The sequence below is a fragment of the Liolophura sinensis genome, chromosome 10 (genome assembly GCF_032854445.1).
Source record: "Liolophura sinensis isolate JHLJ2023 chromosome 10, CUHK_Ljap_v2, whole genome shotgun sequence".
NCBI lineage: Eukaryota > Metazoa > Mollusca > Polyplacophora > Chitonida > Chitonidae > Liolophura > Liolophura sinensis.
The window spans coordinates 22,716,407-22,788,495 of NC_088304.1; the positions used below are offsets into that span (position 1 = coordinate 22,716,407).

Consider the following 72,089-nt stretch of genomic DNA (forward strand, 5'->3'; position numbering starts at 1 on the left):
AGGTAAGTGCTCTTGCAAACCACGAATACTTGTCATCCATAGTGGACAGCGGTAGCATACCATCATCTCACAAAGGACGAGTTCTAGATAAAAACCGAGCCATACAACATCCCAAAGGTCGATGATTTGAAGTATTTTTGGGTCTCTGAAAGATGGCATGCCATGTGGACTATGACACTGTTAACCAAATGTTGCCTTTCAGCAGTTTGCTTACATTTGTGTCCTCTTAAATTATCTTCGTTAATTGATCGGATATACACGTATACGGGTGCGGATACAAGGCATGCTACAGATTCTACTCGAAAATTGGACGGATCTGGATGGGTCAATTATCGTTCAGTCGTTCCGGGATATGTGCCACGAATCATGGATATATAGCTTATATATGTAGGTCACATGATATATAGTTAAAGACGTACATCATATAGAGTAAAACCAGAGCAGCGACGACCGGGTGATAGCTGACAAACTTACACGTCAACACATGCGATAAACGCCCTAGACTTACATATACACGTACCCTAAATCTTACACGCTGTAAAATGTATTACATATTTTGAGAATATTCAAATACCTATCAATGTATAGAATGAATGAGTGAACGATTATGGCTTAGCGCTACATTGGCAATTTTGCGACCATGTCGTGACAAGAAAAAGTTTAAACAGGAGCCAGTGAATGGTTTTCGATACAATGGAGAACACTTAACATAAAACCAAAATAGACAAACATGTTTAAAACCACTTTATAAACGAACCAAACCTTAGTTAAAATTTGAAAACCACAATATACTTAATGTACCTAATACGACACCTCGTTAAAACTACTTGGACTCTGCAGAGCATACCATATGTACTACAATTATAGCCAATGACAGGGTGAATAGCGTGCAGTTTATCATGTGCCTGTAAATCCCATTCATCCTGCCAAAGGAGACGAACACATTTAACAATATTAGACCTATAATCAGTATATGGGATCTTAATATTAGATGTTGATTTATTAAAGGCAGCTTTAGCTTCCTTGTCTGCGACTGTGTTTTCAGTATGGCTTGGTATCAGACAGAATATAATATCTTTACCACTTTTAATTAGTTTTGTGTATATAAGGCTAAGATTTCAAGAAAAAAACGATTTTTAAATTTATTATGCTGTATTGCCAAAAGGCAGGTGAGTGAGTCACCACATATCACTGCCTTCCGGGCAAGCAAGAAATATATGATAAGGCCAGGAGCTTAGCTCTGGCCTCGGCTGAGAAGACTGAAGTAGAGGATGATGAAGACGAAGAGAAGAGACCCGCTCTTCCAAGACAGCCGCAGACGTTTCCATCATTTGACCCATCAGTCTAAGTAAATTTGTAATCCGGATAATTGGTCTTGATTTCAGCAAAACTTTGCAAAATTATAAGAGGATTTGTATCTGACTTTATATAGTTATATAAATATATATAGTTTACGTAGATCGAATAATAATTTGGGTTGTGGAAGTACCCATGGAGGAGACTCCCGAAAGACACAGTTATCTCCTCTGGCTTGGTGCAAACTTCCACAATTTGGTCCCCGATACGAAAACGAAACGACGGGATCTTATTGGGACTTTTATTAAATTTATCTCCATTTGATCCATTGAAAACACAGTCGTATGCAGGATTTGTTGGATGAGCTATAAGCTTTGTAGCATTCTGATGGCCGAGTGTGATACGTCTGTTATATTAAAAAGGCTCGTTAGGCTCTACTTGAAAACTCTCTACTGGCTAGGTTCTAAAAGCACCAAGGCTGAGCCTCAAACCTTGGTGATGGACAGGATCCAACATTTTTACAAACGACTTCCTAGTGGAACCATAAATGATGTAACCATAGTCTAATTTAGTTTAATAAAATAGATCGAACAGTACCCCCAATCGGTGCTAGACACGACCTTAATTATATCGAGAGCCTTTATACATTTAGCTTTAAGCATTTTATACGAGATATAAAGAACAATTTACTATCAAAGAGTTACTTATAAAAATTTAGTTTGTTGAACAATCTTTACAGGTTCACCACAATATTTAAGCTCAGGGTCTGAAGGAAGTTCCGTTTATTACAAAAATGCATACAGGCAGTTTTAGATGTTGAAAATTCAAAACCATTTCGGTTGCTCATTTCTCGATCCTTTTGAGACAAAGCAGCAGCTGACGGTCGATATTTTTCATAGTTTTAGCGCGGTAGCATATAAAGAAATCATCAACGTATAAAGAACCCTCTGTGCTTTGGCTCTGCTATTTATTTTAATGCTAAACAGAGTTGGTGATAGTATACTGTCCTGGGGTACACCCATTTCCTGCTCATGAGAATCAAAGAAAGCGGACGCCACCCGTACCTGAAACTGCCGATGAGATAAAAATTCAGATACAAATACTTGTAAACGACCTTTCAGACCCATATCTGAAAGAAATATCTTTCAAAATTCCATATTTCCATGTGGTGTCGTATGTTTTTTCAAGGTCAAAAAATATCGACACCACATGGTCATTATTAATAAAACCATCACGGATAAAAGTTTGGAATCGTACAAAGTGATCCAAAGTAGATCAACCTTAACGAAAACCACATTGTATATTCGAAAGTAACTTTTTAGTTTGATGAATCCAAATAAGCCTACGATTTATCATCCGTTCCATAGTCTTACAGACACAGCTGGTAAGAGCTATGGGACGGTAATTAGACGGATCAGTATGACCCTTACCCGGTTTGGAAACCGGGATAATACACGCATCCCTCCACGGTGGGAAATATACCAGTTATCCAAATGTTATTGAGTAAGTCCAGGAGAGTCTCAAGTAGCCCAGGCGGTAAATTGTTCAGAAATTTATGATAAACGTTACCAGGCCCACATACAGTGTCATGAGGCTTTTTTTAATGGAGTTGACAGTTCATCAATACTAAACGGTTTATTGTACTCTTCCATATTTTTGGAAGAGAAGGGCAATTTAATCCTCTCTTTCTGATTTTTAATCTGCTGAAAATTTGAAGAATAATTCTCAGAAGAAGATTTCTGAGATATGTTGTTTCAGCGAGCTTATTAGTTACAGTGTACACTGCCCAGAGAAGTAAGAACATTTTTTCTTCTAAATGTTGGACTTTTGCATTATTATTTTTGCTCTTAAGTTTCCGAACTATGTTCCAAACTTTACGCATGGTTGTTTTTGACGTAATACCTGAAACAAAGTTCCGCCAGCAGGATCGTCTCTTGAACTTGAGTAATCGATGACCCTTAGCTCTCTAAAATAAGAACCTGGTTTAAATCAATTTCAGTAAGACATATATTTAAACGTTTTACGGTGCTTAATGGCTTTGATTTATTTATTTGATTGGTGTTTACTCAAGAACATTTCACTTATACGACGGCGGCCAGCATTATGGTGGGAGGAAACCGAGCAGAGCCTGGGGGAAACCCACGACCAGGTTGATGGAAGACCTTATCACGTACTGCCGAAGAGGAAGCCAGCCTGCGCTGGACTTCAACTCACAACGACCGCATTGGTGAGAGACTCCTGGGTCATTACGCTGCGCTAGTGCGCTAACCAACTGAGCCAAGGAGGCATCCACCCTTGCTTAATGGCTTTGCGACAGTCCTTACCGTACCAGGGTTTGCTTTTAGATTTGTCGAGGTCTTAAGTATGATTCTATCCGCAGCTATCAGAACAAGTTCATTAAACTTTAGTATGGCATCGTCTGCTGCATTGTGACTCTCTGGAGTGATGTCGGCCTCATAGAACATCTCAAACGCGACCCTATCGGCTTGATCAAACTTCCACACAGCTACACGTTCTAACGAATTAAAAGTTGTAATTTCTTTTAAAGTATGTAAATGTGAATGAATGAATGTTTATGGTTTTACGCCACACCGGCAATTTTTCAGCCATATCTAGGCGAGAACATGTTCTAACTAGGAATCAGTATATGGTTTTCTAGACAATGAGAATATACAAAGAGAAATACTTATGTACCTGTTTGAAACCAGGTTAAACAACCAAACCTTAATTAAAACTCGAAAATTACATTATTTATGAAATGTATGTACATATATAGTAGTATAATCTAGAACAATTTACATACTGGCGTAAAAATTACATCCTGTGATACAAAGGAATATACTTCAGTAAATTAATAACCACATCACCAAGGACGCTGTCAAATAATTCAGATATTGAGTCAACTGTTTAGAATCTTGACCGAATATGAGCTAAGTCAACCGGGATATGTTTGATGGCATATTGAGCATCACATCCAACACACTCGGGAGCACTGCTCCCATCTAGGATGCAATTTTGTGTTAGACGAGAATGACCAACACGACACCTCGTTAAAACAACTTGGTCTCTACGAGACAGTCCACAAGTATAAGAATTGTAACCAGTGGCAGGATGAATAGCATTCAGTTTATTATGGACCTGCAAGTTCCATTCATCCTGTCAAAGGCGACGAATATATTAAAAAATATTAGACCTCATGTGCGTATATGGGATTTCTACCATACATATAGGTTTATACAGGGCAGCTTTCTCTTGCCTGTACGACTGTGTTTCAATGGATACCAATATGACTTGGTATCCAACAGAATATAATATCTTTACCTCTTTTAATCAGTTTTCTATGTATGGCTATTATTTCAGAGTTAATGGATTTTTAAATTTATCATTCTCAATTGCCAAAAGGCAGGAGAGAGTGTCACTGCATATCACTGCCCTCTGGGCACGCCCAGATGTAACACATGATAAGGCCAGGAGTATAGCCCTCGCCTCTGCAGAAAAGATAGAAGATGAAGGTGAAGATGAAGAGAAGTGACCCGCTGCTCTAAGACAGCCGCAGTCGCAACCCTGCCCCCATCCTTTGACCCGTCAGTATATATAAACTTATAATCCATATAATCAGCCTTGATTTCAGCAAAACTTTGCTGAATTATAAGAGGATTTGTATTTAATTTATTATGTTTACGTAGATCAAATATTAATTTAGGTTGTGGAAGAAGCCAGGGAGAAGACTCCGGAAAAGACACGGGAGCTATATTCTCTAGATTGATGTTCGCTTCCACAATATGGTCCTATAAAGGAAGGCATCTTGTTAGGACACTTACTAAATTATCTACATATCATGGATTGAAAACACAGTCGGTTTGTTGTGAGTGAGTGAGTGCTTGGGATTTAACGTCGTACTCAACAATTTTTCAGTCATATGACGATAAAGGAATTCTTAAAGTGCATGTAATGTGCCTCCTTTGTTGCAGGACGGATTTCCACCGCTCTTTTATTCAGTGCTGCTTCACTTCAGAGACGCCTCACCGAAGGCAAGTAATCCGCCCCCGCCGGAGCCAATATACTGATACCGGCCAAGCAGTCGCTGCACTATCCCTTCAATATACAATGCTGATCCTTACGGGGTTGTCAACGTCAAACGTGGTTGAGCAGATTACTTATGTCATATAACAAAGAAGAGTATGCCGAAAGCTTTGTTGAATTGGCATGTCCAGTTTCTTATGCAGTTGCTTGGCGATTTTGAAAATCTCTTTTGTAATACTTGCTGTTCTCCTTACAGATGAAAGCGATAACATATCATCTCACAAAAGATAAGTATTTCACGTGATATCTAAACATTCTATATGTTGTGATCCCAAGTGGACCTTACGTTACGTGATTCAAGCAAAAATCCGCCCTTTCGCCCCAAGAACAGCAAGCTCTTCATATATCTATACACACATTTGAATTGTCTTTTCTTGTACAGTTGTGTCAGTATCACGTTTTTATTTAGGAAAAAAAAAGAAATGGAGTTGTCAAGGTCCGCACTCATACTATTCTGTAATCTGCCGGAATGTAATAAAGTCGCAATCTATGCGTCAAAACAGACATTCGCATACCGACCGTCAATCAAAATGGACGTTCCAGATGAATGATTGAAAGGTCAATTCCCAAAATAATATTCAACACATTCCACCAACGATTTTCGAAAGGACATAAAGTACGAAAGTTAGTCGGATTTAAGCTAAGAGAAGCACACAGCAATTCTCAATAATTTTCGTCTTGATATTGGTAAGAAGCAAGAATTTTTTTTGGCAAATGAGTGAAATTAACACCCAGAGCATGAATCAAGATACTTTGCTAGAAAGCAAATATTAAACTTTCTTCCAAAAATAACAGTTTCAGACATAGTTTATTTAACTTTCAGCTTTTATATTAAAACTTGAACAACTTTTTAGATGGCATCATTTGCATGTTGGTTGATAAGAACTTAAAATCTCTCACTAAAGAACTGAAGGATTATGACAACGTTCCTATTTGTAATTTCCTTACTCTATGCAACTGTTGTTCGCACATATTTCAAAAAAGTTCATCCAGCTTTTAAAACTTGTACTCTACGAAAACAATGTTTTCGTGTGACGTTGGGCTACTTACCGCTTTTACACTGATAATAATCCTTACATGGATAACAATATGTTAAAGTAATATGGCATGTACATATGTCGCCTTCTAAAATTTATCACAACACGTGTTTCGTGTGACAATTTCAATCCATGTCATCAGTTGTTACTTCAAAACAAATAGTGCCTCCATGTGGTTTCCGAGTTGAACAGAATACTACAACAGATTTCTAGGAAACCTTGGCATAAAAGGCATAAAACTAAGGTGCTCTCCGATCAGACAGCTGATCTTAATATATTCAAGATATTCGAGAATCAACCGTACAAACTGGATTTTTCAGCAAGGTTTGAAACCTTATTGTCTCGGTAAATTTTCCTGGCACATGTTTATCTTTCGTGAAAACATTGATCACTCGGGCTGTATATGTGAAATATCCTTGTGTACGGGGTAAAACACTAATCAAATAAATAAATAAATGGAAACATCAAGGGACCTTGCCAAACGTGCTTCCAAACTTAAGACCTTTGTCTTGCGAAACGGTAACGTGTTTCCAAACTTAAGGCCTTTATCATGGGAAAGGAGTTAAAGAGCTATGCAGGTGAGGTGGGGTGAGCAAAATAAATTAAAATTTGGGGAAGTACTTATTAAATGTTGACGGAAATAGCAGGATATAAAACTGCTCTTGAAGGCTGAGTTGATGCTGAGTTTATACTTAAAGAATAACAAGCCTTTTATATATCACAGACGTATAAAACTCAGCATTTAATATGCTACAAAGCCTGAAACTCATCCACCAATCCCCCGCCTACGACTAGTTTGTCCAACAAGTTGGATTGGTTCACCACATAATTCAACCTCGGAGTGTAAGTGAAGTTTTTGCTTAAAACCCTCTAATCTGAAATCACCTATTTGTCAATCTTTTTCAGACAGTTGTAGACGTCATTTTGTGAATATAATATAACTAAGACGTACAGTACAGAGAGAAAACCCAGAGCAGCGACGACAGTGTGATAGCTGGCAAATGCTCACACGTAACTGGTGAAATACGGCCTCTTTTCAATTTAGCTCAGTTTGGGGTTTCTTCTAACTGTTCATGTAAATGCATAAACAATAGAAAAGTACACGCCCCTAGCACAAAGGCTTAAGCAGAATTAGGTAAACGAAAATGAAGAATTTTCAAAATGCGGCGTTGTCATCACATTTAACATATAATATCATTGTATTATTTATTTATTTGTTTGTTTATTTATTTATTTATTTCGTTGGTGTTTTAGGCCGTACTCAGTTATATTTCTCTTATACGACGGATTAAACCAAGCAGGGTCTGTGTGAAACCCACGCGGTGGAAATCCGTCCTGCAACAAGGAGGCACATTACACGCACTCTAAGGATTCCTTCGTCATGATATGACTGAAAAATTGTTAAGCAGGACGTTAAACCCCAAGCACTCACTCACTCTACATAAGGGAGGTTGGATTGCCCTGTCTACTAATTGGTTTGGTCAGGTCTTGCTTCTCGGCAGTCCTTAGCTTCTGAAATTGCGGGACTGGTTTGAGGCTCTGGCTTTTGGATCAGTCGGATATTGTGTGCCCGATGTGTGACCTATTGTTGACACTTCGTGGTGGTTGGGGAATTTCTTAGAGCTTGTAATTTTGTGATAATAATTGACACTTTGAAAGATCTGGGCTAAAGGCATTTGTATTGGGGAAGGCTAGTAAAGGAAGAGCAGATGTGAAACAGGTTGAAAAATTAAGTTCTGGCGAGCAAAAGGAAAACAGGACATAAACCTTGAAAAGATCACCGATATCACGGATTTAGGAGGAGTTGTCTCCACAACTCGTAACAGTGGTCACGGAGTTACTCTAGAATGAGATTATCGAGAAATTGCAATGTGCCTCCTCTGAGATTATCGAGAAATTGCAATTTGCCTCCTCTGAGATTATCGAGAAATTGCAATGTGCCTCATCTGTTTCACCTTTGCAGCCATCATGCCTGACAAAGGAATTTTCCTTTAATTGGGATCGGACTTCTCTCCAGGCAGAGCTCAGGGGAAACCCCACTTATCCGTTTTCAGACCTTCACACATATGGTTTCCCTCCATAATGTCTACCTTCGGCCTAATTATATGGAAGTCTTAATAGTTTAATTTTATTAGATAGTCCAACTGGCATTTTTCTCCAGGGAAGAAATCTACAAACAAAAGTCTGAGGAAGAAAGAGAGCTTGTAGTGGCCTGTTTATGTTCGCCCACCATAATATTATCTCCAGTCCTGTTTCTGTGGATTGACAGCTTCAGGCTGTGGCTGCCTTTGTTTCCTAATTTTATATAAAAACTTAATAAAATCTCTCTATCGAACGTTGTTACCTTCTCCTTCCACCCTTGTTTGCTAACCACTATTAGGGCTCTATCAAAACAACTGTTGGTTTGTCTGCAATTGTGTTTGGCTAAGAATGTTGGAAAAAAATGAAGGTGAGCAGGTCATTTACAACCTGTAAGTAGGCGATTAGAGCATCCAATTTACCGAAATATCTTCCGCGTATTGGTTTATCTTGGGTCTCAGTGGCTTAAGAACTTAACGTGCTAACGCGTCACGTTAACGTGGGTGCCTCACCCGGTTTCCTCCCACCATGATGATGGCTGCCGCCGTACATGTGAAATATTCTGAGTGCAAGAAATCAAATGAATAAATAATTTTTTTCACATACAAACGTTGTTGAAAGCTAGGCGTTGCCGAACGGCAAAGGTACTTTCCTTTCCATTTCTAAAGGACACCCTACGTGTTGGCTCAACACAGGACCTGTTTCCACAAAGAGCTTGTAGATACAATTGATTGTAGACCTACAACTGAATTTACAACTGATTGTAAAAATAAGTCACGTCGCATGCACAAAGGAATTTTAAGGCGATTGTGAATTTTTGAAGTTACAATCACAATTGAAAGCCAAATTTGACTTGTACATAAAGGTAGCCTGTGTAACTGGACAATGTTTCTATCAATAACTTTTTTGTCTTCACTTTCAAAAGAGTTCTACATCATAATGATTCAGAAGTTAAAACAACGATATGTGAAAACATGCCCGTAACACTGTTTGGGGACAATTACATTACACATCAAACCGAGTGGAAAAGTACTAATTAACAGTATATCCAAGTATTTGTACTTCATGTTAAATCTGGGGCCATTGTAAGCATTTACAACTCCAGTATGCGGTCAACCACCCCATTAACATAATATAAAAGGCTATACTATAAAGAGTAAAAACAGAGCAGCGACGACAGTGACAGCTGGCAAATTAATTGCCATCTGTAATCGATGAAATTCGGCCTCATGTCCGATTATCTCAAATTTCAAATTTCATTCCAAATGCTTACATAGTAGTAAGTTACACGTGGGTGTAGGATCATGCCTTAAGCAGAGGTAGATAAAGAAAAAGGCAGTAATGTTAATGATAATCTATCAATAATCGAGAATTACTCAAGAATTATTTTGCTGACATCGCATTTAAGAAACATTTACATTTCTGTGCGTCGAAACAAACATTGGTATACCAGCCGTCAACCAATGCGGACGTTCCAAGTCAATAATTGCAAGGCCAATTTCCCCAAACGACGTATAACACAAACCACCAAAGAATTAAGAAAGTATATAAAGTACGGCAATAGGACAAAATCATACAAAGAGAAGCAGTCAACAGTTTTTAGTGATGTCGGAAAGTCGCAAGGGATGCTCTAGACGACTAGGAAAAGCGTGCACGGATCCCTCAGGTCGGAGCTCACTCGCCTTCCACCAATGGCTGTGTTCAAACTCACATTAGTTGTGTAACCAGAGGGCAGTGATCTCATGTTACATTTTTGTCATTTGAAACCTCGTTCTCGTGCAGAATCGACACGAGTGCAGCGATTCGAATATTCCCAATGTGGTGAAAAAAATCAGTTCGCTTTGTACGTAGAAATATACGTGTCACATTGTTACAGACATCGATCTTGTAGCGGGGATCTCTTAAAACCCACGGCTAGTAAGTGTGTCCACAGTGCTGAATAGATCGCCATGTTTGATATTTGAACAGCTGCAACTAAAGCACAAACGAGATACATGTTTTGATTACTGGCGACTTATCAGCTAGCATGGTTCTCGATTTGGATACCAATTTGATTCCTTTTCTTTGTCTTGGACCTTGAGTCTTTATTCCATCTGTGGGCTGCTCCTTTTTACATGAATCCGTCCTAATTTCTTACTTTATATACTTTCTTAGTTCTTTGCTGGATTGCGTTTGACGTTATTTTGGAATTGATTATGTGATTATTGACCTGAAATGTCCGATCATTGGGCCGGTTGCCGCAAGCTCTACACTTGATCCCGTTTGTCATTTTTTCATGTACTGGGTTTATCTTCAGATTCTCTTGCTTGGGATCAGTGTAGAAGGCGATGGCTAATAGATCAATCGAGTAGATTGAATTTAACCATTGGTATAACTCAATCTGTTCGAGTATACCTTGCGTGAATTCCCTGTTTCTATTCTCTGCCAGTCATCCGTAGAGGTAGATTCGCCCTTATTGGCACTCCGTGGCGGGTGGGGGACACGTAAGGTGAAATTATAACCTCCTCACAAATTTCAACAGTCGTTGTTAAGAAAAGGAGAAATGAAATACCGTTAGATATTGAAAAAGGAAACAATTATTTTCCTGATCTAAGCTATGCTGGAACTTCAAAACAAGTCAAGAAAATGAAGTGTGGTAATACTGTGTTGGAATGTTCCAGAAAACAACAATAAATTTACTAAAACTTTGGAGCAGCCAGTTTCTGTTTCTCCTCATAATACCTTAAACTGCTGTCAAGGCATTAACCGTGACAGAGACTAAGACCTTGCCGAAATGACCGAACAAAAATTTAATAAAAAATAAAAAATTAAAACGAACACCTAACATGCTACCATTCCTTCTGTCATCTATCCTTCTCGGGCCGTAGAGTATAAGGGTGGAGTTGTTTATACCTAACTTCACCCGGTGTTTCTCCTGCCAGAGGTTTGGCCATGGCAGGAGTCAATGCGGCAATAACCTGGTCTGCTTTAGATGTGCGGAAGCAGGTCACGAGGGCTTCGACTGCACAAAACCAATAAAATGTTTAAATTGTGGCCTCTTTCAAGGACTGCCCTCTCTTCAGAAAAGAAAAAGAAATCGTAACCCTAAAATGTAAAAATAATATATGATATCAGGGAGCGAAGCGTCTGGTCTGTGCAACGAATGGCCTTACTAAATCTACATATGCCAATATTGATATAAAATGTACGTTCCCCTACCCTGTTCAACATCAAAATAAATAGCCTGGCTAGAATTCTTACATATAGTACGGAGGGTTCTTTGTATGTTGATGAATTCCTTATATATTACCGCGCTAAAAATATGAATAGCGTTGAGCCGCAACTGCAAATTTGTCTCAGTAAGATCGAGATATGGGCAATTGCCAACGGTTTTAGGTTTTCTACGTCGAAAACCGCCGGTATGCATTTTTTTAATAAACGGAAACTTCATTTTGATCCGGATGTTGTGGGGAACCAGTTAAAATCGTTGGGGAAAATGAATTTGTAGGGGTTATATTTAATCGCAAATTATTGCTTATTTTTCATATTAAAATCTTTAAAGCTAAATGTACAAATACTCTCGATATAATTAAGGTCGTGTCAAGCACCGATTGGGGTACTGACCGATCTGTTTTATTAAATCTATATCGCTCTCTGGTGAGGTCTAAATTGGACTATGGGTCCATCATTTACGCTTCCGCAAGGAAATCATATCTTAAGATGTTGGATCCGGTTCATCCTTGGTGCTTTTAGAACCTCACCAGTAGAAAGTTTATACGTTGAGGCGAATGAGCCTTCTTTATATAACCGACGTATAAAACTGAGCCTTCAATATGCTACAAAACTTAAAGCTCATCCAACAAACCCTGCTTACGTCTGCGTTTTCAATCCATCATATGTAGATAAATTTATGTAGTTAAAATGTCCTAGCAAGATCACTCCGTTTTGTCTTCGTATAAGACACCATATTGTTGAAGCCAATATCAAGCAAGAGAAGTTAGCACCTGTGTCTTTTCCGGAGTCTCATCCATGGCTACTTCCACAAAAGGATATTTTAATCTACGTAAACATAAAAATGAGATACAAGTCTTCTTATAATTCTGCAAAGTTTTGTTGAAATCAAGGCTAATTATCCGGTTACAAATTTCTATATACTGATGGGTCAAAGGATGGGGACATAGTTCCGGCTTCGGCTGTCTTGGGAGAGCGGGTCTCTTCTCTTCGTCTTGCATCCTTCACTTCAATCTTTTTGTCTGCAAGCACACAGTCACTCACTCACTCAATCTTCATGAAATTTTAGCCTTACATAGAAAACTAATAAAAAGACGATGTTATATTCTGTTGGATACCGAGCCATATTCGTATCCATGGAAACACAGTCGTAGACAGGGAAGCTAAAGCTGCCCTTAATAGATCAACATCAAATATTAAGATCCCTTATACTGATTATAGGTCTAATATTCTTAAATATGTTTGTCGCCTTTGGTAGGATGAATGGGATTCACAGGTGCATAATGGTACCCGCGTGGCCAGTTTCCAAAATAATGTTCAAAACAAACCTTCAGAGATCTAGGACAGCGTATAAAGTACGAAATTAAGACGAACTGGTATAGAGACTAGCAGTCAACAATTTGCAATGATGTTGGAAAGAAGCAAGGAATGCTAGAGGCGAATGAATTAAATCAATATCCAGATCGTGTAATGTTCTATGCTACTGGATAAGTAGTTGAAAATAAAGATATGTATTTCAGTTACGCTTTGATAGAAACCGAAACTGAACTCCAGTCTCGTGTAACGATTGAAACACATGCACTTCAAAACAATTTAGCCCCCTTCAGCACGAAAGAAGTAATATCGATTTCTCCTAATAAAGTAGGAATTTATTGGAGTACGTGGTACAGCCGTTGTTAGATAGCCACTTGGGGCTTTGTACAGTTTGCGTTGTATTTCACTTTATATTGTACTTGAAACATTGAATACGTGAATGATATGATGTGGGGATTGTTCTAAATGCCGCCATATGTCCAGGACTCCATATTTCCAAGTGGTAAATACATGAATACATATTATGGTAGAGTGGTTTTCCTAAACAAAGTAAAACTACAAAGACTGCAATGCCCAAGTTTTCAGAAACTTTATCTGCGGGACAAAGAATATGGAATGTAGGTCTATTGTACATATCTTGTAGGCAAACATATCCCGAGTCTATAGATTAGAAAGATAAATAAATATAATTTAAATAAAGATGTACAGCGTAAGGAGTAAAATCAGAGCAACTGGTCACACTTAACGGGTGAAATATCGCCTTTTGCCAATTTACATCGGTTAGGATTTTATTCTAACAGTTCAAATATATCCGTCGCCACGGTATGGCTGAAATATTGCCGATGTGGCGTTAAACCATAATCATTCATTCAAATATATCCTTAAATAGTAGCAAATTAGCAAAATGCAGTGATGTGAATTGCAGTTTATTAGACGTCACTGGAATCAGACGTCTAGAATTACTCAAAATGCTGTATTCTAGTCACATTTAATATACAATAACATTAAACTGACTAAAGGGATAGAATACTTGGTTTCCCAGCTCACACTTGACACTATGTGAGTGAAGTCTGCTGACGACATAGAAAGTTCATGATGAGCCTGAAATCGGAGTTATGGACGGAATTACATGTACCTACATAACGCGAGGCAAATTGAGTTCCCTTTTTTGTCGAACTTGTATGTATGTATGTATGTATGTATGTATGTATGTATGTATGTATGCATGCATGTATGCTTTGGGTTTTACGTCATACTGAACAACTTTTGAAATATAACGACGAGAAATCATTGGGTGTGTGCTTATATACTGTGTCTTCTTGTGAAAGGACGAGTTCATGCCGCCAAGGCCATTTAAGTATCATGCCGAAGACACCAGACATGGCACCCCACCCAGTCGCATTATATACTGACACCGGGCCAGCCAGTTATGTTTGCTTGCTCTAACCTCTCCGTGCTGAGCGCCGAGCAAGACAGCATCAAGTACCATTTTTAAAGCCTTTGCTATGACCTTTCCCTGCTTTGATCCCAAGTCCCCCGACTTCGCAATCACAGTGTATTTTACGCGACTGTTAGAGAGTGAAATTAGGGTAGTGACGACAATGTGATAGTTGGCAAATGGTTAAACGTATTGCCTTTGAAATCAGACCAAGGTGTTGTGCTAACTGTTCGTGTATATGGTAAAAAGTAGCAACGTACACACCTCCGAGCATCAGGGTAAAACAATAATTAGGTACACAAAAGCCCGGTGATGTTAGTGACCAGAATTGGGTGTGGGTCAATCACAAGGCCAATTCCTACAGTGAAATTCAAGAATATTCGAACTAACAAAATTACGCACGATGAGAAAATATTATTTCAGAAATATGAGTCTAGTCGACCAGATTTAGTGTTATAGGTATCGGTGTCAAGGTATTTTTTTTTCATTTCTACAGACCGTGTTATACACTGACATTAACGTAGTGAGGAACACCTCGCAACTGTGGATTCGTTAAAAATAATCTACCCACTGCGCCCTGCCGATTATTGTTCAAGAATGAACAGCTATTCCATGTTTCTGGACTACATAATACCCTGCAAGGTACTGACTTCATGCGTCACAGCGTATGTGCTATGGTCATGTGTACGGTACACTCAAAAATTAATTTTAACAGAAAGTCTCTGTTGTCTGAGTGATGCTAGAATGCATTCTGTTATTATAACACAACATTCTGTCATACTCATCGTAATATCGTGTTAGTCTAATAGAATCTTTATGCTGAATTAATTTTGTTTAACACAACAATCTGATGTAATAACAGAATACATTCTAGCATCATTCGGACAACAGATTTTCTGTTAAAACTTTAAAAAAAATTATTTTTCTTAAGGTAAATGTGTACCGTATCAGCATGATGGATCATCGCAGGTTAATCATCCAATATACATAAGCCTATAGATATACGGACGAGTCGAAAACGTGCTTTTCCCCATGGCGATTTTGCAATAAAACCTCTGAAAGGTAATACTTTTCACCTCATATATCGTACAGAACCGAACTAAAAAGAACGGTAAACAAGTCTTGAGTGTATATAATAAAACTATACTCAGTTAAGAATACAAACGCACGAAGCAATATATTATATTATAGCAATTATATCGCTTTTTCATAAATAATTAAATAATTTGTTAACTCAACAATTAGGGTATCAATTGTGGCTTCAATTTTCACCCGATTTTCACATTTTAGGGAAATAATCCACGAGCTGTGGCAGCGTGAAAACAGAGTGGTCGGTAATCACAGTTTTTCACGCTCTTCGTGTTGCAAACGGTGGACACCCTCGGTACTGAGTGCTGTGAACTGTGATTGCCAACCAAGCACTCCAATGTTTCCGGAAACAACAATCTCAAAAAAAATTTTTATCATTAAAAACAAATTCCGATATATGTGTTTTAACATCCTCACAAGACCCTGAACAGCTGTCAGGGAAAAATACGTGATAGGGATGGTGATATTATTGATATATCTGTAGAAGAAATATGTACAGAATTACAACCCCAGGGTATTGTCAGAGTGAAGGGCTTCACAACAAAGACAAGCTGGCAACATTCTCATATGAAATACATACCTTTTGACCTTCAATAGTACCGCTCTACCGTCGTATATTTACATTGGCCCGTATAGGATTTATATATTCCTAACCCGACTAAAATTTTCTGGTAAACAGGTTTCGATAATTGGTGAAAATAAATTTTGGGGTATAATAATTTACAATAAATTATCTTTTATACCCTATATAAAAATGCTTAAAGCTAAATGTACATAGGCCCTCGATATTATTAAGATCGTGTGTAGCACCGAAAGGGGTGCTGACCTATCTATTTTATTAAACCTATATCGTTCTCTGGTGAGGTCTAAATTTAACTATGGGTCCATCATTTACGGTTGCGATAGGAAATGGTACCTGAAAATGTTGGACCCTGTCCATCACCACGGCCTGAGGTTCAGCACAGGAGCTTTTAGAACCTCACAAGTAGAGAGCATACATAGAGGCAAATGGGCCTTCTTTATATTATCGACATGTAAAACTGAGCATTCAGCAGGCTACAAACTTTAAACCTCATCCAAACAACCTCTGCCTACGACTGTGTTTTCAACTATAAATTTACATATACTGATGGGTCAAAGGATAGGGGCAGGGTTGCGCCTGCGACTGTCTTAGATCAGCGAGTCCCCTCTCTTCGTCTTTCATCCTTTTGTTGGGCATTAATTTTATTATCGATGGGTGCTGTGCTCCCGAGTGTGTTGGATGCGGAGCTGAATACGACATCAAACATATCCTGGTTGACTGTGGAATTGTTCGGCAAAGATTCTACGCAGTCAACCGTATATACGATTTATTTGACAACATCGCTGGTGATGCTGTCACAAAATACCTAAGGGCCATTGGCCTATATCATAAAGTGTAAATTTTAATTCTTATTAATACATAAATTAGGAGATATATACATATACAGCTTTCTAGGTAAACTGTTTTAAAAACGGCTGGCTGTTTTCAACTTTTGACTGTTTTCGTTCTTCTTAACTGGTTCTAAACATGTCTGAACAGTTTTCTTCAAATTTTGATGTTCTCATCACCATATCCAAAAGTAATCCCCGCTTCCTGTTTTCAACTTGTTCTCGCCACGATATAGCTGAAATATTCATTCATTCAAGTTGTAGCTTGTAAATTCAAAATGCAATTAGTTTATCTATTCTCGTTTGAAGTTACAAGTTACGAGTTGCTTGCAACTTCTAACTAAAGGCCTCTAATAAGCTTAAGACCGTATTTCAGATTTTGACTGAATCTCGGAAATGTCTTTGTGGAATCGATCCCAGAACACAACAGATTATTTTGTGGTAGTGTGCTACTCTACTGTCAGCTCACGGTATGGGCGTAGATCTAGTGTTGGGAGAGTCACAAGGGAAGGGTGGATCCGCATAATGAGTTAAATTCAGAACCAGATTCTCTCTGATCCTTTTGAGATCAGTTCTGATCCTGTTGAGATCAGTTCTGATCCTGTACCGGCCCGGATAGCACAGTTGGTAGAGCGTCCGCTTCGGGACCGGTAGATCCAGGATCAATCCTTGATCGAGTCACACCTAAGACCTTAAAAGAGGAAGTTGTAACTTCCTCGCCTGGCGTTCAGCATGAAGGGGATGGTGCAATGACTGGTTGACCCGTATCAGTATAATGGCTCGGGCGGGTCGGCTTACTTGCCTTCGGTAAGGCGTCTCAGTGAAGCAGCACTAAATAAAAGAGCGGTGGAACAAGGAGGCACATTACATGCACTCTTAGGACTCCTTCGTCGTCATATGACTGAAAAATTCTTGAGTACGACGTTAAATACCAAGCACTCACTCACTCACTCTCTGATCCTGTTGAGATCAGTTAGGCGTGCTTCAGTCCCGCGGTCGTAAAGTTATAAGATTTTGATTTTGTATGCACCCGATGGGCCGGTCCAAAGTTCGTTACAGGTACAGGAGTGGGAGGTGCGTACACAAATTTCATCTAAGGTAGGTCACACCACCGGCGCTCGAAACCAGCCCGTAAACCCAATATATGCTTTATACCAGCCACCTAAATATATATACTTCCAGCGCCTGTGAATCGGGCAAACCAATCTAACGTCTGCCATGTCTGGAATTTTTTTTTGTCCTTCCCAACATTAATTGGGCTAGTCTTTCAGAACGCCTGAACACCTGACCTAGTTTACACGCTATCCTAGTTTACATGCGGTATGGGTTATGGCACATTTTAAGTGTTAGAGCACAACTGGCATATGTACATGTAGCGGTATGCATAAAGATGGACATCAAACTGGGTTATCAATGAATTGAGATTTCTAAACCGGAAGGCGTCGGAGGGAGATAGGTGGCAACGGAGGAGGGGGGCGGGGTGGACTGGAGCCCGCCCCCTCTGAAAGTAAAGTGTGGGAGCTAAACTCCCTGCCCCACCGCCCGAAAAAAATGTTTTTTCTTTTCTATAGAACAAATGACATCGGCTGAGCGGTTTGAACAAAAATGCTTAAAAAATAAATGACAGCGTGCAGTTTATCCCTCTTATTTATCACAATTTTTAGCACCATAAATGGCCTATATTGCGTCTCTAGCGATATAAATGGGGAGAGCTTCCGGAGCTTATACGGCCCTTGGACGCCTTTTCGGGCACAGAAGGGAAGAACAATGGTAGAACTCAAATGATTGATCACAGTTAGACTTCATCAACATTGATCAGAACACCTGGAGTCACCCAATATTTGGCAATTCTCATAATAAATATTCTTAGATCTTTACAATAAAACCAACTAGTAAGCATTTGTCAAACATTTTTATGAGTACTACGGCGTAATTTAACTCAATACTTTGTACTAGTGGTGTTAGGTCCTGTATAGAGGGGGCAAACATGTGATAATATAACCAAAATCCTGTCCAACTCAAAGTTTTGACGGAGAGAAGCAAGAGATTCTTTTCAGACCAACCAAAAATAAAAGCTAATATAAATAATATCTGTGCTGAGAAATCTGTTTCCATTTTTCTAAGTTTCCAAATACATTCAATGTACAACAGTATTGTCTAACAGTATGAAGCGTGTAAACACTCAAGTGAGCATCAGCTCAGATCACAGGGTTTTTACAATGTCTAAAGCATTTATACATGAGGAAGAGAAGAGCCTAAATCATGTCGTGTTACACGAAGAATAAAGGATGAAACATATCAGTTTTGTCTTTGTATGTGAACTTCGCTGCATACATTTACAGCATCCACTTCACAACAATTTATTTATTTATTTATATCACATATCAGCTTTGTCTTTGTATGTGAACTTCGCTGCATACATTTACAGCATCCACTTCACAACAATTTATTTATTTATTTATTTGATTGGTGTTTTACGCCGTACTCAACAATATTTCACTTATACGACGGCGGCCAGCATTATGGTGGGTGGAAGCCGGGCAGAGCCCGGGGGAAACCCACGACCATCCGCAGGTTGCTGGCAGACCTTCCCACTTACGGCCGGAGAGGAAGCCAGCATGAGCTGGACTTGAACTCACAGCGACCGCATTGGTGAGAGGCTCCTGGGTCATTACGCTGCGCTAGCGCGCTAACCGACTGAGCCACGAAGGCCCCACTTCACAACAATGTATCAGTAAACAAGTACATTTTCTATCCACCAAATTATCTGGCGGTGGTTATGTCAGTGACTGTTTAGGAAATTTCTAGATATATGCTCCTTAGCATAGAGTTTTGACAGGGAGACAAGGTAGCCCCACATCTGACTAAACTGTTTTAAAGTTTTGTGATCTCCCGAATGGTATTTTTCAATGACAACAGAAGGGGCTCATGCGGGGGCCTCTCACACATGTGAAAGTAGAATAACACAGTGGTGGATGCCAACATAAAAGGGGCTCTGTTGGGGATTGTTTGATAACGTAGGTTTAAAACAAAAATATTGCGTCTTGAACTTGGTACAGCAGATATTATGGTGTAAGGTCTCAATTTGTCACCGTGGTTGTACCAGTTCATGACTGAATTAATTTAATTCATAAAAAATAAACTAGGGGATCCGCGTGAGTAGGCTACACGTAGACCTTCAGCTTGACCGACCTGCCCTTGGAGATACTGTGTATAGGCCTGTGTCCACGTTTCTTCAGTGTTTGTAAACATTTGCGCAGTTTATAATCATAGCCACACAATTCTCAGCAATTCGATTTCCCGCGATTTGGAGTGTTTTTAAGGGAGCAGTGTGGCGAAAAGAATTCAACATTTTGCTGTCGTTACACGTTGACAGCTGCGATATGTACAAATTTCCTTGCACACTTTACAATGGTTACCTCACAATATGAGCAATTCCCAGTGACTCCCAGTGGAAAAAAAGGGACACAGGTCATCAGTTCAGTAAAGTATACGACCTCCAAAAAACATGGCAACACCATTATACGGGTATCCAAATGGATTGATCTATAATTTTCGGATACCGTATACCCATCGAAGCGCTATAAGGCCGACTTTGCTAAACAGCGGGAGAGGAAATTTTATGTCTAAAATTTATATATATATATATATATATATATATATATATATATATATATATATATATATATATATATATATGTATAATAATTAATATATCATATTTATACTTAGAAACAGAGCGATGTTTAAAATGATCGGCGAAAAACCCAAGTCATTAAATGAAATAAAATAAAAAGATTTGTAACCTGTGAAAACACGAAAAAAATATCGGTCGAGGCCTTTTTCAAGTGTCGGACTCGTAACATCCAGCGTATAATATTTTAATTCCACTCAACAAAATCTTTGTTTCACAGTACTGCTACAAGATGGCTGCCAAAGACGAGATAGATCGGTTGAAGAATCTGTTAGGGTTACAGCCACATCCCGCAGGTTTTGGGAGCTTCGTGGAAAACTGGCGGGCAGAGAGACAAGTGACGTTTGTGCATCCTACCAGGTGCGTATAAGGGGAACAGTTCTCACCAGTCCAAATTGGATGGCAGGCGAAAGTTGCACATCCCAGTCTCTCGATGGTAATTTCGCCCCTAGTGGTTATTTTGCTCTTATATTGGTTACAACTTTATGTACAGCTATATTTATGCCTCCAGCTCTATGTACAGCCATATTTATGATTCCAGCTATATGTACAGCTATATTTATGAGTCAGCTCTATGTACAGCCATATTTATGATTCCAGCTATATGAACAGCTATATTTATGACTCCAGCTAGGCCTATATCTACACCTTTATTTACTAATACAGCTCTGTAGAGTTTTATTTACTACTCCGGCTCTGTATAGCTTTATTTACTATTACGGCTCTGTACAGCTTTATTTACGACTACGGCTCTGTACAGCTTTATTTAATACTACGGCTCTGTACAGCTTTATTTAATACTACGGCTCTGTACAGCTTTATTTACGACTACAGTTCCAAGTAGAGAGTCATTCACGACTCTACCTCTGTGTACAACTGTACTTATGACCACGGCTCTATGTACAGCTTTATTTACGACTACAGTTCCATGTAGAGCGTCATTCACGACTCTACCTCTGTGTACAACTGTATTTTTGACCACGGCTCTATGTACAGCTTTATTTACGACTTCACATCTATGTACAGTTTTAGATAGTAAGATAGTGCTATTTGACAACATTTTCTAAGCATTTGTGAAGTGCTAAATTCTTTCGGGAAAAGTTTTAATCATAAAACATAATTATATACATGCATTCCCACCTCCACCACTGGCAAAATGTTGGATTTAACATTTTTAAAGCTATATGTGTCAGTTTAATGACAGGGCTTCTACCCGTTCAAGACTCGCGTATATATCCCACCAATCTAGTCAGACAGTTAAATCATTCTCCATCCTTTCTCCAGTCACGACGGCCCAAGATCTTCCTCTTCCAGCATATACTTCATGTTAGAAGGAACGAATTTCATCAGCTTTCACCTGTTATTGTCGGATGAGTTCTTCTACTGGCACGCTGGGGGCAAAGTAAAGGTAAGGTTGTTGCTTGGGAATCCGTGCTAAGAGTGGATAGTTGTGAGTTCAAAAATGGATCTTTGCGATTTGTCATAATTTATTTTATATATTTATTTGATTGGTGTTTTACGCCGTACTCAAGAATATTTCACTTATACGACGGCGGCCAGCATTATGGTGGGTGGAAACCGGGCAGAGCCCGGGGGAAACCCACGACCATCCGCAGGTTGCTGACAGACCTTCCCACGTATGGCCAGAGAGGAAGCCAGCATGAGCTGGACTTGAACTCACGGCCACCACATTGGTGAGAGACTCCTGGGTCATTACGCTGCGCTAGCGCGCTAACCAACTGAGCCATGGGGGCCCCTACGATTTGTCATAATGACTAACGTCACTATGTGTGGGTCAACATATTTATTGCGTCCGAGCCTTTAGTCATTGGCTGTAGCGTCAGTAAGCAAGTTGAATAATGGCCTAGAGATTACGCCCAAGGACCATGAAGCTGTCTTAAGCAAGTCAGACTTAGTCTTAATATCCCAGTTTTCTTGAGTAAATTTTTATTTTAATGCGTTCAGATTTCGTAAACTTCCATAACAAAACTGAAAATTAGCTTCAAAAGTGATAAAACAAGTTAAGGACCTGTCTCACTAAGCTATGTTAGGAAAACGGTACAAAGGTCCCGAGACGACGATCAAACTCCGGCGTCAACACAACTGACCTTACGCGTCAACACCAATGACCGCCCTCATCCTCACAACTGATCTTGGGGGCAAACACCACTGACCTTACGCGTCAACAACACTGACCTTTCGTGTCAACACCACTCACCTTTCGTGTCAACACAACGGACCTTCCGCGCCAACACCACTGACCTTTCCGCGTCAACACTACTGGCCTTTCTGCGTCAACACCACTGACCTTACCCGTGAACACCACTGAGCTTACCGGTCAACACCACTGACCTTACCCGTCAATACGACTGACCTTGCCTGTCAACATCACTGACCGTGCGCATCAACACATCTGACCTTCTGCGTCTACACCACAGTGTCTGCTCCTGATAGAAATAAGAGTAAAAAAAAAAATCTTGAGTAGGGCGTTAACCGTCAATCAATTGATCAGTCAATCAGTGTATAATCTCAATCATGTCTGTTTGATTCTTACCACTCAGATCCACCTGATCGATAAAGATGGCAACCATAGCTCGCATCTTTTGGGGGACACCCTGAAAAACCCTGAGTGTCGGTATTACGTGGCGGTCCCTCACGACACATGGTACGCAGCGGAGATAATCGAAAACGCCCCCTATGTGCTATACAGCGCTGTTGTTGCGCCAGGTGCGTCCAAGACATCTTCTGCTTTCACAACAAGACAATCGCTATACCAAATTTAAGTTATTTCTTAAAATCTTTGATCTAAATTTCTCTCATTTTGTCTGTGTTTTCACCAGGATGGGAGCTTCGTGACTGGACAGAAGGGAAAAAGGATGAACTTTCCAAACAATATCCGCAACACAAGGAGAAATTTGAGAAACTGTGTTATATTTAAACTTTATTCTGATCAATCTGCATTACGCCCGAAAGGCGGAATAATGAAAGTAAGCATTCCGTAACAGATGACACCTGGCCAAAATTGCAGTCAGAACCCACACTGTAAGGAGTATGGAAGTGTGTTCATACGTTTCAAATGTGGTTATTGAAAGCTGGGCATAACCTGTTTCTTCCAATTTTTGGACACCTGGCCTAATCTTTTGGGCGCTTTTGATTTAGCGCTTTTTACATGAAGTACCCTAAAACTGTTTTAATCCAACAGCTTAGCATTGTGGAGAAATAAACAGGCTTATTTACCATCTATGCCATGGTGAAATGATCTACTGGCTAAGCTGTTAGTGGGAATGGTGACAGTTCTGAACTCCCCGGTGTGCCTGGCCCTAATGATTGGCCGGTGTCATTGTACTATAATTGGCTTCTAAATGTGTCAAGTCTGGTGTCACTTTCGCCATGGTGTTGTTGTGCAGCAGCACTCCGTGAATTTGGCCGCACTATGTCCTACCTGCTAAATACCATGCATAAGGACACGTGTCTATCAGACGTGTCTGTCATTCAAACTGAAAAAGTGAAATTATGTTCAAAGCGGCGCTAGAAATCTCAAAGCAAACATTGGCCTCCCTGGCCGTCGGTGAGCGCGCCAGTGCGGCGCAGTGAACCTCTCACGAATGCTGTCAGCATAAGTTCATAAGTCAGCATAAGTTCATAAGTCAGCATAAGTTCATAAGTCCAGCTCATGCTGGCTTCCTCTCCAGCCGTACGTAGGAAGGTCTGTCAGTGACCTGCGGATGGTCGTGGTTTTCATGGTTTGTGTAAAACGTCCTTTTCTCCCACAATAATGCTGGTCGTCGCCGTATAAGTGAAGTATTCTTCTGTACAGGGTAAAACACCCATCAAATAAATAAATAAAATAAATAAATCAAAATAAACACCTGACATTATAGAGTTGCACATTGTTCGTCAAGTGTGATGATCTGGTAGCTCCCACAGTGGTTGGCCTGTGCCCAGTTTCACAAAAAACTCGTACATGTACGATGATTGCACATACAGGAGAATGGCGAGGTAATAATGACGTACAAAATATCGTCCAACAAATGTACGATAAATAAAATGTCGTACGCCGCTTTGTGAAACTAGGCCCTAGTACCTGGGGGAAGTCGGTGGTTTACTGGCACTCCAGATCAAACCCGGGCCGGGTCATACCAAAGACTTTAAAAATTTTCAATGTTGCTGCCTCGCTTGGAGCGTATGTATGTATATATGTATGTATGGATGGATGGATGGATGGATGCATGCATGCATGCATGCATGTATGCACACACACACACTCACATAACACACACACACACACACACACACAGGGAGTCCAGCTCATGCCGGCTTCCTCTCCGACTACGTGGGAAGGTCTTCCAGAAACTTGCGGCTGATCGTGAGTTTCCCCCGGGTTGTATATCCATCGTCCGTGTTGAATCACATCAAAGCACAACTCTGGTACATTTTGATTAACGACAATTTACAGATCTTTATACTATGATAAACCATTCGAATACTGATTTAATTCCTTCACCTAGAACATTTCTTGTGTGTTTCCATCGTCACTGAAAACTGTTGACTGCTTCTGTTTACATAAATCCATCCTAATTTCTTACTTTATATAAATTCAGTTGGTTAACGGGCTAGCGCAGCGTAATGACCCAAGAGCCTCTCACCAATGCGGTCGCTGTGAGTTCAAGCCCAGCTCATGCTGGCTTCCTCTATGTGGGAAGGTCTGCCAGCAACCTGCGGATGGTCGTGGCTCTCCCCCAGGCACTGCCCGGTTTCCACCCACCATAATGCTGGCCGCCGTCGTATAAGTGAAATATTCTTGAGTACGGGTTAAAACACCAATGAAATAAATAAATAAATACTTTACATACTTTCTTGGTAGCCTGTGTTTTACGTTGTTTTGGGAATTCATATTACGATTATTGACCTGAAACGTCCATTATGGTTGAGAAAAAAAACTAACGTTTTTCACGACACACAATCCCGAATTAAGGTGTTTCGATATGTGCAATTTTCTTTCTTCTGCTGGGATACTAACATTGCCGTGTCAGTTATTCTTGGTTTGGTTGAACATTCAAGGGAGATAACACCGATGCAATACTTGTCAAATAAAAAACATGCGAAGTTATCTCCCCCGATTCACTCGGAAGAAGCGCTAAAAAAGGAGTTGGGTTTATTTTTCCGTGAAAATCGCTTTCTGTCGAAGATTGAGTGACCAGCGTCATTGATACGTTGATGTAAAAGGCTTTTATCGATTAGGTGAGCCATAAAATTATATTTTTAAACTGTTTGACTTATTTTGCGTTCAACGACTTTAAATAAAGAAATGTCGATATTTGAACACTGTATAGCACGCCACTGACTGTAACAACAACAACTTCATACAAATTCATAAAGGTATGTTACATTAGACATTTGTCAGACTGCGTTGCTCGGTAAGAGTTAACCCACTCTGCAGCTAGAGTGAATTAAATCCTTAGTTCCTAGTTTTGTGAGACAACTGTCTTGTAAGACAATAGCAAGGACTAGAACATAGAGAGCGTTTGATTTTGTTTATTTATTTATTTGATGGGTGTTTTACGGTGTATATTTCACTTACACAACGGCAGCCAGCATTATGGTGGAAGAAAACCGGGCAGAGCCTGGGGGAAAACCCATATACAGCCGGAGAGGAAACCAGGATGAGCTGGACTTAAACTCACTGCGACCGCTCAAGTCCAGTTCATGTTGGCTTACCGGTACTTTAAGTTACAAATAAATATACAGGTTTGGAGATTGATAAAGAAAAAAGTGAAAAAATACATGCAGGCCTATGTAGATAATGTTGCATTAATTAAATTTAGAAGTCAGACATCTCATCAAAAAGCAAGTGTTGGCCTGTCGATTTTGACACTGACATAAGTTTCAAAAACTGCATGTAGTTTCAATCTTCATGAGTACTCTGGAGTTCAGTTGTGGTTGTGCAGATTAAAGACTTAAGGTTTGGTTTGAAAACCTCCTTTCACCCTGGAGAAGCTAGGGGGAGCCAGGAGAAGGAGCCAGGAGGAGCCACTTGCCTTGACACTATGGTCCATGAAGTGGAGAATTTCTACGGAGTCTACCTGCTGTACAACGTCAACCCAAAGTTCAAAGGTCGCACCTATATCGGGTTTACGGTTGACCCTAATCGACGTGTCAAGCAGCACAACACAGGCAAGCATGCAGGGGGCGCATGGAGAACGAGTGGGAAGGGACCGTGGTGAGTACATGTAGTGACATGACAGTGTCACATGGTATCAGGATACAATTAGTTAGATGGTTACTCAGTGATAGGATATGCAAATCTTTTCACTTAGTAACCATGTGAGGATTATTGACACCATATATTTGTGTATCCTATCACTTAGTAACAATGTGAGGATTATTGACACCATATATTTGCGGATCCTATAAATTGGTAACCATGTGAGGATTATTGACACCATATATTTGCGTATCCTATAAATTGGTAACCATGTGGGGATTATTGACACCATATATTTGCGGATCCTATAAATTGGTAACCATGTGAGGATTATTGACACCATATATTTGCGTATCGTATCACTTAGTAACCATGTGAGGATTATTGACACCATATATTTGCGTATCCTATAAATTGGTAACCATGTGGGGATTATTGACACCATATATTTGCGTATCCTATCACTTAGTAACCATGTGAGGATTATTGACACCATATATTTGCGTATCCTATAAATTGGTAACCATGTGGGGATTATTGACACCATATATTTGCGTATCCTATCACTTAGTAACCATGTGAGGATTATTGACACCATATATTTGCGTATCCTATAAATTGGTAACCATGTGGGGATTATTGACACCATATATTTGCGTATCCTATCACTTAGTAACCATGTGAGGATTATTGACACCATATATATTATTCACAACCCAGTGGAGATAAACTAGCGAGCAGACATATTTGATGTTGTCGGAAGGATTCGAGAATATATCTGTACCCCACGTAACTGTTGTTGTCCAATGAAAAGCAGAATGTTTTGTCTGATGCAGGATAGATGTACATGCTGTCCTGTGTTCACAGGGGACAGGGATTATCTTTTTTTAACACAATATCTATCCTTCCACAAGTCCATTTATTCATGACCCAGGAGCCTCCCACAAATGCATTCGCTGTGAGTTCAAGTCCAGCTCATTCTGACATCCTCTACAGCTGTATGGCCGTGGGTTTCCCCCTGGCTCTGCCTGGTTTCTCCCCACCATAATGCTGTCTACCTTCTTATAAGTGAAATATTCTTAAACACCAATCTAATAAATAAATAAATAAATATAGGGATGTAGCACTAATACCAATCAGTTTACGCTGATTCATTTTCTGCTTTCTGAACCAACCGAATGAAAGTAGGAAGTTATAATTCCTGAACTTTCACACATACTAAGCTGTTCACTATAAAGCCCAAGGGGATTAATTGTGTCAGTCACTTTTTTGGGCTCAAGACATGGCCCGCCTTCATCAGTTACTTTACCACGGTTTCATAGTTTACCATGGGCATAAAACTGACTACCATCGTATTTAAGTGAATACTTCCTGATTATTAGTTAAACAACAATCAATGTAAATAGATAAATGTTGTGTAGGACGAGTGTTAATGAGTGGCGTTGTCATCCAAGATATATATATCTTAGATGCCAAATTATGGGTTAATAAAAGTAGGAGTGAAGAGTGTAACATACTGTGTCAGCAGTGAGCAGGACAATCAGCCAATCCACAATAACCCAGGAGCCTCTCACCAATGCTTACTCACCAGTCATACATGGGAAGGTCTGCCAGCAACCTGGATATGGTCTGGGTCATGGGTTTCCCCAGGGCTCTACTTGGTTTCCTTCCCCCAACCATAATACTGGCTGCTGTCGTATTAGTGATGTATTGTTTGGTAGGATATAAGGTTCCATTCAGATCAATAAATAAATAAAAAAAGTCAACTAATCATCAGGTTTATGTGTGTTTCTCTGTTAAACAGGGAGATGGTGATCATCACTCACGGTTTTCCCAATGAGATCTCTGCCTTAAGAGTAAGTACTACCTGAGTAGACAAAGGTGTTGTTGAATGTTGTATACCAGTGTTGTTGCCTTTTAATGATTCATTTATATAACCCCATTGTGATGTCAGAGACGGGTTATAGCACTCTTCTCGTAAGTGGGAGAGCCAGGTTCAAGAACCAGACTCATCATGCTCGTTAAAAATTTCAAAATCAGAAATTTACTTGCTCCCCCGAATTGGCTGAGCGTATTAAGGGGATAGCTTCCCTCAGGCTGTGTTTGGTTTTTCCCCCACTATAATGCTGGTCACGTTTGTAAAAGTGAAATGTTCTTGAGTACAGCCTAAAACACCAATCAGATAATAAACAAACATAAAGGGATAAATGTAGGTCAATTTCTGGTTGACTCGGTGTCATTATAACATGTTACAGGTAACTCTACATACTGGGGCAACTGGGTCTGGTGGATAGCATGCCAGCACTGCACATTCACATAACGCAGTCGCTGTGAGTTCAAGTCCAGCTCATGCTGGCTTCCTCTCTGGCCCATACGTGGGAAGAACTGCAGCAATCTGCGGATGGTCATGGGTTCCCCCCAGGCTCTGCCTGGTTTCCTCCCACCATAATACAGCTGCCGTTGTATAAGTGACATATTGTTGAGCATGGCGTAAAACATCAATCATATAAATAATCTGGGTCTGGTGACTTCAACATGATCTTTCAGTAAGGCAGCACTATGAAGTTAACAGCTCTGGGAACAGCCTGCTACAAATTAACACAACTGGCGTATGACAAAAGTAGTGTCCAAAGCAGCATGAAACCTCAAGCAGACAAAAAATATGGTTTTGTTTGTGTTGTTCATATTACTGGCATTCTGAAAGCTGTACACATTTTCCGAATCCAGTCACTGTAGTTTGGTAGTTTTCTGTCAGATTCCCTTATTTTTCGCCATGTGATCACTTTTACAACCTCTGTTTAAAGGGAAAGAACACTCTAACAAGGAGTATATGTACGACGAAAGACCATTAAGTCCACAAAAATAGTTGGATTTATTGTTTTGGAATTTTTTTAAGGGAGTGAAATATATATAAAACTTTGGATTCTGTGGTAGCCTTTTCTGACCATATTGGGACCAATGATGTCACATGAAGTTTTTGACACTTGACATGCATAAACTGCCAGATAGAGCTACATACACATGACTGCATTCGCCAAATGTACATTAAAATGAACTATTTTAAGTAAAAAGTATGCATTTGACGTCCGGGGCCTCTGTGGCTTAGTTGGTTAGCGCGCTAGCGCAGAGTAATGACCCAGGAGTCTCTCACTAATGCTGTCGCTGTGAGTTCAAGTCCAGCTCATGCTGGCTTCCTCTCCGGCTGTATGTGGAAAGGTCTTCCAGCAACCTGCAGATGGTCGTGGGTTTCCCCCAAGCTGTGGCCTGTTCCCACCATAATGCTGGCCGCCGTCGAATAAGTGAAATATTCTTGAGTACGGCATAAAACACCAATCAAATAAATAAATAAATAAATGGATTTGACGTCACTGGTACCTTCTGGGTCACTATACAGATCACTCTAGAATCTGATTTTTTAAAACCATTTTTTTCAGTTGCGAAAATTCTAAAGAAATAAATTAAATTGTTTTCCTGGACAGTGTTTAATAGCCTTTCATTTGATATATATTTCATTTTAGTGTTTTCCTTCCCTGTAATCAGAGAAATCTTCATAGTATAAAACATTTACCATTTTTTTCGTCCTCAGTTCGAATGGGCCTGGCAGAACCCTGGCAAATCTCGCAGACTATCTCATCTGCCGGGCAAAACCCGTAAGGAAACCGCCTACCAGTACCGATTCCGGATATTTTCCGAAATGTTACGTACGGGTCCCTGGAACCGGCTGGCGCTGACGGTGCGCTGGCTCAAACAGGAGTACCAGTTGGATTTCTCACCAGAATGCCCTCCCCCTCTTCACATGGCCATTGCGTACGGCCCAGTCAAGGCCGTCAGGCTCAAAGACGCACCGTCAAAGCGAAAGAAAAAACAGCCAGATTCCGAAGAGAGCAACACTGAAATGAGCGCAGGTGAAGATGTGACTTCAGTTAGCGGAGAGATGTGCTGCATTTGCCAGGGAGGCTTCATGGTAAGTAGAACATCGCCTTGTCATAAAACAGTAAACTCATATACTTATTGCATGGATTAGAATAGTGCACATTTAGTGCTCAGTTAGTTAAACTGTTGTCATAATTTGATTAGAATGGCGATGATATCCGCTATTGAATTACTTGTGAACTTGTTTGCAGCAAATACCACTTTCATTAATGTAAATTTTGTCATGGCTTCTCTTCATCTCATAAATAATATTCAACTGGCAGTGTTTTTATCATTGAACCCTAAATGGCGTTCATTGAAAATACATGTATTTTTACTACATGAATTTGTGCAGTTGTCATGGATGGTTTTTGTTTCGGCAAGGCTCAGGACAGGTTTGTTGATTTGGGGGGCCACCCAGTTGACGTCGATTTACACTGGGGAATAATTTAATGCGCGTGTGAAGACGCCGTAAATGTGACTTACTGTCGATCCAACACATTGGAAGCAGTTATTCCCCCTAACTCTCCCAACACTTTGGTCGATACAGAGCTAAATTCCGCAATTAGAACAAAGTCATGAATGTCACAGGGATCGCAGTGTAGGAAGTGATATCAGAAACTCACAGGAAAATCACTTTCTCAACCTCTGTTTCAAGTATGAACAACTTGATTCAAGCCAAACTGTACATAATTTTATAACTGCAGACTGAAAGCAAATAATTCTGTGCGAGGACACCATTGGTACGGCTAAGCCTGAACATGCCTACGTGTTTGTCTAGTTGTGGCAGTGATGCGAGATGAGCATCAAGAAGAAGTATGACATCCCACAGGTACCAAAGAAGCGGCACCTGCACTGAATAAAGAGGTACCATGTTATAAATAAACTGGTCATGTTGTTTTTGTTGTTATGCAGTGCAAGGCAGAAATTATGCGCTGCTACAGGCCAGAGTGTCACATGACTGCCCACATGGTCTGCTTGTCTCGGCTGTTCCTCACGGGAGCAGGAGCCGCCACAGAGGACGGCTGTTGTCCACTACAGGTGATACCTGTGGGTGGGATGTGCCCATCCTGTGCCCAGGAGCTGTTATGGGGAGATCTCATCAGATACAAACAGGGCTGTTTCCAAGCCATTCAAGAGGTAGGAATAATGCCGCTGTCAGGTGTATGGTTATCTCTCTGTGTAGCTGTATTGTCATCAGTGAATGTTAAACATTGACATAAAATGTATCTTGGAGATTTTGTTTGTATAATATACGATACGGTATCTAAATGCTGTTTCAAACTTTATGGTATTATTTTATGATTTTATTTATTTATTTAATGAGTGTTTTACACTGTGCTCAAGAATGTTTCATTTATACAATGGCAGTCAGCGTTGTGGTGGGAGGAAATTGGGCATATCCTTAGTGTAAGCCCATGACGATCTACTGGCAGACCTTCACACGTACACAGGAAGGTAGGGAGCCAGTCTTAGCTGGACTTAAACTCACAGCCACCACATTAGTGAGAGACTCTTAAATCATGGTGCTGTGCTACCACACGGGGGCCCCTCATGGAAAGGGGGAACAGATTTCAAACTCACAAGGGAGATAACCATATATAATGAAATGTCAATTACAAATTGTACCTGTCCAGCCACAGAGTAGGCTAATGTCACTGCACATTACCATTTGGTTGCCACATGAATGTGTACATGTATTGTTAGTTATTTATTTGATTGGTGTTTTACGCTGTACTCAAGAATATTGCATTTATACGACGGCTGCCAACATTATGGTGGGAGGAATCCATGTAGAGCCCTGAAGGAAACCCACAACCATCCACAGGATGCTGCCAGACCTTCCCACTTAGGGCTGGAGAGAAAGCCAGGATGAGCTGGACTTGAACTCACAGCGACCGCCTTGGTGAGAGGCTCCTGCGTCATTATGCTGCGCTAGCACGCCAACTAACTGAGCCACAGAGGCTCTTGTATTATTAGTGGAAAGTATCATACATGTACACATTACTGTGGTAACGTTTTAAGATCCACTGAAAATATCTGACAAGGTGCATTCGAAATCCACATCTTGACTGGCCTATTGCTTATTGAGGGAGCCTCCGTGGCTCAGTCGGTTAGCGTGCTAGCGCAGCATAATGACCCAGTAGCCTCTCACCAATGCCGTCGCTGTGAGTTCAAGTCCAGCTCATGCTGGCTTCCTCTCCGGCCTTCCTCTGTGGATGGTCGTGGGTTTCCCCCGGGCTCTGCCCAGTTTCCACCCACCATAATGCTGGCCGCCGTCGTATCAGTGAAACATTCTTGAGTACGGCGTAAAACACCAATCAAATAAATGAATAAATAAATTAAAACAATTGCTTATTGAGTACAGGAAGTACAGACAACCACTTAAATTTCTCCTCTCACATCTTCATTCAGTAGGCATTGGCCTCTACATAACAGCATGTGTAACATGTCATCCATCACCTGCAAACTCTACTGGGCTATCATAGGATGTAAATACTGTTTAATTTACTTGTAGGAAACGTCTTCAGATGGTCACTGGACAAATGATTTGCAGGCAAGTCAGGACAACATATGACCAGTGGATTCGTGAAGATTTTTTCTGCCATCAACTAGTGGACAGGCAAGTTACAGTCTGGTGAGCTAGTGTGTCATACAAAAGGATTTTGTTGACAATCTTACAGGGCAGTGAGCTACATGAATATTTTGTCTGCCATCAACCAGTGGACAAAAAAGTTACAGGCCAGTAAGCTAGTGTGTCATACATGAGGATTTTGTCTGCCATCAACCAGTGGACAAACATCTTACAGGCCGGTGACCTAGTGTGTCATACATGAGGAATTTGTCGGCCATCAGCCAGTGGACAAACATCTTACAGGCCGGTGAGCTAGTGTGTCATACATGAGGAGTTCATCGGCCATCAACCAGTGGACAAACATCTTACAGGCCAGTGAGCTAGTGTGTCATACATGAGGATTTTGTCGGCCATCAACCAGTGGACAAACAAGTTACAGGCCGGTAAGCTAGTGTGTCATACATGAGGATTTTGTCGGCCATCAACCAGTGGACAAAAAAGTTACTGGCCAGTGACCTAGTTTGTCATGCATGAGGATTTTGTCGGACATCAACCAGTGGACAAACAAGTTACAGGCCAGTGAGCTAGTGTGTCATACATGAGGATTTTGTCTGCCATCAACCAGTGGACAAACATCTTACAGGCCAGTGAGCTAGTGTGTCATACATGAGGAGTTCATCGGCCATCAACCAGTGGACAAGCAATTTACAGGCCAGTGAGCTAGTGTGTCATACATGAGGATTTTGTCTGCCATCAACCAGTGGACAAACAAGTTACAAGCCGGTAAGCTAGTGTGACATACATGAGGATTTTGTCGGCCATCAACCAGTGGACAAACATCTTACAGGCCAGTGAGCTAGTGTGTCATACATGAGGATTTTGTCGGCCATCAACCAGTGGACAAACATCTTACAGGCCGGTGAGCTAGTGTGTCATACATGAGGAGTTCATCGGCCATCAACCAGTGGACAAACATCTTACAGGCCAGTGAGCTAGTGTGTCATACATGAGGATTTTGTCGGCCATCAACCAGTGGACAAACAAGTTACAGGCCGGTAAGCTAGTGTGTCATACATGAGGATTTTGTCGGCCATCAACCAGTGGACAAAAAAGTTACTGGCCAGTGACCTAGTTTGTCATACATGAGGATTTTGTCGGACATCAACCAGTGGACAAACAAGTTACAGGCCAGTGAGCTAGTGTGTCATACATGAGGATTTTGTCTGCCATCAACCAGTGGACAAACATCTTACAGGCCAGTGAGCTAGTGTGTCATACATGAGGAGTTCATCGGCCATTAACCAGTGGACAAGCAAGTTACAGGCCAGTGAGCTAGTGTGTCATACATGAGGATTTTGTCTGCCATCAACCAGTGGACAAACAAGTTACAAGCCGGTAAGCTAGTGTGACATACATGAGGATTTTGTCGGCCATCAACCAGTGGACAAACATCTTACAGGCCAGTGAGCTAGTGTGTCATACATGAGGATTTTGTCGGCCATCAACCAGTGGACAAACATCTTACAGGCCAGTGAGCTAGTGAGTCATACATGAAGATTTTGTCTGCCATCAACCAGTGGACAAACATCTTATAGGCCAGTGAGCTAGTGTGTTATACATGAGGATTTTGTCTGCCATCAACCAGTGGACAAACATCTTACAGGCCAGTGAGCTAGTGTGTTATACATGAGGATTTTGTCTGCCATCAACCAGTGGACAAACGTCTGGCAGGCCGGTGAGCTAGTGTGTTATACATGAGGAGTTTGTCTGTCATGCCAACACATACCAACAACTCTCACCAATGCTGTCGCTGTGAGTTCAAGTCCAGGAAAACGGCCCGGAAAGCACAGTTGGTAGAGCGTCCGCTTCGGGAGCGGTAGATCCAGGATCAATCCTTGATCGAGTCACACCTAAGACTTTAAAAGAGGAAGTTGTAACTTCCTCGCTTGGCGTTCAGCATGAAGGGGATAGTGCAACGACTGGTTTACCCATATCAGTATAATGGCTCGGGCGGGTCAGCTTACTTGCCTTCGGTAAGTCGTCTCAGTGAAGCAGCACTAAATAAAAGATCGGTGGAAATCCGTCCTGCAACAAGTAGGCACATTACACGCACATGCACTCTAAGGATTCCTTTGTCGTCATATGACTGAAAAATTGTTGAGTATGACGTTAAACCCCAAGCACTCACTCACTCACTCAAGTCCAGGAAATTTGGCCCGTCACATGGGGAATGTGTAATGTGAAAACCCTAATGATTCATTCTGGAAGATGCTCCCTCTGTTATTTTTACAATTTCTCATTTTTAGGTATTTATTTGGGAAATTTAAAATTTTAAGAATTGTACATTTACACACGCATTTATTATACATAATTTAATGTGATCTCATTTATTCAGTGGAGATCATTGTTGGTATGTGTACATGCACTGTGTATATTCAGTGGAGATCATTATTGGTATGTGTACATGCACTGTGTGTATTCAGTGGAGATCATTTTTGGTATGTGTGCAAGCATTGTGTATATTCAGCGGAGATCATTGTTGATATGTGTACATGCACTGTATATTCAGTGGAGATCGTTGTTGGTATGTGTGCAAGCACTGTGGATATTCAGTGGAGATCGTTGTTGGTATGTGTGCAAGCATTGTGTATATTCAGCGGAGATCATTGTTGGTATGTGTACATGCACTGTGTGTATTCAGTGGAGATCATTTTTGGTATGTGTGCAAGCATTGTGTATATTCAGCGGAGATCATTGTTGATATGTGTACATGCACTGTGTATATTCAGTGGAGATCGTTGTTGGTATGTGTGCAAGCACTGTGGATATTCAGTGGAGATCGTTGTTGGTATGTGTGCATGCACTGTGTATATTCAGTGGAAATCATTGTTGGTGTGTGTACATTCACTGTGTATAGTCAGTAAATTTCTTGTAAGATTCAGAACAGCCGGCCAACATAATACTCGCGTAAGATACCAATCTAATAAATAAATCAAATAAAACAGTCGGATTGTAGCTGCAATAACAGAAAACTTGTCTTCTGCTTGATATTAAAATTAGCTGCATCATTATGTATTGTGGCTATCATGACACCATAAGCGAATAAAGTATTGCATTTCTGCATATTTTGAGTTTTCTTTTTGAAATGCTCAAGGTTATTCTTCTTATAAACTACAATTTTGTGGACAGGCTACCAAGAAAACCACTGGATAACATCTGCTGAAACTGTACATGGAGCAGTTAACCTGCTAGTGTAGTCTGAAGTAGTGCACATCCAAAATGTGTTTACCAGTATTTACGGTAAATGACGCTCATCGGTTACTGTCGTTGAGAGAAAGAGCAAGAAAGAAAAGGGTGATTAGACCCTGTCCGTTTCATCACCCTGCATGACAGCTATGGTCTCTAATCCCTGTCACTTGGGGTCGAGCCTGTGACAGCAAGGCGTGAAGGGCTCCCAAAGTGCCATGTGCATTACTAATTATACCTATGAATTAGTACCAAGGCAGACAATGACTATCACAACCCTGTAAATTCCAGACAGTGTCTCGATTTGTGGCCATGCCAAATAAGCTATGTACCAGTTCTATAATGCACTGTGCAGATCTCGAAACGGCTTACGTATAATTGTTTGGGTATTCATGTGGAAGTCACGTCCCACCATTATTTTGTGAAAGGTTGTCTATTCAGAGCCTTCATTATGCAAGAAATATTTGTACATATGTATTTCAGAAACAAATGGGTTTCACTGAGAAATGTGTAAAGAACTCGGTGGTCACGATCAGTCTCCAGGGAGTTTTCTCCGAATTCCCATTCATCAGAAAATGGCGAGCATAAAACAAGCAAGCGCATCTGTTGTGAAGTACACAAATTATGATTAAAACTGAAGAAAACATGAACTGTTGGTGGTAGGAGCATAGACTGATAGTGGAGTGTGTTTATTACATTTGGGAACTGTCCACATCGTCATCTGATCACCCTAGATGATGTCCCGCGGTGCCCAATCAGTAAGAGTCACAACCAACTGCATGAATCATGGAATACACTTTCCAAGTCTTAGGGACGAAATTTACCGTATATGAAAAACTTTGACAACCATCATGACACAGGACTATAGTTGGTGTGTAAATTACAATGTAAATTAAGGTTTAGCGGACCAGTTGGATCGAAGAATACATGTCTGAGGCAACCTTGTCCTGAGGATTATGAATTTCAAAGAATTATTCCCATTCCAGCTGTGGTTTTCATGTAACAGCCTCCACCTTTTGAACAGACAGCTATCCTTTTAGGGAAGTATTGTTGAGAACAAAGTAATGTAGCACCAGATACACGAATCTATTGAATCACCGTGCTAAAATCTTGTACACGATTACAATCATCTCAAACCTCTTGATGAAAAAGGGCGTCAGCTCGGACCACTACCTCCTGACCTGTGAGGACGGCAGCTCAGAGCTCTAGTTGTTGACCAGTGAGGGCTTCAGCTCGGACCACCGGCTGTTGACCAATGAGGGCTTCAGCTCAGACCACCGGCTATTAACCATTGAGGGCTTCAGCTCAAACCACCGGATGTTGACCAATGAGGGACTTAGCTCAAATCACTAGATGTTGACCAGTGAGGGCTTCAGCCCAGACTACCGGCTGTTAACCATTGAAGGCTTCAGCTCAGGCCTCTAGATGTTGACCAATGAGAGCATCAACTCAGACCACCGGCTGTTGTCCATTGAGGGCGTCAGCTCAGACCACTATTCATTGACCCGTGAGGTCTTTAGCTCGGATCACCGGCTGTTAACCAATGAGGGCTTTAACCCACACCATTAGAACAATGTTGGACAATAAGGGCTTCAGCTCAGACCACTAGCCGCTGACCAGTGAGGGCGTCACCTCAGAGAACTAGCTATTGACCACTAAGGACTTCAGCCCAGGACTTCAGCTGGTTAACCAATGAGAGTCTCAGCTCAGACCACCGGCTGTTGACCAGTGAGGGCTTCAGCTCGGACCAGTAGCTGTTAACCAGTGGGGGTGTCACCTCAGACCACTAGCTGTTAACCAATGAGGGCCTTAGCTCAGACCACCATCTGTTGACCATTAGGGCTTTAGCTCAGACCACCGGCTGCTGACCAGTGAAGGCCTCAGCTCGGACCTCTAGCTACTAATCAGTGAGGGCAATTGTTTTTGCTAAATTTAAAATATAATAACTTAAAATATTTTCTTTTTTCTTCTCTCTAATCTTTCTGTCAATGTTTATGGATATGGCGACCTAATTTCCGCTCATAGGGATGGTTTAAAAAAAATAAAATCCGAGAATAAAAATACTAGCAGTTATTTTAAAATTTATTTTAGTGACACTTGATCAAAGGGATTGCGTGGTAAGTTCTACAACTTGTATAACTTTACAATATTTTATTCAAAAAATTGGCTGAGGATACAATTCTAATATAATAATATAACAGAAAGAAAACAATGACGGGGAAAGGTAACGAGAAAGTATGGACAGGTAGGGAAAGCATAGGTGGAAAAAGTGTGAAAACAGAAAAAAATAGGAACATAAAAAAGAAACAGATAGTGCGACGAAGTTAGTGCGAGCGAAATGGAAAACGAAATGTACCATTAGTTCAGATATATTCAGTAAAGTATCTTATAGATTATTGAAACGGTTGTTATTTGTATGCACAGCATTGAAGATCTGTACACTTCTTGGGGAAGATGTGTTGTCATATAGAGGTTCTGCAATAGTGTGGTTTTGAATTTGTTCTATAATGATGACCCGAGTGAGTGAGTGTGTGCTTGGGGTTTAACGTCGTATTTAACAATTTTTCAGTCATATGACAACGAAGGAATCCTTAGAGTGCATGTAATGTGCCTCCTTGTTGCAGAACGGGTTCCCACCGCTCTTTTATCTAGTGCTGTTTCACTGAGACGACTTACCGAAGGCAAGTAAGCCGACCCGCCCGAGCCATTATACTGATACAGGTCAACCAGCTGTTGCACTATCCCCTTCATGCTGAACGCCAAGCGAAGAGGTTGCAGTTTCCTCTTTTAAGGTTTTAGGTGTGACTCGTCCCAGTATTGACCCTGGATCCATCACTCCCGAAGATGACGCGCACTACGAACCGTTCTATCGGGGCGTAATGATGGCTCGAGAGTGAGCGTACAAGGGGCAATGCAGTAAATAATGGGCATTTTCCACATGGTGGCCGCATCTACAGACACATGCATCAGTTAGAGTGACTGTAGATCATGCACTTATGTCTTATCTTTGTATACCAGTAGGTTTTAGCCATATCGCTCATATAGCCGCGCCGTTGTAGATACGCAGTAGTGTTTCTAAATGTAACCTTTACCTTCCTCCTTCAAGGAAGAGCTCTTCAGTCCCTAAAGCCACCACACCGAATCCAGTCAAGCGTGTTAAATGATGGTGCGGAATCGCATTAACAGAATTCTCAGTGATCTGATAAGAACGCTATCTACAGCATCTTTGAAACACTGTTTTTGTGTCACTTGAGAGCCCAGTAGTCACGGCACAATTGTCAGGATCCGAGCACCGTATCATGAATATTGTCAATAACTGCAGATCGATAGCTGAATCGGAACTCGCCTTTTCACAGCGACGGACAGACTCGAGAAAAACTCTTTTCACCTGGTGTAGCAAGGGGTCATAAGTTTATCGACTGTGAAGACGCTGTCTGGATAGTTGGCGTCCTGGTCATATATCGTGTTAGTGATAACGGCATACGTACATAAAAATTATGTATGATCATCAAACCTTGGGGCAGCTCTAGGCCTCACGTGACTTATGCTGTCAGTACCTTGATGTCAGGCGGTTGGCTGCCAACGCCTTAAAATAGCCACGCTAGGTTTGGCTCTCAGGTGAATGTTATGCAAAAAGATTACAACATAGAGAGTAAAACCAGACCAACGACGACAGTGTGATATCTCACAAATGGTTAGGTCAACCGGTGAAATACGGCCTCCTGTCAGTTTACCTCTATAGTTCGGATTTTATTTTAACTGTTCATGCAGATGCTTAAATAGTAACAGCTTAAAGAAAATGGCATAAGCAGAATTAGGTCAAATAAACGGTATATTTTTGGAGTACAGTGTAAAACACCAGTCAGACGTGGAACGAAAGGTGGTACGAATTAACCAAAATAAGTCCTGAATTTATTAAAACTCCGTAACGGTTTTCGGCACACATATAGTCCATATATAGCCCTTTGCACTCAGCCATTTTAATCTTTATGTATTCAGCAGTAATCTGACACGTGACCTCCACATATGGGGGAAATTGCACTTTTTCGAACTTCAGTCGCAAGATGCGACAAAACTATGCATCGCAGAAAAGAAATAAGAAGCAGATACGTGGTCAGAACATCAAATTACGCCAGGTAACATATTTAAACTATTAAACTTAAAATACTTAGAAAATTTTGGTCACCCGACAACTTCGGTAATCAGTGCATTTCCATAATTTGAAATATGTAACTGATATTTGCACGCTTCACTTGCCCCAAAGTGTTCTATCTGCAGTCTAAAGTAAAGCTCAATCAAATAAACCACTTCTCAAGAAAAAAAAACGTAAACGGTTTCTGTAAATTGCAACATGGCGGCAGGCGTAGGTCACGCTGAAAATTTGAACATTGGATATGAACCGGGAGAGACTGGACTTGAACCGCAGACTGCTGGGACTGGTAGTCTAGTGGCTATTAGTTCAATGCAAATGGGGTAAAAAGAGAAAAAGATTGGCATGAATTGACTGAACTTCATCCGCAGACGGCTAGATACGATGCCCACTGGGGCTTCTGTTAAGACCAGTGAAAATAAAATAGAAAACGTTGATCTCAGTGCTGGGCCACATGTAAAGAGATTGTGACTTTGGTTGCGAGAGTGTTCACGTGACCTACTACCGCTGGCGTCAGACATAATTTTTGAAGTTTTTGTTGTTTTTTGCGTCATAACGTGAAAACTATACAAAGTACAAAAATAATTCTTGTAGATCTTTAACCCTGGCGTCACTTAGTAACAGACAGTGTTTGTTAAATCATTTTAAGCTTTTTAGTAGACCTATTTTTAGCCTAATTTGCATACTCGTTTTGACTCTTAGTAGGGTGATCCACATGGAAACTGTGCACGAAAATTTTATATCGATAGTTTTCTTTTATTTTAAACATCATTTATTGTGTTAAACAAGTACACATTAAGGCGAAGACTTATTCTGTGTACATATCTTGTGCAAATATCTTGTGCAATTACCCTAAACGCAAATTTTTGTTACATTAAATGATAAATACATGTACAATTACTAAATCCCTGTGTGGTCAGCGAATCCCCGTTATTATGTTGGTTGGTCTACCCGAGGGTATAAGACAGGTGTATAACAGATAAAAAGAAAATAAAAAAAAAAATAAAAAAATATATATGTGTAGATGCTTCAATGCACCCGAACAGATTAATCGACGCACGATAGTTACCAAGGCTATTACCCATGATTAAGGAAACAAAGATATCGATGGAATCGTGCGACAAACCCCTGCGGGAACAACCGGTCCTACAATACATTCGTATATCATCAAAGGAAAGAAACAGCAACGCGCCTAGTTTGAAATATTTACAAACAAAACAATAGTAATACTATATGTACAACCATACTAATCCGTCGAAGGAGTTATGTGGTGAGATTTTACGGTTCCATGAGAAAACGTGGAGAAAATATACATTACGCTTTACCTGTTCAGGTATGCAATGTTTATTTATTTATTTATTTATTTGATTGGTGCTTTCCACCGTACTTAAGAATATTTCACCTATACGACGGCCGCCAGCATTATGGTGGTTGAAAACCGGGCAGAGAAACCCAGCATGAGCTGGACTTGAACTCACAGCGACCGCAAAGCAATACGTACACTAGCTAAATATGTGGTATGCCCATGCATGATTTAATGTGATAGACATTGGAGTGATATGGCTTAATTTACAGGATGGGTGAGTGAGCTTCTATCTACGGAAACAGTCAGTCGTAAATGTATATGAGGCTTTTGACTGACTTTGTGGCATGTCATAGATATTTGTACAACAAAAGCCAACGATAGTATGTGGCAATAATATTAGTAACAACACCCACAATTACCTACAACGTTGTGGAGAAGAAACTTTTTAAAGCTTATAAAAAAAAAATCGAAATGGCCGTTAAATCACTTTACTGTATAAACAACACAAAACGTTCAAAGTTGCTTTATATGTTCGTTATTTAAACTCCATAGTTTGTTTTTTCTACCTTTACTGGTTTTGGGGATATTACAGTTTTGGGAATTGACAAATAATAATAATAATGAAAGATGTTACGTTCCTTACAGCAATACAAGTGGCCAAGCATCGATACTCAACTGAATGTCAAATAACAAAATACCATGAAAGTAATGCACTGAACTAACCTGCCACCATCGGAAAAATTTAGCTTTTTTATATTCTAACACACATAGCGACGAATAGCTTTATTTAACTGCTGTAGTACATAGACAATGGAAAATTCAACACTTTCAGCCAACATGTACAAATTGGAACAGTATTTACAAAAAAAAAAACAGGCAACATGCAGAAAAAAACCTGACAAAAATGAAAAATAATCAACTGGGTTTGGTTACAATGCGTCTAGTGGTGAAAAGCACCTCAGCGTCTTGATCGAGTTAGGCCTTGGCGATCACCGTACCTGGTTAAGTATGTACATTTCAGGTTGCTCGACACATGGTGTGCAATGACCCCACTCTAGTGTCCCATCTGGTTTGCCTGGGCTCATTTCAGTTTTGAAAACGGCCGAGGACAGAGTGCATGTAGGCGACAGGAAATGTTAAGAAACTATAAAGATGTGAAATTTGGGTCTATATACATAGAAGGAGTGTGTTGTTTTCTTTAAAAAAAAGATCCTCAGTCCAAAGTCATGCTGTAGAGTTTCGTAGTTTGTGTTCTGTTCCACATCCAAGGGCCCGTCTTTTCCTTACGGGCAATTAAGGTCTAGACCCGAATAGAAACTGGAAACCGCGATATTTCTTTAACGGCTGAATTTGTTCTAATAAAAGTAACATGTTTTGGGCTCGTCATGACTCAAGGTACATATGTGGATAGACATTTTTCGTAGTTTTTCGGCATCGCTTTGGACTTATATTCCTGATAGCACAGGGGTATGGGGGAATGTCGTCGGGAATGCTGAGAATTACGGTGCTGGCTGTACGTGCAAAGATTGAAAATTGTCCTTTGATAGCTCTGGAGAGCAGGGAGAGTTGTTCATTTCTCGGTTTGAGTGACGGTAGGGTGGTGTCATCTAAATATTTCTAGCGAACAAACTATATATCGTAGCTCAAATATGTTGGCATGCATCAGAAACTACATGTCTCGGGTTACAATTAGACCCAAGTCTTAAGTTTTTAGCTTTGGTGGTTCTCGAGTTACAGGCCATTGATATTACGTGACTGAACACAGTTTTCGACCATTTCTCAAAATGTTACAAAGATAGGCAAAATCCGAAAGCAGATTCGGAATCAACCTTTCCAAATACACCAGAATAGATAAAAACATTATCAAACTTAGACACTTTTTATGAGGTTATAAGTTCAGCCAATAGCGAGTTAGAGATTTTTTCAAACTTGTTGTAAATAGGATCACCCTACAAGTATGCCAAATTTCAAAAGAATCCGTTCGTTGGTTCTTGAGAAGAAGATTTTTTAAAGGTTTTCAATAAATCAATAATAATCCGAACGATTTAAAGAGGTATTCGCTAGGATAGCTTGGACCCTAATAAATATTTAAGCGGAAGCGGGCCGTGGTTTAGGGTCAAAACGATAAATTTTTGTAGCCTATTTGAATCTTGTGATAATTATATTTGTCGTCAACGATAGGAATTTTTACGAGATAATGAACTGGGAATGCTTAGCGACACCCCATTTGTGCTCCCTTCTCAGAGTTGCTTTGGCAGCTTTGGCAGCCGTTAATGTCACCACTGAAGTCTGCTTAATTCCCGGAAACACCGTATGGCCTATAAGAAAACATGTTACGCCCAAAGAAGAAAGCTTCTCAGCTATTCTTGCACTTTTATATCTTAGGACACATCCTAACTTTAATATTGAGAAATGAAAACCAAATGCCTCCTGTATTCTTTAAAGGCCAATCTTTTCAATCGCTGCGACCTCGGTGCGGGATCAAAACGGGCCTTAGTCTGATAATGTTTTTTTTTTTATTGTCTATAAGTATGTATTTTGTAAAGTGAAAAAGTGTTTAAATACGACGCTGAGGCTCAATCAAATGAATTTATAACATCTTTTTTCAAAGTATCTTTGCTACAATTTTTGGTCCTAAGAGATGTAGATGTAAAGGAAACCTTGAGTTCCCTGGGGTCGACTCCACAAAGTTAGATTTGATTGAAGTGAAATTTGAAATATGATTTTACAGCTTAATTTTGAGTCCTGTAAATTAAAATTTTAACCACCTCATCAGTGTTGTGTTATGACAAACATGTCAAAATTTCATCACCCATTACCAAAAAATAAACATTGTGACAGCGTTTTAAATTTTCACTTAAGTCAGAAATGTCTTTCTGGAATCGGTCCCAAGCTGATATTAGAATTGGGCTCGCCATATTTCTGGTCTGTGGCATGTTGTGTGCTGCGAACGTGACGTCTTAGATGACTTAACGTCTTAAGCAGGCCGTGGCCTAGTGATTAAAAGTGTTAGCCTTAATATAACTAGGTCAGAAGACGTGCGGTTCAAATCTGGCCTTGGGCAGGGAATTTTTAGATTCTACCGCACTCACATTTTGTGAGGCCTTGGCGGCAAAACGGGGTCAATGACGCTTGTGTACATGGACGTTTGCGCAGCATCATAACACTCGTCTTGTCTGCCTGGAATATGGTGTGCACATCTGTAGGCCTACGTCACGGCTGTGAAAGGCTCTGAGCACACCGCATAAAACATGAGTCACCGTATTAGTTCACTTGACGATGGACGTCAGTTTTATGGATGAAAGATGCCGGAATCCTCGGAATAAACCACGGACCTTCCGCAAGTTTGTTACTAAATTTCCGTCATGGGGCGTATACATATGTAAACTATGTTAGTGGAAGAAATGTTATCTTGAACAAACGCTATAGACGTCCCTGCGTCCTAGCGATTGAAAAATGACCTCTTTCAGCCTCTAGACCACGACGCGCTTCCCCACTGTATAACTGAAATATTAGTATGCACTTTAGTCTATTTCATATAGCCTTTACATCGCATTTTTTTAGGTTGTAAAATCAGTCATTCTCGCTAACAAAATTGCCTTTCGTTAGTGACACGTAACAACACAAGCTCTACATACTGAAGTGTTGTACAGTTATATTATTGCAAGGAAAATGTAGTTAGAATACCTTTTCTAATTCATAATGATAATGACAGAATTTCCTAGCATCCAGCTCTAAAACCACACTGCCGTGTGATCATATAATACCAAAAATGAAATAAAATTCATTTATGAAGGTTATATTGCACAAAATCGCGCCAACAGTGTCACCTATGGCAGTGTCAGAAACATTAAGATCGGTCGATAGCAGTTTAGATAACTGGTGTCGCCCTTCGTCAAAACGTATTGAACTCCGCCCAGTATCCAGCATGCCACTTGTTTTTTAATAATTATGACGTCACCCGAGGCAATGGGTTCTGGCCGTCAAAACCGAGCTTATGGACTATAACATTATGAATTAGAAAAGGTATTTTAACTCCATTTTACTTACAATAATATGAACTTCCAATATATCCATGTTTAGAGCTTGTGTCGTTACTCGTCACTGATTAAATGCAATTTGGATAGCGAGTATGACTGATTTTATAGACAGACTAAAAGCATTAGCTATGGCATCGTTATGCCATAATCCAAAAAAAAATAAACAGATTACCGATCAAACCAGCGAGCCTCAGAAGGAGGACGCTGACCTATAGATAGGCTTTTTGTGTATGGCGTTACATTAGGCCTCCTCATTTGTCATTCGTGGCTATCACCTGTACCCTCTCACACAGTTTGTACGATCTTGAACGGAATAGTCTTGGCATCACTAACAAGCTTTAATTGCTCCCTAATTAGTAAAGCACGCAATTAGAGCGAGTTTCCAATTCCATTGAAAGTGGGATCAATACCTGTTGCTCTGTAAATCACAGCCATGATTGGTCGGCCGAAAATCCGGCGTTCTCGTTTGGAAATCCGCAGAGCGGATCCCTCTTGCCAGCGGCTGTGTTAGACGGATCTGTCCTAGCCACAGACTGCACCTGTCCATGAGTTGCTGGGGTTAGTTAGCCTGAATCTCCGTGGAGAGACGACCATCCGCATATGACGGGGAGAAGTGATCCTGGCGGCAAACGGTCAGGCTGGGAAGTATGGAGACGAGCACTTCGCTAGCGTACCCGTCAGCGTACATCGACAACGCAACATCGGACGGCTACCAACTGTCTCCGACAAGTCACATGCTTGTGGGCACATGTCTCTTATTCATAGGTAAGTCAGCATAATGTAAAAAGTTGTATAATAACTGATAAGGGCATTCAAGTTTCCTTCACCCGGGACACCATCATATATAGGCCTACGAGGGGAATTCTTGAGTATATCGTTCAGCAACAATCAATAAAAAAAATTAATAAGTTTAGTGATTTTCTGTATTTGTCAGTATCAATGTGTATGTTATGTATCAAGGTTAAACTTTCAGTATGGAAAGGTCTGTCAGAAACCTGCTGATGGCCGTGGGTTTTCCCCAACCATAATTCTGGCTGCGGTCGTATAAGTGAAATATTCTTGAAGAAGGCCTAAAACACCAATCAAACAAATAAATAAACTTTCAGTAGAAACAGCTATAGCATTATAGAAAATAAGTTTTATTATAAAGAGAATACTAACGCATATCGTAACATGGTCGTGGGTTTTCCCCCGGGCTCTGCCCGGTTTCCACCCACCATAATGCTGGCCGCCGTCGTATAAGTGAAATATTCTTGAGTACGGCGTAAAACACCAATCAAATAAATAAATAAATAAACATATCGTAACAGCCTAATGTGTATATGATCGGCATGCGGGTGTTAGTGGTGCTGGAGGAGGAGGAGAGGAGTTATCAAGCACGTCGGAATAAAATGGCTGTGGCCTTTTCTTTTAAGGCAAACTGTTGTTTGATTCGTAAATAGCCTATTTGTTAGCCTCCACTGAACGAGTGGCCCTACCATCTTAAAATGAGATCTGCCTGACTGTCTTCGTTAAGACAGCTATCCTTACATTTTGCACCACCATTTGTATACAACTTTTAATACAGCAAAAGATACAGCATTTTGATAAAATGTCTTTGTCTAATATATTGCAATAAATATCACTGCATATTTTATTGCCTAATTCAACATGATTCAACATGCAGTCAGTCCATCGCGACTTCCTTGTAGTGGACAAATTCAGAAAGCACCTTGTTCAGTACCCACGAAGGACTTTATTCTGCACTTGTCTCAAGAATATTTACCTATAATTTCTTATCCATTACTTCTCTATAATTATACCAGAGATCTTGAAAGTTATCTTGCGTGCATTCGTGGCTCAAAAATCCTAATTAGTACCGTGTCAAATTACCATTACCAACTCCAATTATCATGTCTACCTTTACACCATTGACAGATAAATGACTTTACATTTACTTACCAGCGTACAATAATTCCAGTTTCCTGTTTTTTACGTGTATGTACCAGTTATCTAAATGACAATTTGTATCTAAAGTTTGTTTACTTACAGAACAGCAGCAGCATCATCATCACTCGCGGTTAAACGTGTACCGAATTATTTACTAGCAGTCAAAATAACGACTCGAAATACATGCAACCAATAGACACAAAATTCACAACAATTCCGGGCTTATTCTGAAGGTCCACAACCCATCTCATTGAACTTTAGTCTCAAAGAAGTTTGCAGCATACCCTGCCCTTTTCCAATACATCTAATACTCTAGTGTCGGTCCCACCAAGAAGAGGCCCAGGTAACATAAAAACCTGAACTAGCACCATCTGTCATAAAATACGAACTATGAAGACCCTATCTCCTACATTCCTAGCGGCTAGGTCAGGTCTGGCTATATTAATCACGCCCGATTTACATCTTTGTATTTAGCACTACATGCGTGGTTTTCCACAGCCACCTTAATTAGAAAAAAAAAACAAAAAATCATTGGAAATCGTTCCTGGAGGTTTTTATTGTTTGCTGGTTTTATCTGCAGGGTGTTAAATGGAACATAACGCCGCGCGCTTGATGTCGAGCTGGAAATTACACCTACACTCCAAAAAAATAACCTGTCGAATTGAACAGAAAGTCTGTTATATGAGAGATGCTAGAATGTATTCTGTTACTGCAGCAGGTTATTCTGTTCAATATAACACACATATTCTATTAATTCAACATAAAGATTTTTTTGGACTAACAGAATATCATGGTGAACCTGACACAATATTATTTTATAATAACAGAATACATTCTTGGATCACTCAGGCTTTTTCTCAAAATTAACAGATATTTTTTCGTGTATTTAATGATAAATTCAAATGTAACGTCTGTGTAAATTGTATTAAATGAGAGAATGATAGTAAAACGATGCAAACTTCAAAGGTACGGGTATTTGGGACCATCACTTGATACATATATATAGTTCCTGTGCGTAGCAATGCCTTTAATGAGGATGTAATGCACGGCTAATAAAACTTGAATGTCAATTTGTTGTTTATAACAAAACTAATACTTTATAAATCTGAATTAGGATAATATTGAGGAATATATTAAAAATATAAATAAGCTTTAAACTTTTGGTTTAACACAATTGCCTGAAGACTAGACCGACTTCGAGCATAATTAATTTAGTAGATATGCGTCACATCCTCATTTAGGACTGTCACTATTTTGCAAAGGAAATATATACTAAAAGTTAGTTAAATACAACAGTAGCACAACAGATTTTCCAGTCTTTAGTTTGGAAGCCTAACAATCTTAGCAGTACTAATAGGCTTCGACCTTTCAGCCTGTCAAATTAAGTCTAAAACAGTCTAAAGCTTTAATCAGCAGGCTTTTTGCTTGTGCTAAATGACGTCTAAAGAATTCGCTGGCATGTTGGCTGTATAGTGCTCTTCACTTCTTGGAAGCAGCCCTGCATGTGCCGCTCGTACAGCGCATGTACGGTAAATGACCTAATTTTGCACATGAATTACTGTCATTTAGTTTCGCACGATCTGTGTTAGCAGCAAGATGACAGAAGAGTGTGATAAGCACCCGCCCGTTTCATTATCCTGCATGGCACGTAGCACCTCTGGTTGCTAATCCACGCCATATGGGGTAGCAGGTGAGCAGGTCTCCCGACTAGTTGCACGCGCACATCTCTAAATATACGCATGAATAAAACTGAAGAAGGCATTAAGACAGGCGATGTCTAGTACAAACCTTTAAATTCCAAACACTATCTGAAAGCATGACCACGCCAAACAAGAAATGTCTATGCAGAATGTACACTACAGACGAACTGATTATTCAGGTTAGGTCTATCTGGTAACGGTCGTCTGCTGAGAGCCCTCATTATGCAACAAATATGTGTACAAATGTATTTTGGCTAAATACGAATTTCACTGAGAAATATCTGTCATCAGCTTCCCGTGTCCATGTAATTCCAATTTAATATGTCATTCTATGCGCACATTTTGTTTCTTAATTTACAGTCGGAACTGACCTCCTATTGCAGAAGAGTTCCTTTTCCCGCTTTTTTGTATCGAGAACATCCATTAAACACAGAAAGCATATTCCACGCGAGGTTTCGAAAATTAACACGATTTATTTTTACTCCTTTTCGGTAGCACCGTTTATTTGAGTTGTCACGTTATGAACTCGCACAACACCGTCACTGGCTTTATAAACAAAATGTTTTATGATTTCCTATATACAGTTTTGCCCTGAGGTAATTTACGTTTCGCCAGCGACAGATAAGATTATTGCTTAGCCTTTCGCCATCAAAAATCACGTGATCGATGGGTAGACACGTGAAAATGTCGAGTCCGGTGATTGTAACTCGCTTTTATCTACATGTAGATATAACGAACCTGCATGCGTAAATTTTCTTTTGAGGGGATTCAATTAAATATTAAGTGAATTAAGTATTCATGTTTCCGAAATATGTTTGGAAGTTGGCAGTCACTCAATTTACGCCAGAATGAGCTAGAAATCTTCAGCTGCAGCGGTGCAAGCGCACGTGTTTAGGAGTTGGCAAATATGGATTCACGGTTTTCTAAATTCTGCTACAGCTTTGTATACAGAGAGCCCTGCAGTATAAAAACGGATATTTCACACGACACTCCACACGCATAAAGGCACTTGGTAGTCACGTTTAACCTCCACAGAGTTTTCCCCCAAATCCACATTTATCACAAAATAACGATAATAACATGTTGGGAAGTGCTTATACTAAAATTATTATGACGAAAACTGAGGAAAACATGAAGTGTTTTTGGTAGGAGCATAGACTAACTGGTCAGTGAAGTGTGGGTTTTTTTATTACATTTTTGAACTGTCAGTATAATCCCTCAACGCTCACCACTGATGCTCTCACGCGCATTAAGGTGCACTATTGACTTTTCTCAGCCGAATAGACCACGTGACTCGCAAATTCCTGTTTACAGCAGTGCTCCAGTATTACAAATCTCGCGTGGTAATGCATGAAAAGCAGATAGTAAACCTAGCTCCTCCCGCGGCGCCCAGTCAGTAGGAACCATAATCAACGCAATGAATCCTGGAATACACTTTTCGAGTCCCAGGGTGAAACTTTATGTCATTTACGGCAATTCTGTACACAAATCTTGCACAGCGTCAAGGTCATTAGAACAACAGTGATGAGGAACTAAATGATGTGTGAAGACACAAAAACGTTGGCTTATACAGCCTTCAGCATGATTCTACCGGGTGCCTGGAGCAATTCATGAACGATGAATATAGTTCCAGGTTAGGTTATCAGAGGTGAAGCTAAATCTAAACAAGCCTACCTGCCCCTTCCAAGGCTTCAAAGGTCAAGCTTGTCTAGTGGTGGCAGTGATGTAAAGCAAGCCTGAGGAGCGGTACATGCGGTGCATGGAGTATGTAATTCAGTTGTCGGCGAATGATTTCTGATAAATCCGGAGACATAAAAGTGTCGAAAGTGCACATTATCAAAGACACACACTCATCCTCACTGTCTCCTTAATACATTTATTTTCCCTGTCAGGCGGTCGAGCTATAGACGCCATTCTTGTGTTTATCCTGTACATTACCTCGGTGTTATTCAAATAACGCTGATATGGCCTCTAGCAACCACCCCCTGCAGAGTTGTCTCGTGCGCGTGTATATCTACCTTAATGGGTATTCAGACGACTGATTCAGCCACCCAGGCATCAAATGAATGTACTCTTTGTCTCCAGATTAGAATGTTTACGCCTGATATCATTGTGGGCAGCCTGTACTGAGGACGAAAAATAAATCCATCAGCTCTCCGTGAAGTCGACAAGCATTTATAAGCATTCACCTACTCGAGATGGCTCGTCACAATTACTGTGGTCATTTGCGTCTATTTTGGGGAGACAGTCCTGCTGTAAACCTTTCTGTCGGGACATGGCTCGACAGAATCCATTCGTCTTTTTGAAATTAGCTAGTGTTTAAATTTACCTTGAGATGATAAAAGGAATTGAGAAGGACGATATCGATGTAATCAGGGAACATATTATAGGAGAATACATGGTTCTTGATGGCGTGGCTGAACTCCCAACCCTACCTCTTCCAACGCCAACTCCCCCCCACCCCCCACCCTTCCCTACAACCCCCCTCCACCCAAACAGACAGAGTGTCACGCAAATGACGAGGTGCTTTTGCTTTCCTTCACACAATGTCTTGTGCCCTTCCTACATTGATCTGAAGTTCAGTGTCCATGTGAAAGTAAGACCCATCTCAGCTCAACTCGAGTTGCGTAGGGTCGTAAGCTCTCTTTTATGTAAGCTTGGCCAACACGAGAGTTTAACACGCGACTCATGTCAGTTTACACCAGCGCATTGATTTTCCTTACTGCTAGTATTTATGTAGTAAATTTGTCAACTTCAACCTCAAAAATATATAACCCCTATCTTTCGCGTGGTACGATGTCATGCCATAACATGCAGCTTGTACTTTTCTCTCCAACATGTCAAAAAGCCCACCCAGGATTACCACCATTTTTTTTAAAACTGTGGTCGCTGGAAGGGAAGTCATAACATTTCGTTACCTTGGTAACCTCCAAGGGGGTGGGAAGTAACACTGGCAAAAAGATTTCAGTTCTATCCAAAACGGACAAAATTCTGATATATTTTAACTATAGGTACAAACAAACAGTGTAGAAAGTTATAGTGCATCAACAACCCAAAATGTCTGTGTGGCAGCATTACCCACTCAGTGCCCTTCACTCTTCACTGCGGAGGCAAATCTTTGACTCAATTGCTCGAATTGTGCATATGTAACCTTCAAGTCGACAATTGAGTTGGATCCTAAACGCTCATTATGTTAAATAAGGCCGCGACCCAACTTGCCGTTCCATTCCAAAGTCGTAACTTGTATGCCGGTCCAATCCAAAGTCGTAACGCGCTTGCCGGTCCAGTCCAAAGTCGTAACGTGTATGCCGGTCCAATCCAAAGTCGTAACGCGCTTGCCGGTCCAATCCAAAGTCGTAACGTGTATGCCGGTCCAGTCCAAAGTCGTAACGTGTTTGCCGGTCCAGTCCAAAGTCGTAACGTGTATGCCGGTCCAGTCCAAAGTCGTAACGTGTATGCCGGTCCAATCCAAAGTCGTAACGCGCTTGCTGGTCCAGTCCAAAGTCGTAATGTGTTTGCCGGTCCAGTCCAAAGTCGTAACGTGTATGCCGGTCCAGTCCAAAGTCGTAACGTGCATGGCGGTCCAATCCAAAGTCGTAACGTGTTTGCCGGTCCAATCCAAAGTCGTAACGTGTTTGCCAGTCCAGTCCAAAGTCGTAACGTGTTTGCCGGTCCAATCCAAAGTCGTAACGTGCAAGGCGGTCCAATCCAAAGTCGTAACGCGCTTGCCGGTCCAGTCCAAAGTCGTAACGTGTATGCCGGTCCACTCCACAGTGGTAATGTGTTTGCCGGTCCAATCCAAAGTGAACGACCACTTTAAGATCGGTGCACAGGAGAACTTAAGAGAAAACTGTAGTTTAAAGCTATTTTACGTCCCAAAGAAGAAGTTTTTTCAACTTTCATATGTTATGACATTATGTACATCCTAACCTGCATATTGAGAAAAAAAAAAACATTTCATGTATCCATTAAGCTTTGCTTGTCGATCTTTACTGTCCTCACCTAAAATAGCCTTCATTAGCCTACTACATAAAACATCAATGACGCCATCATTGTATGATATGGCGGTAAACATTGGAGAGCTCGTAAAACTCCTTCCTGTCGGTATCAAGATGGTTCAAAGCTGTGGGTGCATTTGTTCTTTCCTTTATTACGCCACAATTGTCGGTTTGCGTTTGCTCATAAAACATATATGAAGTACACACTCACTGCAACGTCACAGGGGAAAACGATGCGTTCTGCTGTCATTTGGACCGCCTGTGTAGCTTTGTCCCCGAAGTTCCCATTACTCAGTATATACTCATCGGTATATCGATAGAATAAAGAGCTTACAGCATAGTAAAATCAGAGCAAGGGTGACAGGGTGATAATTGGCTGATGGTCAAGGTAACTCATTGAAATACAGCCTCTTGTGAGTTTACCTCAGAATTTTGTTATTGGATTTTATTCTAACTGTCCATATAAATATTAGCAAGTTAACCTCCTTCTAATACATGGCTTAAGCAGAATCAGGTAAAAAAAATATACAGTGGTATTAATTGCAATGTATTACATGTCATTGGTTTAGAAATACTCCAAATGCTGTGTTGTCATCACATATAACATACAATCACATTAAAACTATTCAAATGGACATAGCACCTGCATATGGACACTCCAAAGTTTGAATAGTCAACAGACATTTCTTTAGTTCACTTAGCATTTTAGCCGATTCACGAGTCATCTGCATTCTTATGAAAAAAGGCTCTTCCGGTGGTATGAAGAAGAGGCTTCAGATATCAAATGCCTTAAAGGTCACTTGTGTTTTTTTCCAGAGAGCAGCCATTTTTCACAGGCAAGCCCTGTGACCATCGATTCACTTATTTCTTGACCCTGCACCCTGTCCCTGCACCCCTCCCCCTATTATTCTAACGCAACTGCTCCCGGGGCTAATCGTGGTCGTTTGTTGAGAGCCCGGTAATATCTCATGAACGTTCCGTGCAATGAGTAACTCTGCTGCTTTACACCGAGATCTGTTCATTTGCTGGATCCCGTTCATATTTAGTTGATTGAAATTACTTCGTTCCCTCACTTAGCGTTGGCAATGCGGTCGCTGTGAGTTCAAGTCCAGCTCATGCTGGCTTCCTCTCCGGCCGTACGTGGAAAGGTCTTCCAGCAACCTGCGGATGGTCGTGAGTTTCCGCCACTCAAGAAAATAAAATATTCTTGAGTACGGCGTAAAACACAAATAAATAAATAAATAAATAAATAAATATACATGTATGTGTTGCGAAGGGTTTATTGGGATTTAAATCCCGAGTGTGAAATTTTAGAGCCGCAGAGGAACACGTGTGTTATGACAATGGTGTATGCCTCATTTCAGTGGCGTACACATATGTGTAATGACAGTGGTGTACGCCTTATTCCAGTGGTGTACACGTGTATGTCATGACAATGGTGCATGCCTCATTCCAGTGGTGTACACGTGTGAGTCATGACAATGGTGTGTGCCTCATTCCAGTGGTGTACACGTGTATGTCATGACACTGGTGCATCTCCCATTTCAGCGATGTGCACATCTGTAATGGCAATGGTGTTTGCCTCATTCCAGTGGTGTAGACGTGTATCTCATGACATGGGTGTTTGCCTCATTCCAGTGGTAAACACGTGTGTTTCATAACGATGGTGTATGCCTCATTCCAGTGGTGTACACGTGTGAGTCATGATAATGGTGCATGTCTCATTCCAGTGTGCACGTGTGCCATGACAATAATTTATGCTTCATTGCAGTGGTGAACACGTGTGTGTCGTGTCATGACAGTGGTATGCGTCTCCTTTCAGTGGTGTACGTGTGTGTGTCATGACACTGCTGCGTGCTCATTCCTGTGGTGAACACGTGTGTCCCATGACAATGGTGTATGCCTCATTCCAGTGGTGTATGCGTGTGTGTCATGACAATGGTGTGTTTCTCATTCCAGAGGTGTACACGTGTGTGTCATGACACTGCTGCGTGCTCATTCCTGTGGTGAACACGTGTGTCCCATGACAATGGTGCATGCCCCATTCCAGTGGTGTACACGTATGTGTCATGACAGTGGTGTATACCTCATTCCAGTGGTGTACACGTGTGTGTCCTTATAATGGTGTGTGTCTCAGTCCAGTGGTATACGCGTGTGTTATGACAATGGTGTGTTCCACGCGTTAAAATGACCTACTATCACAGCTACAGGTGTAAGGAAATAATTGGCTCAAACGAGACAACCTGGTCTATAAAATATTCATCGAACAATTATGCCGTCAAAAAAAAAACAAACCTAGCCCACAGCACAATCTCGTTAACAGGACAGTTTTTATCAGACGCTCGGTGGGTGCAGCCATTTCTCCAAAGTTACGACACACCAACGCTGAATAGAATTCTTCCTTTCAAACGAGGCACTGAAGAACATCTTTACTGAAACTTTCATGTGTTTATTTCTACGTGCTATCATAGTTTCGTTTAGCTCAACCATGGTCTTCATATGTTAAACATAAACTTTATAATGTGATCAGTTTGGTCATATCTTGACAAAATTTAAAAGCGTATTTCTACCATAGTCTCTCACGCATTCTTAATAGTACAGTGGTTAACGTAGGCACTGTGGACAACATGTTGCGTCTCGGTGAAGAGGTCAATTCTTTGTGGTTAATTTTCCTTCTGTGGAAACATACTTTTGTGCGAGTAAAGATACAGACCGCCTTGCATTAAATAACTGTTATCATAAATTCGAATAGATACGCTAATGCTATGCTAGTACGTAACGTTTGGCAACTGTAGCGAAATCATATGTGAATCCTGGTTGAGAGCACATGTGGTTCTCTGATTGGTAACATTAACATCTCATGCGAAGCGGAAGTATAAGGCCGAAAGTCACATTTATTATGTATTTATTTAACTGACTGGTGCATAACTGCGTGCTCAAGAATTTTTCAGAAGGCTACAGTGATTTTCTCCACTCTGCAGTGTCTAAAGCAAAAGAAGACGTCATTGTGACTCGAGCCGGCTACCATTTTTCGTTTTTATGACCAATACATCGCTTCAGGGCATTTTTGGAGCTTTATAAATGACGTGCATATAACAGAAAAAAGAGTGAAACAGAACTTAAAAAAGTAGTCATTTTCGCTCTTTGAGGTCCACAGTTTTATGGAGTGGAACCGATTCTTGGCCTAGCCATACCATATACTTTTAGGTGGAAATAGCTGGTAATAAAATAGCCAATAGTTTTTGCTGTAAATTACACCATCATGTTGACAGTGTATATTAAATCTGACTGATATTCGATCAGGTAAAATATCCTTGGGGCCGAACAAAAGACCAATAAGATAAATGCCATAAATAAACTGAAAATCATGTATATATATATATATATATATATATATATATATATATATATATATATATATATATATATCCTTTGGCACTGTAGAACGTGTCAACAGTATTTATTCATTTGTTTTTTTAATTTATTTCATTTTATTTTATTTTTTTATGATAAACAGATTTATTTATTTGGTAAGTGAATGTTGCTTAACGCCGTACTCTAGAAGGCGGCGTTTTTATGATAAAAAGATTGATTTATTTGATAGGTGAAGGTTGCTTACCGCCATACTCAAGAAGGCGGAGGAAACTAATGTAGCACAATTTCTGATACATTTGTAGCAAACTACAGGTATAGTTGTGTGACTCTGGATCTATTCTTTAGGCACTGTTAAGATCACTCATCACTATGCTGATCATATTGTTTTATTTATTGACACAGGGACTTTGGGAGTAATTGGCAATGTGTTTTTCATCATCGGTCTGTTCAAATGCCGGCGAAAGAGAACTTACCACGAGGGTTTCCTGATCAATTTGGCTATTACAGACACAGGCGTCTGTCTGACCGGTTACCCGTGGGCAGCAGCCTCTAGTTTCTCACAGGTACTTCAGAATCATGTCTCCGCTACTCTTCCTTCCCATCACTCTCCCCAGACTCATTTGTCACTGATGAAAATAGCACTCCTCATCACTAACGTGAATAACATTAATTAGAACGGCACAGGATTGTCATGGGAAGATACCACCTGGTTAATATTTCTACCGAACGACACTGTTGGCCATGCTTTTACGCTAGGATAATGGTCCAGGGGTTTCAGCGGGCGACTACTAACCAGGAGCACCGGGTTCAAGTCCGAGCCTAATCACAAAATTTTGCCTGCTTCGGCACTCAACATAAAACCATCGCCTAGGTGCTGCATGGTCGGTTCGGTGACATTGTACTAAGATTGTGTGAAGCGTCATTTTTTGCTTCTGCAACATAGTGTTGCAGTGATTATGCAAATTTAAGTATTATAACCGGTTTGCAACAAAAGGGCACAAACCTGATATGGCCGAAATAACGCTGAAAGCGACGTCAAACGATAAAATGACAGACCAGCGTGCTTACACGCTCTCATTGGCAGGAGAGGCATATAGTCCTTCCCCTTTGTGAATTTATATGTTTATTTGAGTGGTGTTTTACGCCATACTCAAGAATATTTCACTCATACGTCGGCGGCCAGCATTGTGGTGGGAGAAAACCTGGCAAACCCACGACCATCAGCAGGTTGCTGCAGACCTCCCCACTGACGGCCTACACTTCGTGTACGCTGGATGCGAATAATCGACAATGATTTATAACCATGGTAGCTTTATGTTTTCATTTCTTTAACTTTGCTCTGCAGCGGTGGATTTTTGGCCACACTGGATGTCAGTGGTACGGATTCTGTGGCTTCTTCTTCGGTGTGGCCAGTATTACTACGCTGGCTGTCATCAGCTTTGACCGATTTACCACCATCTGCCTCCAAAACACCAGTAAGTACTTTCAGATACAATGGATCAATTCTAGATATTTGACGCTAATCTTTTTCCTGCGAGCTAGATACCACTACCACCCTTTTATTTTTCAGTAATTTTTGATGAATATAGTCTTAGCGGCAATCATCGTCGTATTCTCGACTGTATATAGTGCGATGATCCCGTTAAAATACAGGTGTTAAAAGAGACATTTAACCTAAATGAACGTTACAGGTCAAAAATCGGAAGGCCAATTCCCAAACAACGTTCAACACAAACCACCAAAAGACTAGGCAAGTATATAAAGTACAAACTCAAATTAAGACTGATTTGTGAAAAGAAAAGCAGTTCTCAATGGTGATGGAAAGACGCACGAAATATTCGTGGCAAATGAATGAAATCAGTATCCAAATCACGTCCCATGCTAGTTTGTAAAGTCACGCGATGAAATAACCTATGCAGCGCCTTCTGAGTTACTTTGGACATAAAAAGAGACTTTCCTTTGCGTCCAGGATATTGAACAGTAGGATATGTGCCGGGAAAATACTTATTTCTCTTTTGATATCATTCTCATCGTTTAGAGGACATGAATACCGTAAAGCAATACAGCTACGGACTTTCAGTGTACTCTCAAACGATATACATGTGTCTGCCTAAGATAAACAGTGATCCTCGTGAATGGCGGTATTTGTCACTTTTTATTCAGATTATTTCTTGTGTATGAACCAATCAAAGCATATAACCTCTTTGGTGGCCTAATGGTTACAGCGTCCGCCTCAAGTTCAAGTCTCGCTGTGAGTTCAAGTCCAGCTCATGCTGGCTTCGTCTTCAGCCGTAAGTGGGAAGGTCTTCCAGCAGCCTGCGGATTGTCGTAGTTTTCTCCGGGCTCTGCCCGGTTTTCTCCCACCATAATGTTGGCCGCCGTCATATAAGTGAAATATCCTTGAGAACGATATAAAACACCTGCCATATGAATAAAATAAATCAAAGTTGAGACTGGATCTGGGATCAAACCTGGATATTTATTGTTGCCTCGCCTGGCGCTCAACACTCAGAAGTTAGAGCAAGGAAAGAGGACTGGCTAGCTCGGTGTCATTATAATGTGACGTGATGGGGTGTCATGTTTGGCGTCTTCGGCATGATTCTTCAGAGACGTAAGCACTTTGAAACACATGGTATATGTATACACGCACACCTAATCACTCCTCGTCTCCACAGGACTGAAAAATTAAGTACCACGTGAAACCACAAGCATTCATAAACACATGCTAATTAGCCTGCATTTAACTGTTCAGATTCAAGTCATTGATTGTCATTGTTAACGTTATTTCTGGGATTGTTAATTTGATTCTGGGGAGAACATGTTCCTTGTTGTCATGTGTGTGATGACATTTCTTCGTTCTTAGAAAGTCATTTCTTGCTTTTTAGTCAAAATAACATTACACATAAACGAATGAGAAAATCTCATCCTTCTATGGCAGTTCGAAACCCCCGCTAAGGACTTCTTAAGTTATGAAAATTTGGCCTACTGTGCGTTTAAACATTTGCTTTCCCGCAAAATGTTCCCTTTATCGTCTTTACAACATTTCCATGATTTATCTTAATTACTGAACCTTGACCCTCAAAATTTTTCAAGTAAGTAACAAATCTATAATTTATATGCCGCTCAAAAATAGAAATAAGCGAGGTGCAAAACTTTTATAGACTCCTGTGGATGGTTGGGGGTTTCCCCCGGGATTTCCCCGGATCCCCCCCCCCCCCCCCACCATAATGTCTGCGGCCATCGTATAAGTGAAGTACTCTTGACTACTATGGCGTGAAGCACCAGTAAGATAAATAAATAAGTAAACATAGACTCTATATAAGACTACAGCATCAATAGCAAAACCAGAGCAGCGACGACAGTGTGATAGTTGACAAATGGTCACACGTAATCGGCCAAATACCGTCCTATTGTCAACTGCTCGTGTAAATGTCTAAATATTAGCACCTTAAACGTCTTCCTAGCACCTTGACATAAGCGGAATTAGGTAAAACAAAAACAATGTTGTTAATTAATAGTTATTAGACGTCATTCATCAAGACGCATCAGGAGACAAAGCTACATACAGACCCATTAAGGAAGACAGAACAACACCTATAGTCGGTAGGCCTACCACCGTCACAAGGAAACAAAAATACAGAAGTTGTTTATTTTTTTGTTTGATTCATGTTTCACGCCGTACTCAAGAACATTTGACTTATACGACTGCGGCAAGCATTGTGGTGGAAGAAAACCGGACATGGCTCCGGAAAACAACGACGATTCGCGGGCTGCTGATAGACCTTACCACGTACGGTGAGAGAGGAAGCCAAAATGAGCTGGACTTGAACTCACAGCGACCGCAGTGGTGAGAGGCTCCTCGGTCATATACCCCCCCCCCACACCCCCCCACACCCCCAGGCTACCCCTCTCCCCCACTCAAAATTCTTGAATATACCGTAGAAAAAAATCTGAAATCAGTTGTCGTTGGGAGGAGGAGGGGGTAGGACAGTAGCCTGAATGTGATAAGACGTATATTCATCGTGTTCAATAAGATTGCCTCATTGGTTATGTACATAGCTGTAATTAAAGCGTAACTGAGACACATACCTTAATTAATGACAGCTAATCATGTCCATCGTAGCTGACGGCAGGCCTGTTTCGTCTAAATTGTAGCCGTCATATGTTACGTAATTTACCTGCCATATTAAATTGCTCTTTTGACAGACTTATTAATCACAGTCAAAATTGCACACAGTGTTCAGCAGGTGCTGTTCTACATGATCTCACACTTGAATTCCACGAGACCAGTCAATATCAAAGATACATTGCGTAGAACGGGCGTTAATACATTCGGCATCTCTGCTATTTAAACAATGCCTAAAGGACAATATACTACATCTATCTAATATACACCTCACAGATCAATTGAAATGCGCGTATGTCCCAACACGCGGCCACAGACTGGCCGTTTTTAGATGTGACACGTGGCTCTACAAGTCTCTCTGTTTGTCGGTGGGTCTATAGGTGGGGGGGGGGGGGTCCATCTGTGGGTCAAATCTTTTGATATCCTGTCTTTTAACAGAGGCCATTCACTCAACCAAGGATCCTAATGCAAATCCACATCGACCTATTAGAAAATGTCGCAGTAAGAAAGCATATAAGTATTGTTCGCTTTTTTGGTTATTATTTTCTGACGCCAAAACGGCGATAAATACATACAACCAGGTAGCATTTTAAAAAGACCTATGAATCCGTAACAATGCACTTGCAGTTAAAACAGTCTTAAATGCAAATCTGTCTGCAAAATTACATTTTTGGCATAAGTGTCTCGCTAATATGGGAATCCTAAGTGTAATTTTCATGGGAGAAAACGCTATACGAAAATAATGTTTTTGCATATATAATAAAAGACTTACAGCATGGAGTAAAACCATAGCAGCGAAAACTGCGTAATAAATGGCTAATAGTCACACGTAACCGGTGAAAGACGGCCTCTTGTCAACTTAACATGTACCTCAATTAAGGTTTTATTGTAACTATTCATGTTACTTAAATAGTAGTAAATTACACATTTCCTCCCCCCATCGCACCATGGCTTAAACAAAAGTACGTAAAAGACGCGCTGATGTTAATTGCATTTTATTAGACGTCACTGGTCTAGAATTACTCAAAATGCTATGTTGTCATCACATTTAACATGAAATAACACGAAAACAGTGCAAAGGAGCCAGTGTTTCTCAGGCACAGCTAGAGTGTTCCTATGAAAACATTTTTAATGTTCCCAAGGCACACTTTTAATATTCATAAGGCAAAGTTTTAATGTGGCTAAAGTACACTTTTCATGCTCCAAAGGGACACTTTTAATGTTCCTAAGGCACACGTTTAATGTTCCTAAAGCACATCATCAATGGTGCTAAAGCACACCGATAGTGTTGCCATGACAGACTACTCTGAGAGAATATGTGTCTTCTGTCACTGTGAAATACCTCACCCGATAAAATCGTCGCACAGGGACGGATAGAAATTAGCATGAACCAGTGTTTCTGGATATTGTATCGGCAGTATACCATAATCTGTTCGTCGTCACTTGGATAATGACAGTGCTTCGCTAACGAGGAGTTCCTTCCTCGTCTGGTCCAAGCCGTGAGGAAGTACTCATTTACATTCACCTGTATGAATCACTGTAATTCTCTTGTATCCACTAATTACTTATAAAAGTCAGTAGGAAAAATAATATTTTAAATATCACGTTGATGAACAGATATGTTCATCATCTGTATTCCGTGATGTTTTCGTTGGCCGGTCCGTCGTGTGAGGCACTGGTCTGTATTCCGTGACGTTCTCGTTGACCGGCCCGTCCTGTGAAGCCCTGGTCTGTATTCCGTGACGTTCTCGTTGGCCGGCCCGTCGTGTGAGGCACTGGTCTGTATTCCGTGACGTTCTCGTTGGCCGGCCCGTCGTGTGAAGCACTGGTCTGTATTCCGTGACGTTCTCGTTGGCCGGCCCGTCGTGTGAAGCCCTGGTCTGTATTCCGTGACGTTCTCGTTGGCGGGCCCGTCGTGTGAGGCACTGGTCTCAAAACTGACAACGGGCTGTAGCTTGTAAACGTCCCGTGATAAGAATCCAGCTCCTGTTTGTCTTGGCTGATGCTTTCCGTCACCTGATCGTTGTCAGGTACATGGATAACATCTGTGTTCTTTGTAGATTTATCTTTCGTATATGGTATAAGTATCCTCATGCATACACCTGACAAAATATAAATCCGGATGTGGTATAAAATATGGGGTTTTTAGTTACAGTTGAACACACTTATGACATTTATTGCCTCTCCACGGCACTCTGGTTCTGCTCCCCTAGGGTATCGTGTCGACTCCCAGAAGAAGCTCGGCGGCGTAGTGGCCGTGATCTGGCTGTATTCCCTGTTCTGGGCAGCCATGCCACTGCTGGGCTGGGGACAGTACGCGCTGGAACCTTTCAAGGTATTTATTTATTTATTTTTTATATGATCGTGGTTTTACATCGTTCTCGAGAATATTAATCTTATCATTAAAGTGAACCGGTGGGAGCCCCTACTCCTTTCAGCGCATCCGCAGCTTTCTACTTTCGCTTTACATCACTTCCACCGATAGCAAGTTTTGACATACATAAATGTTAAACAACCCGAGGTCACTGGGGTTATGGTGATGAGGCAGGAAATGATGTCAGAAACTATTAACACTCTGTTTCAACCTTTGGTTCTAATAATACGATATATACACGCATTGTCTTTATTTAACGTATTCACAAGATGACACTAATAATCACCTGAACCATTTTTAGAAGAATGTTGATTAAATAGCACCTCGCGGGGACACACCAGTGGCGAGGCTACGCCTAAGCAAGCCTACGTGCGTCGCATAGGCTCCAAAGGTCAAATTTGTCAAGTGGTGGCAGCGATGTAAAGCGAGCGTAGAGAGCGGCTTACCGGCAGTAAAAAGGGGTAGGCCCTATGGCTGGAACCTTACCCGAGGGCAGATGATTTTGCTCCAACACGACAGTTCCAGGCTTTCATGCTCTTTTGCTCTTATTTGAGGTTTATTTATTTTTTTTCAACTATACAATGCAAAGCACAGAAATCTGATTTTTCAGGGGTAAACGATTACCTCTTGATGTAGTATGGCGTTAGACAAAAGTCTAATCAAATAAATGCATCAGCTACATGCAAACATGTCCTGTATGTACATCAGTTAGACCGGGTTATTCGTATAGATTACGTAATATATGCACTCATTCATGCACCATCCTATTTGTACCTAACAGCAGATTTTGTATATACCGATGCCATCACACCCTGTTCGTCCTCTGTTCATACGGCCTCTGTTTATAAGAGAGCGTGCAGTGTTTACATAGACGAACTTCCCTGTCACATTCTCATACTGACACATATGCCTTGTTCAAAATACCACCCCACCCCCACCCCTTTTCCTAAATAAATAAAACGCCACATTTAATTTAATTTAATTTAGATATTGTAAATCGCCCTTTTTGACGACCGCGAAAATACAAGCTCGCAAAAGCAGAAAGAAGTTTCATAGCTTAGCGAAATAGATACACTCGTTTATAACGACATGTACACCCACTAAAACTGATCCTAACCAACTAGTAGCTTTCGAATTTTACCGTAGTCTATTTCTTTTTGCGAGTCGCCAGTGTTCAGCTATCCGTAAAATCAGTCATACTCGCTACCAAAATTGCCTTTAGTCAGTGACAGGTAACAGTCCAAGCTCTACACATGGATCTGTTGAAAATTCATCTCCTTGCAAAGAAAATGAATTTAGAATAATAGGGTTTAGAGTGAAGCCCACAGGAGCTTGGGTAACTTGTGTGATTTTACCTCAAAACATACTCGACTCCGCCCATTTCCCTGCATCCCAATGTTTTTGAATAATTATGACAATAATTTGAGTCATTGAGCTCTTGCTGTCGAAACTGTGCGTATACAGTTTAACATTATGAATTATGAAAAGTGTTGTAACTTCATTTCCTTTCCAAGGATATAAATTTCAACATATCGATTAGCTTGGGTTGTTATGAGCCACTGAATAAAAATAATTTTTACAGCGAGTATGGCGGATTTTACAGACAGCGGCTCATTAAAAGAAATAGACTATAACACGCGTCTCACATGTTTCTATGTGAGCAAATCGAGATTCAAACACCATTTCTTGCTTTCTGAAGACTTCGTGTACGTTAGACTGGCACGCCCGAGGGACTGGAGGCTACGAGCTGGTCATCTTTCTGTTTGTCTGTATCATCGGGTTGAACGTTCTCATCATTGGCTGTAGCTATGGCGGCATTATCTTCACATTGAGGAAACGATGGAAACAGGTCGTGCCTATGGTAAATACCCCGAGCATGTCGTCACGACGAGCAGAGAAGAAAACTACACTGGTGAGGAGTTTCTATAGCCCCTTTTTAACCATGTGACATAAGTAAGGAATAGTGGATAAGAAAAGAAATGTGGTCTGAATGAGTGAGTGAGTGAGTGAGTGCTTGAGGTTTAACGTCGTACTTAACAATTTTTCAGTCATATGACGACGAAGGAATCCTTAGGATGTATGTAATGTACCTGCTTGTTGCAGGACGGATTTCCACCGCTCTTTTATCTAGTGCTGCTTCACTGAGACGCCTTAACGAAGGCAAGTAAGCGGCCCCGCCCGAGCCACTGATACTGATACGGACTAAAAGTTGTTCACTACCAAGTGAGGACGTTACATCTTCCTCTTTTAAGGTCTTGGGTGTGACTCCACCCAGGACTTTTGTGGCGTATCAAGAAGAGCTTGCGACGTTAAGGATTTTTTTTTATAGCATAAAGGGTATTTCACCATGCTCAAGATTTTTTATTTATGCGATTCCGGCCAGTGTGTTGTGAGTAGATGAAACTGGAGTGAACCCCCGGACATTGGCAAGTTATGCATATTGCAAGACTCATTATGGACGTTCCCGGGGGCCTCCGTGGCTCAGTTGGTTAGCGCTTTAGCGCAGCCCAGGAGGCTGTCAGCAATGCCGTCACTTTGAGTTTAAGTGTAGCTCAAGTTGGCTTCCCCTCCGCTCATACGTGTGAAAGTCTTGCAGTAACTTGCGGGTGGTCGTTAGTTTATTCCGGGCTCTATCCGGTTTCCTCCCAACATAATGCTTGTCGCCGCCGTAAAAGTGAAATATTCCTAAGTACGGCGTAAAACTCCATCAAGTAATAAAGTAATACATAAATATTTCGAGATCATTTCATTTTTCATCTAAGCTGAACACGGGATTTCCTCGTTTAAGTACTTGTATCGATACAATTAGCTGGCTTTCGCCTGTGCCATATCCCGGACATTCAATAATACGGTGACATGGAGTGTGATTGGCTCAACACTAATGTCGACTTGATTGGTCGATTTAGCGACAGTCTGATGCGTGATAGCCCACAATTTAGTTTCTAAAACTTCAAGCATTCAAGACTGTGGATAGGGGCCTAGGCCTGTATGAAAAATATGGATAGAATGCGGTCAAAACCTCTCGGTTTTCCGTGGCTTTCCAGCACTTCTATTTGCTTACTTTTCAGAAGAAATGTTTTCCTAAGGAATAATCTGAATGTTTAAGAGATTTTTCGAAGTAAATGGTTTCATGTCATAAATAGTCACTCTCCACGGCCAGGCAGCCTGAAAACACAGTTTTGGGATCCAGATCGAAATTCGCCTCCATCACTAAAGAGCGCCTTGTACGTCCTAACTGCGCTGTGATTCCCTGTGTTCAAGTCGTTTGTCATTTTCCGGAGATTTAAATGTAGGGGCTGTATCTACGCAATTCCAGTAAACTATGAATGTTTAAAATCCTTTTGATATATTAGGCGCCGTTCACATCAGTTTATATATACATTATTTTATTACTGAACAGACCTTAAAAATTGTACTTGTTGCCGCCTTGCTAGGCGCTCAGCTCTAAGAGGTTAGAGTAAGGAAACAGGACTGGTTGGCCGGTGTCAGTATTATGTTACTGGGTGGGGTGTCATGTCTAATGTCCTTGGCATGATACTTCAGTGGCGGCAGCACTTTGGCGGCATACGGATTCTCTCTGCCACAAGAAGACACATTATAAGTACACACCTAATGCCTCCTCGTCGTCACGCTCAGTTGGTTAGCGCGCTAGCGCAGCGTATTGATCCAGGAGCCTCTCACCAATGCGGTCGCTGTGAGTTCAAGTCCAGCTCATGCTGGCTTCCTCTCCGGCCTTACGTGGGAAGGTCTTGCAGCAACCTGCGGATGGTCGTGGGTTTCCTCCGGGCTGTGCCCGGTTTCCTCCCACCATAATGCTGGCCGCCGTCGGATAAGTGAAATATTCTTGAGTACGGCATAAAACACCAATCAAATAAATAAACAAAATAAATCCTCGTCGTCACCCAAGCATACATATATACATATAACTGCACTATAACAACTATATGATGTGAATCAAAGGGTAAGATGAAATTCAGAGATTGACAGATAATTACAACTGTGATATCAACAGAGTAATCAGTGCAACATGTCTAAGCTGTATACTCTCAGTGACAAAAATTTGATTGTAAAAAAAATGTCGGCCTATGTAGTTACATGAAATTAATTTTTTTATTTCTTTATTTGATTGACGTTTTACGCCATACACAAGAGTATTTCACTTCCGCGACGGCGGCGAGCATTATGATGAAAGGAAACCAGGCAGACCCCGGAAGAAATCCACGACCGTCCGCAGGTTTCTGTCAGATCTTGCCACATACTGCAGGGGAAGAAGCCAGCATGAGTTGGACATGAATGAGTCATAAATGTGAGCAATAATTATCAAAAAAGTTTGATGCTTTAACATCGCTATTTTAGGCAAAGATTATTACGTGGGCAAAAATACTTTACAACGGTATTTCCAGCAGGAGCTGGTCTCGAAATGACGACTCCACTGAACAAATGTAAAAGACTACAGTATAGAGTAAAACAAGAGCAACCAGGACAATGCTAATGCTAACAAATAGCACATATGACCGGTGAAGTCCGGCCTCTTGTCAGTTAAGGTTGTACCCATGTTAAGGCCGATCGCTGTGGTAAGAGGTGCGCTTGAATAAAATCTCTGACTCAGAACTGTCCGAAATTCAATTTAAGCCATTAAATACGTTAACATCTATAGATTATCGTTTTTTTTTTCAGTTTAACAAGTTCACATTATTAATCATCAACTTGTTCAAGGGGCCTCCATAATGGTGACCGCCGTCGTATAAGTGAAATATTCTTGAGTACGGCGTAAAACACCAATCAAATAAATAAATAACAATCAATTTGTTCAAATTTTACATTCTGGTCTACATGTATATGTATTGGCTTATATATGTGCATTTCGATTTCGTTCCTGCAGGTATCCTTCTTAGTTGTGATGAGTTTCCTTATCTGCTGGATGCCTTACGCAGTATTTTCTGTGGTGTACGCTTTCGGGGACCACGAACAAGTACCTATAGAGGTCACAGTCATACCTGCCTTGATGGCCAAGGCTTCCAGCTTCCTCAATCCCATTATATACATGGTCGCTTCGAGAAAGTATAGGGCGATGTTAAATGTGTGCATCTGCCGTAGAGACGTCTCGGTGATGGACCGGACGCCAGTCCCACCGGTCATCCAGAACGCGCATGCGCGGAATGCCCTCACGCCAGTCTCTCCTGGTTTGAGAGACGGTCTCACTCCTGCATCCAGTCCAGTCCAGATGCGCGGTCCACAGGTGGTATTCGTTGTTGAACATGGTTCAAATGTAGGTAACACCTACCCCAGTATAAATGGCAGCAGTTCTTTGGGGAAAGGGTCGACAAAACCACCGCGTCATCTCTCTACACATTCTCATGGTGTTTCTAGTTTCCACAATATTCAGTCTGATCCCAGTGTGGCTATATGAAACATTTTAAGCCTTGGGACAATTGGATTGCTTTTCATTTGTGCGCTTGTGCCTTCTTTAGATGTTGCGCTTGGATATTCATGTAACAAAACTGAGTATGAAGTCAGTATTTATAGTGACGCGATTTCCAAGCATTATGACATTCCCTACCGCGCAATATCCGCCGAAAGATAGGGTATTGCCACAAAGTGGCAACAACAATGTTTAGGCGACAATCGAAGGCAAGCAACAGTATCTTACAAAAGGTAATATTACTACAAAGTGGCAAAGACGATGTTTATGTAACGATGATATCGCCAAGTGATGCAGCGCTGTCTGATACCCAATAGAATACAAAGAAGCATCAACAATGTTTAGGTGTTGATGATATCGCCAAGTGAAACAACAGTGTTGTTCAAAAAGTAAGGGTATTATTACAAAGTGTGATGATGATATTGCCAAGTGAACTTGAGCAGCTTGTGATAAAGAGGTAACAGCGATATTTAGGTGAGGATGACATCGATAGGTGAAACAACAATGTCTTACAAAGATATTATTACAATAATTGGCAAAGTCGATGTCTCGCTAATTACGGCATCGTAAGTGTTTGATGAAAGAGATGGTATTACAAAATGGCGACATCGATGTGCATGTGACGATTTCACGATGAGCTTACCCACAAAGGCAGTTTTTATTGAGGGTTTGTGGACAAGCTCAGAACTCCCTAATTCAAAACAAAATGGTTATATCAGTTTTCAATATGATTATGATCAAAACGGATACATGATTTGTGGCGGCGACCCAACACCTGGTATTACAGTAATATATCATGACGGTTGCGAAGCAACAGCGATATTTTCCACATTCTTCCAGAAATTTAAAGCAGTTTGATGTTTGACTGACCGATGTAAAACTGATCTCTTTGTCACAAAAAGAGGACGTAAACAATCTTCAAACAAATTACCTGGGACCTTTATCCTCGCTTAGGGCCTACAGAACTCCGTCAATCAGTTTTTCGCAACGTGTGCCTTAAAGTGAAAGACAACAGCTGAGTAATGTTTATGTTCACTGCAAGACTACCATTCAAAGTATCTTAAACACACATTAAATATTTTTTTAGATTTTTTTTAAACCCAGAAAAAGTTTAGTGAAACTTCGTCTTGATACGTCTTCAGCACGTCTCCATTATTGAGCAAGGTGATGTCACGTTTACTCTAGCTCTCTAACGTCGAAGTTAATTTCCGTAGTATAGTCAAAGCAGTGCAGCCTTGGGCTGATATAACCTGTGGACTTCGACGATGAAGGCCCAAATGATAGATATAGTTTTGTCGGAAAATGGACATACTGGAAGAATATTTCTTTCACTAACTGAACTGTTGATTTAGCAATCCTACTGTTTCATGTACAAGGAACTCCCGCGAACCTTTTTAAATAGCCTAGCTGCAGATGCATGGCCTGGGCATTCCTGGTTCAGGGCCTACGTGTAGCCTCGGGGGGTGGGGAGAGGGGGAAGGTTGTGCTGGGGATTTTGACAGATTTTTAAATGTTTACAAAATTGCAATGGGATTGTTGTACAACTTGATTTATGTTCAATACTAAAACAAATGAAAATAAATGTAAGCATAAACACCTCTGAGGCTGATCTTGGCATTCGACTGTCGCTGGATTTCTTGCTTCAGTTTTGTAGCGGTGGCTTCTAAGATGAAAACAATGCTGACCTAGTTATCGCGAACATCAGACAAAAAACCTCAGCTTGAACACGGCGTTTCAATAATTTTACTGTGTTTTATAAAAGAAAACAGAAAAAAAAAAACATCGCTCGTATGCAAGAAAGACGAAGGAAGAAAATTTAAATCTTTCAGTTGTAATAAATTCAGAGGAAAAAATTATATCATAAGATTTGATTAATTTTAAGCGTTGTCCGGCGAGATTCCGTGTTCTCATTAGCATAAACCTTCGAACGGAATATCCTTCGAATGTATTTTGCACTGACTGTTGTCTGTTGTTTAGAAACTGCTGATTAAACGTTAAAATGATCGACAAAATATGTATTTGTGGAGATGAATGCGGTTTCGGCCGAGAGGGTATGCTACTATCTGACATAATTTGTGATACCGTCGTTGAATATTATACGGCGTGTAAATCAAGTGTCTGTGGTGGTCCGTAAATGATACAGACCTATCCCACAATACTTTGTGAAATGGCCCTTCGGCTACACGTGACTACATGGTTGTAAACGATCTCAAAAGGAAGTCTTATACAGTAGTTCTGTGTTATCTTATGTCATTTCATGGATTGAATAGGTAAAGGCTACGTCACAGCTTAGGCCGTGCAATCTGATAGCAACGTCTCAGATTGAGTAAAATTCTCAAGATGGCTGCCACGACCCACACCAGCCATTTGTGCCGTATTGTCACTTTCTTCTATATGTTATTCGGTGAAATCTCATTAAAATAATAAAGTATGACACTTTTTAGAAAACTTGAGTATCCTGCTTCCGACCGAAATATGTTTTAGCCAGGTGCTGTCTCGTCCTTTAAATGACATCGCCTTGTAAAGTTATAACATAGATACTTTCAAACAAAGCCTGTTCATCTTTTAACTTTAGGAGAAAGTGTGACGTCTGAATAATGCTAAAATGTATTTGCAACAGATTATTCTGTTAAATACAGCAAACATATTTTATTAATTCAGCATATAGATTGTATTAGACTATCAGAACATTATGCTGAATATAACACAAAGTTATGTTGTCATAACAGATTATTTTCTAGCATCACGCATACGACAGACTTTCTGTTAATATTAACAAATTATTTTTTTGAGTGCAATGTAATTTCTTAACAAAAACTGAATTTACGAAAATTTGGTCAAGTTGTTCCCTTGGTAGTTACGTTAACACTTTGCGTTCTTTGCGAAATAGTTCAAAGCTCAGAATAGTAACGAAGACGTAACTTTGGCAGCAGAGGTAACTTCGGCAGCAACATGTAATAAATACAAGTTGAGTACAAGTTGAGCTGGTTGTTCAACTTGTACTGTCACGACAACAAGATAAATGCAGTACGGTTTGAAATGGTAGATTATAAAACTTACCAATTTTTGAAATTAACTTCC

The 72,089-nt window shown here is 40.7% G+C and overlaps 2 protein-coding genes across 2 annotated transcripts; both read left to right on the forward strand.

Moving 5' to 3' along the window:
• Nucleotides 1-20,874: 20,874 nt before the first annotated feature.
• LOC135477227 (uncharacterized) lies at nt 20,875-24,256 on the forward strand. Its single transcript, XM_064757397.1, has 4 exons — nt 20,875-21,010; nt 21,935-22,058; nt 23,212-23,377; nt 23,491-24,256. The coding sequence occupies exons 1-4, from the start codon at nt 20,883-20,885 to the stop codon at nt 23,586-23,588; spliced, it is 516 nt and encodes a 171-aa protein (XP_064613467.1). The 5' UTR covers nt 20,875-20,882; the 3' UTR covers nt 23,589-24,256.
• A 1,518-nt stretch (nt 24,257-25,774) lies between these two features.
• On the forward strand, nt 25,775-34,238 carry LOC135476681 (structure-specific endonuclease subunit slx1-like). Its single transcript, XM_064756790.1, has 6 exons — nt 25,775-25,891; nt 26,599-26,870; nt 28,660-28,711; nt 30,442-30,819; nt 31,683-31,907; nt 33,286-34,238. Exons 2-6 carry the CDS (start codon nt 26,698-26,700, stop codon nt 33,343-33,345), a joined length of 888 nt encoding a protein of 295 aa, XP_064612860.1. The 5' UTR covers nt 25,775-25,891; nt 26,599-26,697; the 3' UTR covers nt 33,346-34,238.
• The last annotated feature ends 37,851 nt before the right edge of the window (nt 34,239-72,089 follow it).

Coding starts and splice junctions, on each gene's coding strand:
- LOC135477227 (XM_064757397.1), top strand. CDS start 20,883: ATGGCTGCCAAAGACGAGATAGATCGGTTGAAGAATCTGTTAGGGTTA. Junction 21,011..21,934: donor ACGTTTGTGCATCCTACCAG/GTGCGTATAAGG, acceptor TCCTTTCTCCAG/TCACGACGGCCCAAGATCTT. Junction 22,059..23,211: donor ACGCTGGGGGCAAAGTAAAG/GTAAGGTTGTTG, acceptor CTTACCACTCAG/ATCCACCTGATCGATAAAGA.
- LOC135476681 (XM_064756790.1), top strand. CDS start 26,698: ATGGTCCATGAAGTGGAGAATTTCTACGGAGTCTACCTGCTGTACAAC. Junction 30,820..31,682: donor TTTGCCAGGGAGGCTTCATG/GTAAGTAGAACA, acceptor GTTGTTATGCAG/TGCAAGGCAGAAATTATGCG. Junction 31,908..33,285: donor GTTTCCAAGCCATTCAAGAG/GTAGGAATAATG, acceptor ATTTACTTGTAG/GAAACGTCTTCAGATGGTCA.